At 44.8% G+C, this 53,383-nt stretch overlaps 3 protein-coding genes, 4 long non-coding RNA genes and 1 pseudogene across 13 annotated transcripts; 6 read left to right on the top strand and 2 right to left on the bottom strand.

Moving 5' to 3' along the window:
• The first annotated feature begins 3,039 nt into the window (after window positions 1-3,039).
• Window positions 3,040-4,794, top strand: LOC112268777. Its single transcript, XR_002960231.1, has 2 exons — window positions 3,040-3,602; window positions 4,552-4,794. It is a non-coding gene; the product is annotated as an uncharacterized LOC112268777 (long non-coding RNA).
• Window positions 4,795-9,951: 5,157 nt separating this feature from the next.
• On the top strand, window positions 9,952-18,125 carry LOC100821838 (putative disease resistance protein RGA4). Of its 4 annotated transcripts, none has more exons than XM_024454758.1 (3): window positions 9,952-10,091; window positions 10,714-13,891; window positions 14,320-14,769. In XM_024454758.1, exon 2 carries the CDS (start codon window positions 10,789-10,791, stop codon window positions 13,855-13,857), a length of 3,069 nt encoding a protein of 1,022 aa, XP_024310526.1. In that variant the 5' UTR covers window positions 9,952-10,091; window positions 10,714-10,788; the 3' UTR covers window positions 13,858-13,891; window positions 14,320-14,769. The 4 variants fall into 4 exon arrangements, 2 of the variants coding, with proteins under 2 accessions (XP_024310526.1, XP_024310527.1); XR_002960114.1 differs by lacking the exons at window positions 9,952-10,091; window positions 14,320-14,769 and adding exons at window positions 15,678-15,964; window positions 16,133-16,806 and having other exon boundaries at window positions 10,507-13,891; XM_024454759.1 differs by lacking the exon at window positions 9,952-10,091 and having other exon boundaries at window positions 10,507-13,891; window positions 14,478-14,769.
• LOC112268726 lies at window positions 10,323-13,377 on the bottom strand. Its single transcript, XR_002960116.1, has 2 exons — window positions 13,242-13,377; window positions 10,323-10,510 (listed from the first exon to the last, which is right to left on the bottom strand). It is a non-coding gene; the product is annotated as an uncharacterized LOC112268726 (long non-coding RNA).
• A 4,658-nt stretch (window positions 18,126-22,783) lies between the features above and the next one.
• Window positions 22,784-27,398, top strand: LOC100821529 (annotated as a pseudogene).
• Window positions 27,399-27,773: 375 nt separating this feature from the next.
• On the top strand, window positions 27,774-37,623 carry LOC100821227 (putative disease resistance protein RGA4). 4 transcript variants are annotated; one of them, XR_002966015.1, is made up of 6 exons: window positions 27,774-28,556; window positions 29,336-29,953; window positions 30,028-30,839; window positions 31,546-31,754; window positions 32,977-36,402; window positions 37,227-37,623. XR_002966015.1 is itself a non-coding variant. In XM_024462873.1 (6 exons), the coding sequence occupies exons 4-5, from the start codon at window positions 31,696-31,698 to the stop codon at window positions 36,128-36,130; spliced, it is 3,213 nt and encodes a 1,070-aa protein (XP_024318641.1). In that variant the 5' UTR covers window positions 27,774-28,556; window positions 29,336-29,953; window positions 30,028-30,839; window positions 31,546-31,695; the 3' UTR covers window positions 36,131-36,164; window positions 37,227-37,623. The 4 variants fall into 4 exon arrangements, 3 of the variants coding, with proteins under 3 accessions (XP_024318641.1, XP_024318642.1, XP_024318640.1); XM_024462873.1 differs by having other exon boundaries at window positions 32,977-36,164; XM_024462874.1 differs by lacking the exon at window positions 37,227-37,623 and having other exon boundaries at window positions 32,977-33,904; window positions 33,984-34,170.
• Window positions 37,624-39,304: 1,681 nt separating this feature from the next.
• LOC112272350 (putative disease resistance protein RGA4) lies at window positions 39,305-44,161 on the top strand. Its single transcript, XM_024462875.1, has 2 exons — window positions 39,305-42,912; window positions 43,648-44,161. Exon 1 carries the CDS (start codon window positions 39,836-39,838, stop codon window positions 42,878-42,880), a length of 3,045 nt encoding a protein of 1,014 aa, XP_024318643.1. The 5' UTR covers window positions 39,305-39,835; the 3' UTR covers window positions 42,881-42,912; window positions 43,648-44,161.
• Window positions 44,162-48,101: 3,940 nt separating this feature from the next.
• LOC112272351 lies at window positions 48,102-51,230 on the bottom strand. Its single transcript, XR_002966016.1, has 2 exons — window positions 50,512-51,230; window positions 48,102-49,641 (listed from the first exon to the last, which is right to left on the bottom strand). It is a non-coding gene; the product is annotated as an uncharacterized LOC112272351 (long non-coding RNA).
• Window positions 51,231-51,248: 18 nt separating this feature from the next.
• On the top strand, window positions 51,249-52,516 carry LOC112272352. Its single transcript, XR_002966017.1, has 3 exons — window positions 51,249-51,370; window positions 51,479-52,086; window positions 52,265-52,516. It is a non-coding gene; the product is annotated as an uncharacterized LOC112272352 (long non-coding RNA).
• Window positions 52,517-53,383: the final 867 nt, after the last annotated feature.

The following is a 53,383-nucleotide window of genomic DNA, read 5'->3' as shown; positions in this document are numbered from 1 at the left end:
TCCTTTGCTTGTATTTCCAAGGCCATCTGCCTCTGCTCCGAGTCGGTTGATCCAAACCGACTCGCTGTCCTAGTTTACCTGCAGTTGGTTGACTAAGCCGAGAAGGTGAAGGTGATTCTGCCTGACAAGAGACAATGAATCGTGAGCAATAGTATAGCATAAGGATTTCATTTATCAGCAATATGGAAGTCGGTAAGATAAAACGAAATAGATATGTTTCTTTTTCGGTCAAATTAAGCTGGTCCAGGCAAATCACTAAATAAGATCAGCAACAACACGTTGGAATTAAGTGCATGTAAGGATTTACCCCTTGCCAGACGTCCACGCTCCCCATGGCGCCCCCTACAACCAGGAAAGGAAAAGAAGAGAAGGCCCCAAAGAAGCCGGCGGCCAGCAAGATCGAGCGAGGCGAAGAAGCGGGCGATGAGGGTCACGCTCGCCTTCTTTCGGTCCGGCTATAACGGTGAGGCGATGGACAAGATCCGGCACGCCGTTGCCTCCCGATTCAACGAGTGTTTTGTTCTCTTCCCAACAAGGCATGTTTTTGTGGTATCAAGCATCCATATCTGTTACAGTCATAAAAAACATAGAAAATGTAGAAGGCGAGATGAATTGAAGGAGCCATGTATGGGATTCTAGATCCGGATCGGTTGAAATTTTGAGCATAGCGGAGCCCAAGCAAATCCAAGGAGAAGCCACCAGTGCTGACCAAAATCTGAAACTACTTGCAAACGGGGAACACCAGCAGAAGCTACTATAACGACTTCACAAGGTACTGCAGATTTTACCGCGACTGAGCGAGATAACAATGGACGTTCCGAGACCCTAATTAATTCCACACGCAAACGTATGTAAGAAGCTTGGCGGAGAGGGCTCGAGCGGGTTTCGCTTACTTGAACATGACGATGCCGCCGACGAAGTTGACCCAGAGCCCGGCGCCCCAGGCGGTGGCGAAGCAGAGGAGGTGGGCCAGCCTCGCCGCCGTGACGACGCCTGCGTTGGGGCGGCCGGAGCCGGAGCCGAGTAGCGGGTTGTCCGGGGCGAAGAGGACGCCCGCGGCGAGGAAGGAGGCCGCCGTCAGGAACCGCGCCGCCCACCCCATCGTTTCCCGAGTCTGTACCCCCTCAGACCCCGGCTTGGGCGGTGGCTACGGCGAGGGCTAGGGTTTGGGGCGCCGCCGGTGGGAGGAGAGGAGGAAGCAGAGAACTGTTTGCAGTAGCCAGTAGGAACAGAAAGAAGCAGAGCAGACAGTTGAGGCGAGTCGGTGCCGTCCACGAACTTTCTAGAAGGGAAAATTGGCCGGACCATTATTCTCCGAAATTTGCCCAAACACACTTGTGCCTTTGCTAAGTATCATTATAATTTCATGATCATTTGTCACAACACACCGATTAGTCTAAAACGAAAGTTTCACTTTTTTCACAACACCCTCAGACCTGAATTTTAAACCTACGATTTTGTGGCCTATGGTTCAACTTTAGGCTAAATGCTGAACAATTTTGAAATCAAATAATGTCCAAAGTTGACACTTACTTACTGTCTTTTGGGGCCAAAATTTCAATTAGAAAAAAAAACCGTTCAAATCGGTCATCCCCCAAGCAAAAAGCGTCATCCGGAGGAAAAAAAGGTCAAAATCTCCGTTTTGGGCTAGGTGGTGTATTGTGACAAATGGCCACAAAAGTATTGAGCAAAGACACAATCCAGGAGTGTGTTTCGGCAAAGGTAAAAAAAAACGGTGTGTCGTGACCAATTTTCCCTTCCTAGAAAGAAGCACAAACATAAATTCCACTTTTGTTTTCAATTATTAAAGAAGTATAAAAATAAACAATCAGAAAATCTGAGGAACTCAAAAAAAATTGCATAACCTTTTGAAGCAGCCACAGCATTCACCTGGCCATTACACCCTGGGTGGCTCTCTTTCGTCGCTTTGGTTGTCATTCGGTCATCCATTGTCTATAGTTGACCTAAACGCCGCGAGAATCAATTGATTTGAGCCCATGCCAAGTCGAACGGTCGCCCACCCTTCTTGATCATTGATGACGAGGTTTGGGGCTGCTGCTGGAGGTACATGCCCAACCGACTTAGATAGTCACGCCGGTCGAGTCGATGGCCTTGTCGTCTAGGCACCAAAGACAAACGCCCCTTCGACTCTGGCCCCCCCTCATGTTGATTTTCGAGGCGGCTGAACATTTTTCTCCACAAAAATGAGGGGCTTTGCTATCGAAGCCAAACTTACATGCTATCCCGGCATCCACCAATCTTGCCAACATGGCTAGCAACGCCAGGATTGCCCAAAGCGTGGGGCTAAACTAGATCAAGCATAGAAACCTAGGGCTAATCCTTTGTCAGCTAATTTTTTTTTTCCAAATCACTAATGATTTGTACATGTATTAGCTACCACACCTAGGGCTACAGCCCTAGTTGCCCTACGAGTGGTTCCTTCCCTGACCACCGCCACGTCGGTACTAGTAATGACACATGCTGCACCACTCATCCCATCAGGGCCGAGTGGGAGCCAAAGCTAGTGACCCTTTCCTAGAGCCATGAGACCACAACAAGAAGAACCACCAAGCGGGACGAATGCGCTGCAATGATGGAGAGACACCAAATGGCCTGTTGACCCTCTGTCCACGCTATCTTTTTCGACTCCGAAATTGTTGCCCCACATCAAAAGCATTAGGTCCTTGTGACCTTTCTACATTTCTCCAGCATGGATTCTCGACTTAAGTCTTACATGGTTCTTCCACAACATTAATTTATTTATCTATGTGATCATGCTTATTCCTTGTGTAGGTTGTTTAATTTGAAGCGCCTGTTGAATTCTCATTGGGTCACTGAATGTACACTACTACAAAAATATTAGGAGTGTGTGTGCGCGCGCGGGGTTGTTGAGAAGTCAGAAAAAAACAAAAATAAATGGAAAGCTAAAATAAAGGAGTGAAATGTTTTTTTTTGAAAGGAAGGGGGGAAAATTTATTGAATCATAGAATGAGGAATACAAATATGATCCGGAGGATCAGACAACCAAGTATTCCTCCCAATGTCTAGATAGGTAGCTGCTTTAGCTAGCATATCAGCCTCCCTTAGCTTCCCGACGTTCATGGCCGAAGATGGCCTCCTGCACCAGGTTCCTTTTCAAATCAATATCTCGCAACACCACACCAAAGGGTCCTTTAAAGTTCTCTCGTTCATCTCCTTTACAACCCCAAGACAATCTGTAGAGGAGCGAAATGTTTCTTGTTTGTAATCTTTCGCTACTGTCCGAAAAACCCATACGGACCTGTATACTTTCCTCCTATCAGATTCTTTCAGCCAGATTGGCCATCAGGGCCCAGGCCCAGCCCATGCGCCTAATACAAAGCCCAACAAGCTTCCTTCCCCTCCGGCCTCCGGGCTTCTCCTCCTCCGCCAAAGGCTCTCTCCGCCGACGGGCGGCGCTGCCCTGGCCGGCGCCGCATCAGCGGAGCCAAAAAATTCCTCATCTTCCGGCGGTTCTTAGTCATCCACCCTCCAAACCCTTCCGTCCGTCTCTGAGAGATGGACAAGAGGGGCAAAATAGAAGAAGATCCAGTTCAGGGTTGGGGATCGGCCATCTCTCCCTGGTAAGACTTGGCACTCCTTCTTGCTTGATCTGTACCACGGGTAGGGCTTGATTAATTAGTACTATTCCATGCACCATCTTGTGGAATCTCGAGGTAAGCACTAATACTTAAGCCCCACAACTGTGCTTAGGACAAGTGATGAAAGTGGGAGGAAGGCGATTTGCAAGTTTTAGGACGAAACTGTTCCCACCTGCCAAATCTACAGACTGCCAATGCAATTGCGTGACTTTTATAGATTATCGGCGAAGACTAAACTCGAGAACATGCACCAGCATGTGCTCATGGAATCTTGAGGAGGCAAACAGATCACACCGCCAACTAATTGATCTAAGCAATATATTAGACCAGTTTGCAGGTCCTGATGAATACTCCTAGACAGTTGACCTTTTGTGCCAATAAGCAGCCTTGCCGCTTGCTCAGATCGGGTTTAAGCAGGCTCCTTGACAGCTCGGACAAATCGTCGCTGGTTTATATTTTTAAGCTTCAAGCAGGCTCGATCTAATTCAGATTCAATTCGACAACAAGGTTAGGAGTAATTAATCTTGGTGACATACATTCGACAGCCAAGATTTAATTCAACTGTCTAGCTTGTGGATGAACGCTCCTGCTAACTTACATCATTGCCAATGGGCAGCTCGTTAACTTCTTCCACAAGCTAGCCTCAGCATCATTCCGGCAACAACACCTAGTATAATTGGCACTCATAAATCGTTGACACTAACCATCACATATAGCCATCTTTTTTTGCCTTCACTTCAAACTGGAGTATGTGTGTGAATGAATTGAGTCGCAAAGCTTTTTGCGTTTTCTCGGCGAAAAAGACATTCATTTTTTGAAAATCATCCTATCCATAAAATATATTTTTCTTTCTGCTTCACCTTGAAGTTAACATCGATTGTATCAGAGTTTTCAGGTCATCTCACCTGAATTACCTTTTTCATTTTTGCAGCATTGTTGGCAGTTTATCTGGAAATTGTCGACCACTTCAGAGGATAAGTGTGAACAGCAACAGTTGTACATTTGCTAGGAATGTTTGACACGAAAAATACTTTTAGGAATAAAAATATTTCTCTTGCGTGCCAGGGGAAATAAAAAAATGCGGGCGTGCCAGTGTACTGAGTACACAAATAAATAGTGAAGCGTGTATTTTATTAATCTCGACTCGGAGAAACAAAATTACAAGATCCCTTTACATGAGCGCTCCATGGCCTGCTAGCGTGGCCAAAATAACTTGGGCGACTGTGTGTTCTTGGTTCACGGGGCCTCGAAAGGCTCCCGATTAATTATGTCCGTGATTCGAGTCAACGGACCACCTCCGATTAAGCTGCTGCAATGATCGTCATCTTCAAGTCTTGTCTTCTTCATGCGTGGTGCATACGATGGTGGATGATGAGGAAGTGGAAGGATGGAGCGGTACACGCTTCGCCCCGGCGATGCTAAGCCATATCCCTTCAGCTTGTCGACGTCCGGTGATGAAGATGTCTGGCCTCGTCAGCTCAGACAGATGGGCGGCCTTCGCCTCGTCGGTGCCAGGCCCGATGGTGTCCGCCTTGTCGGTGTCGAACGGGATGCATTGCCTTTGCCTCGTCAGTGCCCGGCAATGTGGTGTGTTCTGCTTCATCAGAAAAAGACTTGTCGATGGAGTGGCGTCGCCTCGTCAGTGCTTGGCCGATGCCGAGGATGCGTGTGGTGGTGTAGATGTTGAGTAGACGTAAGAGGGCCATCACATGTAGACTTTGCTTGATGACGACAGCGTAGCATGCTTGTCGATGTAGACCTCGTAATGTCGGAGGCGCATGTGAGCTCGTAGGGACTCGGCCGGATCGGAGTCGTGTACTTGATCAAGTTGGAGTAGGCTGTTGGTGTAGACGAGTAGCGACATGCCGATGTAGTCGACATCATTGTTGGGTGAGGAGCCGACGAAGACTAGGCCGTATGTTGGTGAAGTCGGCATCCTCATGAAGTGAGAAGTTGATGTAGTAGCCGTTGGTGTCGTCTTGGACGGCAGCGACTCCAGGGGCGACGACACGGCCTAGTGTTGAAGTAGACGACAAGGGAGCTCCCACACCGAGCTTGATGGCACGTGTCCTTAGGCTTCGGATGTTGATGAGTGGCGGCGTAGTCTCCGTCCCCATGTGGATCTTGATGCTCGTGCCTGATGTGGTGTACTGCATGCTATACGACAAAAACAGATTAATCTTTAATTATCTTAATTATTTTGGAACGCCATCTGCTGGTAGATGTCATGCATGGCTGCTGCACTAAGCGCGTGTTCATCATATGTGTGATGATGACGGCACGTCGTCTTGTTAGCGACCATTGGCGCATCCACTTCAATTAGGTCGGTGATGTGGTGCCTCCTGCGAGCGAGACAAGAAGCATCTCGGCTTTGGCGATGTCGGCCTTGACGAGGGGCGTGCAGGATCCAGCATGGCGGCGTGTCCGGCGGTGATGTCGTCGGGCTTTGATGTAGAGGTGGCGGCTCGGCGAGCTTGACGAGGAGCGAGCTGATGGACGGCGCACGTCGAGCTCCTTGACGCCATCAATTAAGTATGTCGGGCTCTTTGGTGCTGCCGGTGGCTTCAACGGGTTGTGAGATGATGTCAAGTGACTCTGTGATAGGCAACTCCAGCACGGCGTGGGCGTGACGATGGGCTGCTCCAGTCCGTTGACGGTCGCGGTCAGTGCGATGTCCGGCCAGGCTAGGCATGTAGAGCCGCTACTGCCTCTTCCTTTGGTCGATCGGCATTTAGAAGATCACATCCTGGACCTGAAATGCAAACATATTTTATCGGAGAAGACGAACGCCATGGTCCTCTTGCTCCTGATTCATGGTTGGTGTTGTCGGTGTGGAGAGCTTCTTCTCCTATCTTGCATGCGCCGCTTGCCAGGGCTGCCTCCACCTCCGGGCTCTTGCTCGTCCCGGTTGAGGTCTTCAGCACCCGTGCGGCTGCATGATACCTCCATGAATGTGTGCGTGTGTGCTCTTCAGTTGGCTGGGGCTGCTCTGTGCGGCTGCCCTAGTCTTTCTTCTCGTCGTGCGACTTGCCGCCGCAGCCCGGGACGTGTCAGCTCGCTGCCCAGGCCAGCATGCTGGATCTTCATGTAGGGCGCCGCCGCACTCCTTTGCCTTGTGCAGGTCCTAGTTGTCTTGGGGCTTGGGCGCACCGGTCCGTCCATCTTGTGCTTGATTGAAGTGCCGAGTTCGTGGACGCGCAAGCCGCATGCGTACGTTGCCGAACCGTGACGGTGGCGGCGACTGGCATGGGCTCCTTCCGATCATAGCTCGACGAAGATGTTGGCCTGGCACGATGAGCTTGTCGGCCGTGTGTCCGGCACCATGCAAGTCGCCGCCGCCTTGAGAGTTTAATCTGCTTCGCGTCCGGCGCCATGCGGGTCACCACGCCGCCGGGGACGGAGCTGGAACATGCCTCGCCTCCTCCTGCGCAGCTTGTCGCCGCCAGGCTGGGCGCGTCCATCTTGCTGCCCTTCGTGCGGCTTCTCTCTTGATCGGTCCTAACCTGGAGACACGAGAGAGATAGACGGATGTATGCATTATGTGACCTGGCGGGAGATGTAGCAACCACGGGCGTGTTTTTTTTTCCTATGACTCCATCAAGGGCGCCGCCGTGCTCCTCTGCTTCTTTTCTTGTCCGGCTTTGCCGCCGCCGGCTTGGGCACTCTCAGCCCGCTGCCCTGCATGATGGTTCTTCCGGTCGTCTCCTTGTGCAGATGGCCTCCGAGGCTCCGGTCGTCTCCTTGTGCGTACGTCTCTTCAGGCCGGCGCGACGTCCGCTGCCTTCAGGTCCATGCGGCCAGCTAGGGCCTCAATCCTCCAGCGGGTTCCCCCCTGATCTTGAGATGGCTTGGCCTTTTATATGCAGCCCGTAAAGCGTGGAACAACGGGCGAGCTGTTTAGCCGCACCGATCTTCCCGTTGTTTGTTGAAATCAGATAAAGATGTGCTCGTTTAAACCATCGTTATCTCTTCGCGTACTAATCCAGTGCACGCGCACGTGCCCAGCGCCAGGCCTGATGGATGGTGTGCTCCATGCATCGAACATGTTGACTCCTGTACTACTAATTGGCAAACTAGTATGTGTTAGCTCATGCCTAATGTATACACGTGCATGCAGTTAGACACTGCTCTCTTTTTTTTTTCCTGTGGTGATTAATTTTGCCCCGAAATTTTGGTACAAAATCTCGTCGAACAAGGAACTAGCGACGAATTGACTTTTTTGTTTGGGGCAGTCAAAGGAAAGAGCAGGCTTTATTTGATGCGTGTGGATATTAATACATTGGGATACACTGGTCTGAACAAAACTCACATGCCCTCCCTATGGAATCTCGAGGCAAATACTAGTAGTATTCACATGATTTTGCTTTTGAATAATATATATTACAAACTCGACAACAATTCGTAGGAAAAAATACAACTAAATATATTCATTGGTAGCACCGATTACAATAGCTAGGCAACAGCTTGCTTGGACTAATCGCCGCTGGTTTATATTTTTCAAGTGTTAAGCAGGGCTTGATCTGATGAAAGTGGGAGCCTGGGGACCACATGAGCTTTGCATATTCCTCTAAGCCTAGGAGTTGTTAATATATTCACTGGATGAACGCTCCTAGGTAACTTACATCGTTGCCAATAAGGCAGCACGTTAATTTCTTCCACAAGCTAGTCTCAACACCATCAAAATCATTCCAGCAACAAAATCTGTGTATAATTGGCACTCTAACCATCATAGCCGTCTGCTTAATTTGCCTCCATATATTTCGAACCAGACTATATGTAAGTAAGATATTCATCTCTGCAAAGTCATCCTATCTGAATCAGGTTTCTTCTCTACTTTATCTTGAACTAACCATCAGTTGTATCAGAATTTTCAGTTCATTTTGGGGTACTTTACATTTCACCTGACTTGAGTTTTCTGATTTTTGCAGTTTATGTTTGGATGAGTATCAAATTGCGTGTTACTTTATGATTTCAGACGTGAATCTCAAGGTGCTGATACTGACGAATTCTCCTAAAGCAGCGTTGGTACTTGCAAATTAATGGTTTAATCAGAGCAGAGCCAACACTCCAACAGCATTATATGGGGATTTTTTTTTATTGGCGACTTTGTAGATTGTGCTATCTAGTCTACATATTTTTGCAGCCAAGTGAAAGCCTTGAGCTTGTTATGAACTGGAAGATATTTTTTGATGACCTGACAGCTCACGTATAGGCTGACCGACTGACCTGCTCGCGAGCTGAACATTATTTCCAACTCCATAATGTCATGTACACACGACCTGTCCGACTTGTTTTCTTGCAAATGACACATTTATAGACAAAATGTGATGGTGTGAATTCGAAAAGGAAAGGTGACTAAATTTGTTTCCTGTACAAATATACGGACGGGACATTATGCTAGTTGCATGAAAAGAAAATGTGAGAAAAATACCTTAAAATGATAATAATAACAGAAAAGGATTTCCATTCTGTACTCTGGTTGCTCGACTTCTTCCTCATTGTTCTCTTTGACCGACACATGCGCACAGCACCCTCTCTTTATTAATAGAACTGAAATCCCAACTCCGGTTGGTTCTTCCCCATTGGCCCCTTACAATTCCAGGCATTCTCCCCTTCTGATGGCCTGCTCGACAGGAGGCGGAAATCCAGCCCTTGAAGTCGTCTTAAATAAAAATCATCTGAACAAAACTGTTGGCAGGTTTCACATGGCCTCCTTGTGGCATCTCGAGGTGATTACCACTTGATTAGATTAAGCCCAACAACCAAGGTTAGATCTATGCAGCGTTCCCAGTTGAATTTTCTCACAAGAATCAATACCATTGCGCCGGGCATGCATTAGTAGACCGTGCTGTTTAGGTTGCCACTTCCCAGCCACTAATTCTCTGCTCTTGCTTTGCTCTGGTGTATTACTTGCTGCTGTTTGCTCTGGTAAGCTCCACGCCACACTGGCATCAGGAGATCAAGTGATTGTTGCAATTTCTTTCCTTCTATTCTCTTGAGTTGATAAACTTATGTCTGTTTTCCCTGCGCGCAGCATTGGTACATTGTGTTCATTCCAGTTGGCTGGCTGGCAGAAGTTGCCCTGCAGAGTGTTGAGGCAGGAAACAGTTGGTATTAACACACTATTGCCCTCCTTCTGCAGGGTGCCGTACTCACCGGTTGACCCGTATTCAGGTAAGTTTTTTCAATGTTCTGCATCTGTTTTCAGTGGTAATTCTTCTTTAGTTTTCCTCTGAGGTATTAATCGAACCATATTTTTTTGTTCTTCCCACCTTTCTGTAGGTGTAGGGGCCTGGGATATCTACCGTTGTTCCTTGGTGATTGCCAGAAAACTTCTGTAACCTATCGGCAGCATGTTGAGATCTTAATGTACAAATGGGTTGATCATCAGAGCAAGATGCAGCCGCAAGATGATTCTAATGGATTTTTCTTATTGGCTGTTCATTTTTTGCGGGACGAATAGCCTGTCAGGTAAGAAATGTATTTTGATATTGGATATTGCATCTTTGCTTCCACAAAGTCACTCAAATATGTCATCACAACTTGATAGATTGCATGCTACTCCCTCTGAAATTCTTGACTCAAATTTGCCCAAATATGGATGTATCTATTCTTAAAAAGCGTCTAGATACATGTAATATTTCGACAACAATTTAGGATCAGATTGAGTAGTTATTGATTCCATTGGTGACCAAGAAAAGGTACCAAACAAGGAATAGTTATGGCTACACCATTCATCAATTACTGTAACGAATAGTGATATCTGATTGAACAATACTGCAATAGAATAAATTATACCTTACTGAAAACTACTTGCTATGATATTGTAACTTTCCAGTTACATGGTAGGAGTACTAAATCTCACTTCGCAAACACATTAAATGGGCAACCTGCAAACGCAAGAGTTCATCCTTAATACCTCACCATACTACTGAATTTGTCAAACACCAGGATGGACCTACCGCCATTGCTTCAGTATCTGAACTTACTCAATATCTAAATGAGAAATAAATATATTTGTGGACGTCTTTAACCATAATATAAATTCCATTTTCCTTGTATAGTTTTTAACCATATTAACATTCATTGGCAGCCAACAAGTTTGCAGTTTTCTGGAGCAAGACCCACGCTTACTGCATCGGCGGATCTCCCTCCTCAAGTTGATCTGATGGCAGCTGTATTAGACCCTTTGGTTGGATTATGCATCACAAAGTTGCAAGAAATCATTGCAGATAAGGCAGTGCTAATTCTTGGTGTAAAAGATGAACTAAGAAAACTGCAAGGAACAATGAAACAAATACGATGCTTTCTAGATGATGCTGAGCAAAGGAGGATAAAGGAGTCAGCAGTTAACAATTGGCTTAGTGATCTAAGAGATGCTATGTATGATGCTGATGACATTGTTGACTCAGCTAGATTCGAAGGAAGCAAGTTACTGAAAGATCACCCATCATCACCAGCAAGAAACTCAACTGCATGTTGTGGCATTTCGTTTTTATCTTGCTTTCCTGTTATTCAGAAGCGTCATGAAATTGCTGTCAAGATCAGAGACCTGAACGACAGAGTTGAGAAGCTCTCAAAGCATGGAAATAGCTTTCTACATCTTGGTGCCGGACCTACTGGCCAAGGTTCAACATCGAAAGTCAGAGAAACTTCCAAGCTTGTACAACCCAACCTTGTGGGAAAGGAGATTATGCATTCTAGCAAGAAATTGGTGGATTTAATCCTTGCAGGCAAGGAACGGAAGGATTATAAGCTCGCTATTGTTGGAACTGGAGGAGTTGGTAAGACAACACTAGCTCAGAAAATATACAATGATAAAAAAATAAAACCAAACTTTCAGAAAAAAGCATGGGTTTGTGTTTCTCAAGAGTGTAATGAAGTTAATCTTCTAAAGGAGATTCTCCGCAATATTGGAGTGTATCAAGATCAAGGTGAAACCATACCTGAACTCCAGAACAGGATTGCAGAAACAATTGAAGGCAAGAGTTTCTTTCTTGTCCTAGATGATGTGTGGGAGTCTAGTGTGATTGATCTATTAGAGGCCACAATAGATTTTGCAGCTTCATCAATAATTTTGGTAACCACACGAGATGATAGAATTGCAATGGATATCCATGCAGCACATACGCATCGAGTTAACCTTATGTCAGAAGAGGTGGGGTGGGAGCTATTTTGGAAGAGCATGAGCATAAATGAAGAGAAAGAAGTGCAGCATCTGAGAAACACGGGCATTGAGATTATTAAAAAATGTGGTTACCTCCCCCTAGCAATCAAGGTCATAGCTCGTGTTTTGACAAGCAAAGATCAAACAGAGAACGAGTGGAAAAAGATTTTGAGCAAAATCAGTGCATGGTCTGAGAGCAAACTTCACGATGATATAGGAGGAGCTTTATATCTGAGCTATAATGAGTTACCACATCATCTGAAGCAATGTTTCCTTTATTGTGCATTGTATCCTGAAGATTCTACCATCGAACGTGATGATCTTGTCAGGTTATGGGTTGCTGAAGGCTTCATAGTGGAGCAACAAGGCCAGCTACTAGAAGAAACAGGAGAGGAGTACTACTATGAACTAATCCACAGGAATCTTCTCCAACCAGATGGTTCAACTTTTGACCATACTAGCTGCAAAATGCATGACCTCTTAAGGCAGCTTGCTTGCTACTTATCAAGAGATGAATGCTTTATTGGAGATCCTGAATCATTAGAGGGTCAAAGCATGACTAAACTACGGCGCATTTCAGCTGTCACCAAGAAGGATATGTTAGTGTTCCCTACCATGGAGAAGGAACATCTTAAAGTGAGGACTTTACTTAGAAAGTTCTATGGGGTCTCTCAAGGAGTTGATCATTCACTTTTCAAGAAGCTTTTGCGTCTTCGTGTTTTGGATCTGACTGGTTCGTCCATTCAAACAATTCCAGTTTGCATTGCAAATTTAATCCATCTACGGTTGCTTGACCTCGATGGTACAGAAATATCCTGTCTTCCAGAGGTCATTGGCTCTCTCATCAACCTTCAGATATTAAACTTGCAAAGGTGTGATGCTCTACACAGCCTTCCTTCAACGGTCACTCAATTGTGCAACTTAAGGCGCCTTGGACTGGGTGATACACCAATAAATCAGGTTCCGGAAGGGATAGGTAGATTGAAATTCCTGAATGATTTGGAAGGATTCCCTATTGGTGGTGGAACTGATTGTGGTAAAGCACAAGATGGATGGAAGTTGGAAGAGTTGGGACATCTGTTGCAGCTAAGGAGACTTGATATGATCAAATTGGAAAGAGCAACGACTTGTCGTACAGAACCATTGCTAACGGACAAAAAATATCTCAAACTTTTGAGGCTATACTGCACGAAGCATCGGGTTGAATCTTATTCAGAAGATGATGTTGGCAATATTGAGAAGATCTTCGAACAGCTTATCCCTCCACACAGCCTGGAAGAACTTGTTATTGCTAATTTCTTTGGTCGAAGGTTCCCCACCTGGTTTGGTACCACCCATTTGGTCTCAATCAAATACATGATCCTTGCAGACTGCAATTCCTGTGTGCATCTTCCCCCGCTCTGGCAACTAACCAACCTAAAATACCTAAAAATTCATGGAGCAGGAGCAGTTACCAAGATTGGGCCCGAATTCGTGGGCTGCAGGGAGGGAAATCCCAGATCCACGGTGGCAGTTGCTTTCCCCAAGCTTGAAATGTTGGTCATCTGGGATATGCCCAACTGGGAGGAGTGGTCCTTTGTTGAAGAAGGAGATGCAGCGGCAGCATCTATGGAAGGGGAAGAGGACGGATGTGCTGAGATTCGAAAAGGGGAAGCCCCGTCTCCAAGGTTGCAGGTGCTGCCACGCTTGAAGAGGTTGGAACTTGCAGGCTGCCCCAAGCTGAGAGCTCTCCCACGACAGCTTGGACAGGAGGCCACCTGCTTGGAAGGGCTCATACTGAGAGGAGCAAGCAGCTTGAAGGTGGTGGAGGACCTCCCGTTCCTCTCTGAGTCGCTTACAATTTGTGGATGTGATGGCCTGGAGAGAGTCTCGAACCTTCCAGTATTAAGGGAACTGTATGCGCAGGACTGCCCACACTTAAGGTGTGTTGAGGGGTTGGGAAGTTTGCAGCAGCTGTGGTTGGACGATGGTATGCAGGACATCTCTTCAAAGTGGGTGCCGGGGCTTCAAGAGCAGCACTTGAAGCTTCACGGTGATGACCTGGATATCTACACATGGCCTAGAGTTTGAGATAATAACTGCTTAGATGGCACGCTGGTACAAGGTATGGATACTGAACACTGGTTGGCATTTAGTTTTATGTTAATTATCCGCTCCAATATTCACGCTCTCAGAATAGAATGTCACTGTTGTGTGTGAATTATGCTTGTTTTCCTTACCGTTCATTTCCTTGAAGTGTCTGTTAATTCTCTCACTGAACATGGTTTATGTACTGTAACCTACTTATTATATTTGAATCTGCACCTGCACTCACTCCAGTTTCTATTCTAACTAATACTACTAATATTGTGTTGTGATGAATTTGTTAGAAATAATTTTGTTCAGTTTTCATGGCGTCCGTCTCAGACCGTAACAGAACTGCAACATTAACACTCTACTGCAGTTTTCCAAACTTCTATATGTTTGTAATTACGTTTGAGAAAACATTTGTAATCATGCTTATGCCTGTAATTGTTTAATTTGCTTGTGAAGGCACATTTTAATCAGCTGTTTGGTCACGGTGTTTACCAAACCATGGCCTGTTTGTTCAGTAGACAGAGAGCTGTACTCGTATTGTTTTTTGCGGAAGACACAGTTGGGCAATGTGCATGCCTGTGGAGCAATTTTACAGTTGCTGATATATGTGGCAGGAAGGAATTACCATATCCTGTTCCTGGGCTGTAGTCAGTCTTCTCGGTGAGTCCGAGCTGAATTCGAGGTGGAGACTGCTAGCCGGCTCAATGAGTAGATGATGCGAAGGTTTCTGAAGAGGGCGTTTGAGGACATGATGTGGTTTTATTTTAGCTGCTATATATTTCACGAGAGGGTGTCCTGTTTTCTGAGGACAGATTTGCACCTAGTCCTTGCATCTGTGATAATTGCTCTGGAAATTAAATCACCGCAGGCCAGTTGGTTTTGAGCAGAAGAATTTGGTTTTCTGAATTTCGTTGCAGAAATCTGTCGCGTGGATGCTTCTGAAGAATTTAATCATGGATGCGTACGTAGCAACTAGAGAATCAACTGAGGAATAAGAAGCCCATGCGGCCCATCCCGGCTGTGTCATACAAAGCCCAGGAAGGAAAGCCCAAACATCGTTCTAGCTTCTTCTTCCCCGTTCCCGTTGCCACTCCATCCATCCTTCTATCTCTGCGGCGCCGCCGCCAATGGAACGGAAACTTCCGTGCGTCCTCCTCCGTCCGCTCCCCGTCTCGATTCCGAGTAATCCCAAGAAGTCGAGGGTAGGGTTGCATCGAGGGGGCCGATAGGTACTACGGAGTATATATATCGGATTGATTATCTGCAGGAGGACTGACTATATCAAAGCTTAGTTGTTGTACCGAGACGGCGGAAGTACCCACTGAAGCATGTTTTAATTTGAGCATTGCCGATAAAATTATGCAGTAGCCAATCCAATCGGCCGAGCAACTCCTTCATACTGTTTCCGTAAAGATTGGATGGAACGGTAAGAATTATCTTGTGTTTAATGGTGAGCAAGCAGTGGGAGGAGCTGAATGATGAAGGGTAGAATTAGATCCCTGGCACAGCTTATGATTGCTGTTACTGCTGTCGACTAATTTCCTTGTTCTGATGTGCTTTGATTTCTTCCTTTGTTCCTTGTGCTTTTAGTCGTTACAGGGTTAGGTAAATAATTTGCATACATTCGGTAGCATGTTGCTTGCTGTCACCGACCTAGGGTTAATTTGGTGTTGACTGCTTATCAGATGCGCGAATTGCATGAACAATGCTGAATTGGAGAGGGGGTTGATGGAAGGGTCGTCTTATTTTTGCTGCATTTCTCGACATCTTTGTATGAACTGATTCCTAGTGTAAATTCTATGAATCCACTGCAGGGGATTAAATTGGTGGCTTGTTGCCATCAGGTACGGTGCGATTAAATCCACCGTGTAACAATTTGCAGCACTGAGTCCTCTCAAAACTGCAATCTGCACAAGGGACAAGGGGATGACCACATCGCCCGTTAGCAGCCAATGCATATGCGGACGAACCTCAACTGTGAACAATCAAGACTGTATCGGATTTAGTCATTATTTTATATATGCAGGGAAGCTCAAAGGCGTTGATTCACTGAACATATATTGGCTTATCAGTTATCAAGTATATATTTCCCCACATTCAGGTATATATTCTTCTCCTACTGCAGTGGCTACTTTTGGCTTTCAAAGACTTGACTAGTTATAAAATCTGCAACTCTGCACCTCGCAGTGATGTAAAGGTATCCTGTACTCCCTCCGTTCCTAAATACTTGTCGCTGTTTTAGTACAAACTTGCACTAAAACAGCGACAGGTATTTAGGAACGGAGGGAGTATTTATGTAGTTAGTATCATTATCTGGAGCCTGGTGTAGTTCCGGTCAAAAGGAAAACGGGGGCACAATTACGGAGGGAGGATGAAAGAGGCAGTCGTCGTTGGTCACATAGCCGGATGGAAACTTTATTACCCTCGGGCCTCGGCTTCTGCATCCAGGATGCTGTCGATAGAACCGAATTCATTCCATCTGAGTTGAATTTTGTAGCCGGATGAAAACTTTATTACCCTCCGGAGGTGGTCATGGCTAAGCCGTGTTCTTCAGTCCATTCAGTGTGGCTTGGATGGGCACGAGGCGGGGGCTTGTTGCGACAATTTCTAAAAGTAATTTTCATTAGTACCTTGAACAAAATTTTGGCAGGCCTGGAATTTTGAGAGAAAATAATTTTTTTGAGACCACTGTAGGATGATGCATTGATGCTTAGGCGGCCTAGTTGCAGCTAAGAGAGAACAAGGGGCCAAGACAAGAGCCGGCCTTTGCCTCCTGTCAATTTATTATTCCCTTCCCATCCATCCTCAAATCTTGCTTCTTGCTGCACCATACGCATCAATACTTTCTTGGAGGCTTCATATTTCCTTGTCTGTTTCGAGGACAGAACTATTGACTCTAATATGGAGGGGATTTAAAACTTTTCTTTTTCTTGGCCTCGTTAACTCTAATGTGCTGTATTTGTCTGCATGTAACCTCTGCTCTTCATGCTGTAATCTGCAATGAAAATTCAGGTGGGGATTCAAAAAACAAAAAAAAAACATAATTTCTTATCCCAAGTGCCGCGCCCCCACACTGGAACTTGGTATGCTGCTGTACACGCAGTGGGATAAGTCTCACAGGTTGCCTTTCATCTTATCATGTGTCCGAACTCCCAATGCAATACTTGTTAACTTTCTTTCTTGCTCGATCCGACGACCTGTCTCACAGCCTTTCACCTAATTATGTTAGTTACTCTCCGATTAATTCAGTTTGGTAGTTCTGTTCATGTAGGACTATTGACTGCAGAATCACAAGTCCTTTTTTAAAGGAATTATCTGCAGAACATCATCGGCACATATTTGCTAGGACATCTGAGGAGGTGATTGAATGGAACGTATTCCGGACCAAAATTCTGAAAGAGACATCCGATTGACGAGAATATCTTTAAATTCATTTTGCTCAGACCAGAAATAAATATGATAGGTTCCCTATCCTAAACATCTACTTGGAATGAATCATGCAATGGATCTCGACCATGTAGAAATAACTTAACACAGTTCTTCAGCCTGTTTAAGGTTCAGAGGTGCCTCAAACAAGAGCGTTTTCTTTTTCTTTTTTGAGAGGTGGGAAATCACTATGGCCGGGGAAAGACTTTCAAGACAAATGGCCCACGGAAAACTGGGCTATGCGATATGACGGGCCCTTTGTGTACAAACTGGATTATCAAACAGGGCAATGTAAAAAAGAGGTATCAAACAGGGTCTTCGGTTTTTAACTTCTATATATCTCTTTACGTACCAACGGAATATCATAATCAGATGCACAGGAGACACTACTGGACTGAATTTCCCAGGAGAGGCTGCTACGTAATGACAATATTGACTAGTTCTAAAGTGTGCAGCTTGTGTAAATTACAAGGGGCCAAGGGCCGGCCAGCAGCATTAGTTGCTTCATGCGGCACCATTTGCTTCAATACTCTCCTAGAGGCTTCATATTTTTTTGTTCTCTGTTTCAGGGAGAGAACGATGCTGGATTCTGCTAAGAATTAATACAACTTTATTCGCTTTCAAAACCTCTTTTTTTCTCCGTCTCGTTAACTCTAGTGTGCTGCTGGCAGCTTCGGAAGCACCGCGATAGGATTGTTTTTCGTGGCCTTTGGCTCCAGTCTAGGAAGAGCTATATTTGTCTGCACGTAACCTCTGCTCTTCATACTGTAGTCTGCAACGAAAATTCAGGTCGGGGGTTCAAAAACACACACACAAAAAATCTTGTCCCATGTTTGGAGAGATGTCTTTCAAGGTAGGCCCTGTTTGTCAACAGGAGTTCTGAAAGCTTTCCAGTTGTTAGGTTTAGGTGTTAATCATGAAAGTAAATCCATCGAGCATCATAACAGATTATAGTTCGTAATGCCGTTCTTAATAAAAGTTAAGTTGGCGATTCGTACCGGCAACATAAGCACTCTTTCTTGTATTGCGTCAAATGTATAACATCGTGGATCACTCAAGTGCTACAATACACTGATCATTATGTCTAACCATACTAAATATAGTCCGGTGTTCATAAGTGCATAAAGTGTGAGGAGCCTCTTACACCCAACCCTAGTGCCCCACGAGCCGCTCCTGCGACTCACGGGGCGACCCCCCGCCGCCACCCCAACCTCCCTTCTCCCCCGCGTTCTCTCCCCCTGCCGCTGCCGCCGGCGGCGGCGGCAGAGCCTTCAGCCGCCCCACCGTCTCCTCCTCTCTGCCCGTCCTCTTCCCTCGCTCTCCCTCAGGCTCGCGTGATGGCTCGATTCCGGCGGCAGGGGCACGACCCGAGGCGGCGCGATTCCGGTGACGGTGGATCGACCCGTTGCTGCGCAGGTGTGTGGTCTCGCGCGCGGCGGCGCAAGCACGCTGTGGCTCGCAGTTCCGCGGTAGCACGGTTCCGGTGACGGCGGCCTGATCCGCGGAGACGCAGGCGCGCGACGGCTCGTGTGCGGCAGCGTCGTGTGATGGGCTTGCTGCACCTGGCACTGCTCTATTGGTGGCGGTTGCTTGTGCAAGCAGCGGCAGGTCATGTTGTGGCCGGAAGGCGCGTGCTTGGGCGCTGTGACGGTTCTGGACGGCGAGCGCCTCTGCTGTTGGTGATGCACTGTTGGTTGAACAGTGTGCCCGGCGTGTGGCAGGGCGCTGCCCCGACAGGCCGGACGGCATATGCCGCTGCTGCGATGTTGCTCGTTGCCGGCAGTCCGCGCTTGCGAGGGTGTGGTTGGAGGTTGCGGGTGGTTCAGGTGGCGTGCTTGGTGTGTGTTGGCCGGCTTTGCTGGCTGCACGTGGTTGGCCAGTGCCCGAAAAGAGGCGGGCGTTGGTGTGTGGCCTGATGTGGTCGCCGGTGCCGCGTCGCAGGTTGTGCGACGTGCGCCTTTGCGCCCATCCGGCAGTACCTCGGGGCTTGCAGCGGGTGCTTCGCCGGGCTCTAGCTCGGGGTGTTGTCGTGTGCACTGCCTGCTAACTTCAGATTCGCTGCGGGTCTGGGTCAGTCTGTGCATAGGCCGTTTGGGCCATGTGCCAACGCCTTCCGGGGTTGGTATTGTGGCTGGTGCATGCGCCAAGTTGCGCGGCGTGTGGTGGCCTCTGAAGGCGGGACGGTGGGTCATCCAGTTTCTTGCACTAGTGCGGTTGTCGGCGTTGTTTAGACTTTGCCGCTGTTCCTTTGCGTTGCCTTGGTTACATCTGTTTTGCTCATGGCGCTCCGGGTGAAAACCTTGCCTGACCTTTGTCGGTGCCGACGTCGGCGACGTTCTCGGGCGTCGTTCCCTCCTTGGTGGTGTCGTCGAGGAGCCCTGGCTAACCTCCATGCCCTGTGGTCCAATCCTTAGGGTGAAAACCCAGATTTGGCTTGCCGGATCGGACGACGGCGATGTTGGTGACGTCGCTCCCTTGTTGGAGGCGTTGTTCTTGGAGGATAACCCTTGGCTGGAGTGTGTTCCGCTAGCACACGTGTTGGCTTTAGCGAGCAAGTTTTGGGCACACCGACATCGTGCAAGTGCGCCACCTTGGATGACAAGGATAGTGGTTAGCGGAGGATCCCGTGCTGCTGCATCTTGGTCGCATGGGGAAATGCACTCGACGGGTATCGACCGACGAAACTGGGCGTTTGTTGTGACCAACAGTGAAGTGGTGAGATATGGTGGTGCAATGTTCGGGACGAGCGCGGTGATCGGCGGCAGGAGGCTTTTGCAGTTGACGAGACACCTCACGGGCTTGTCTTCGAGTTCTACGAGGCTGGCGGGCCGAGGCGCCTTCTTCGCTATCATGTACTTTGTGTATTTGGCACTTAGGCCTGAGATTGTTTGGTTGCAGTGGTTGTAATGTTAGTCTAGCGGTCGTTAGTCGTGTTCTTGTTTTGAGTGCTCCGTTGTGTCGGCCTGTTCTTGGGCTTGTAAATACATTTTTTTTATCAATGCATCGAGACGCAAGCTTTGCGTTTTCTCGAAAAAAAAAGTGCATAAAGTGTATTTTGTTTTGATCAACTTAGCAATTTTACGCTAATATTGTCCTCTGTTCTCAATTTATCGTATATTCGGTGGTTTGAGAGTACATACTCGAGTAGTTTACCCCTTTTTAGTAGCTCCTGTACAAATACAGAGTCGAACATGCAGTTTTATATCTTGCCAATCCATCGGAAGAACATAATTTAACGTTGCAAACTTTGTACACCTTTCAGATCATGTTCTTGATCTTCGTTAATTGACAGGACACAAGGGAGTTGCCTAGTATTTAAAGGTACATGTGATGGCAACCATATTATTTCCTTTTATTGGGTCATGTATAAAAAAGATTCAAGAACTTGCTACCGAGGAGGCGGTACTAATACTGGGAGTCAAACAAGAGCTTACAGAACTGCAACGAAGTATGAAGCAAATACAATGTTTTGTTAGTGATGCTGAGCAGAGAAGCATACAAGAGTCTGCAGTTAGCAATTGGCTCGGTGAGCTTAGAGATGCCATGTATGATGCTGACAATATTATTGATCTGGCAAGGTTTAAAGGAAGCAAGCTACTAGTAGACAATCCTTCGTCCTCAAGAAAATCAACTCTATGCAGTGGCTTCTCACCCTTGTCTTGCTGACCTTCTAGAAGAAGCAGCGGAATCGTGCTGCGCCCGCCGGGGCATCCTCTCTGGCGGCGGAATCACGTCCTCGTGCTGGTGCGGGGCGGAGTTAGCGCAGGCCTCCGAGGGGAGAGCGTGCGCGACCACCAGAGGCGACGCAGAAGCTCCGACTTGAAGATGCTCGTCCGTGTCACACAACACGCCAGTGTGCTTATTAGATCGGGGACGCCGAGGCTGACGGAGGAGGGTGTAGCGAGGGGGGAGGTGGAGGAGGCGGCGCAGTTGAAGGGCCGGCGGCTCTGCCGGAGATCGGGAGCCCGGTCGAGATCGAGAGCCCGGTAGGTTGAGGCCTGGAGGCCCACGTTGATTAAGAAAGATATCAGCGGATTTAGTATTCTAGCACATCAATGGCCAGATGTTTTACTTTTTTTTTCCAATGAAAACCTAGGCGCCACGCACTGCCGTAGCCGCCGTCCAGGAGATTTTCGGTTCCCCTCGCCTCCGGCCGCCGTCTTGGCGCTGTGAGGTGGGGGAACCTTCTAAGATTATCCAGAAGTTTTTACTTATATCGATTGTTTGGTTCTTATTGGCAACGACATGGTGGAAGGTGCGATGCCCTCACAAATAAAAGTACTCTGGTTCTTCCTCTGTTGTGGTGGTGCCTCAACGAGCGTTGCCGTGGAGTTAGAGATTTTTAATCCCTGTGGATTTTGTGTACCCGATCTTGTGGATCTTGGGTTTGTGTACTCGCAGATCCGTTTACACGTATCTGTTGAGTTTTTGTTAGTGTGTCATGGTGCTTTTGTTGGTTTTATGTTTTGTAATTTCGGAATATTTCTCTGGCGTTTTGATGAAGATCTTGCGGTTCGACGACCTACACGTTTAGGGGATCATCTCCGGCCCAAGTACGTTCAACGCTCATGGCTTCTCATCTTTTTGGATGAGCGACTCAAGGTGCATTTCCAAACCTTTGAACGTAGTCAAGTTCGTGCAGGGATACCAGCAATGATGTTGCTGCTACAGTCTGATTGCAGTCTCTATGTTGAAGTCTTAGCAGAATTTCATGTTGCAAAGTATGAAATCACGGAGAAGATGTCTTTAAGAAATTTCATTGTAATTTTTAATTATAGGAGTTGCATTAGAGTTTCTAGAGTGTATGATCCAAAGCATTGTACCTGTAATGGTTCTCTTGTCTGAATAAAGTTACAGGTTATTCTAAAAAAAAAGATGTTTTACTTTTTTATGAGATTATCTAGCCTCTATATCTTTTTTGTGGTTGCTCCGACATGTACTTTTAGTATATAATAGATAGATGCGGGTTTGAGCTTCATGACACTTGATGTTTCCCTGACGAGTCTGAACTGAGTTCAAGTTGGGTGTGCAAATTAAACAAGTGTATAGCATGTTTGACAAATTTTTAGCTGCGTCTTAGCCGGTCTGTATATCAGTGTTATTTGTGATGGGGCGCGTGCTATTTCGTGAAGGGTTCCATTTTGTGAAGATAGATCTTGCATCCATAGTATGCCATGTTCTGGAGGTACAGAGACTTTTAGTTATCCCTTCTTCCAGGTTCGCTTTTCATCACGTTGTCCGGACCCCAATTTGCCCAGCATCTCATCTTGAGTAACAGAGGAAAATCCCAACACTTGCTCCCTACATCTCCAGTCTTCTCTGCACCGCGCCGCATCAAAATCTTCCCACATCAATGATGACTGATAGCAGCAGCTACTTGATGCATTCATCCATTCATTTCTGAAAGGGGAGACCAGTAATCCAATAACACAGTTCTTCGGTCTGTTCATGGTTCAGGGTTGGAGCAAAAGCCTGAAACCATCGCCAAAGAAAAAAAAAACGAAGTTCAGATTCGGAGAGGCGGGAACAATATTCCAACGGCCTATGGGCCTTGCGATGGGCCCAGCCCCTTGATACTCGGGACCACCTGTGCGAGCGGCCCAGAGTGAGAAACTCGAGTTGGCCGCCGTCGAAGCCAAGCCCCAGGACAGCCGGCGGCGGCCGGGCGATGTCGTCGACGGTTCAGCGTCGGGGTGCCCCGCCGGAAGATCTCGCCGGGGGAGGCGGAAGGAAATCTCCGCTGGGGATGCCGCAAGATGGTCTGGCTCCACTCTAGCCTCAGACGCGAGAAACCCTGATCCTGCGCCTGCTCCTGCTGGGTGTAGGTTCGTCGTTTGCTTCCTGGGGTTAGCTAAACAAATTCGATAGGTTTGGTAACATGTATTCCTGGAACAAGGGTTAATTTGGCCGTGGCTGCTTATCAAATGAGCAGGTTGCATGAACAATGCTGCACGGCGGACGGAGGGGTTGATGGAACGATTAGCATAAGATCAATAAATTGGACGAGCAATGGCCGGCCTCACAAGTTGCATAAGATCTGTGATGTGTGCAGACCACAATATTTCTCTAGCAATTGGTGCTCAAAGCAAAAGGAATATACCGCAGCAGGTATGCCCTCAAGGTGTTTGTGAATATGTAGGGCTGGGAAGAAGAACATGTGTTCGGTACAGCAGAGACCACAAGAGTTGTGTTTACTTCTGCTGCATTTCTCAACATCATTTTACAACCTGATGTGAGTACTGTTAATCTAAGACTACTCCGCTGCAGTGGGCTGGTGGCTTTGTGGCCATCATGCCGGTGAGTCGCCGTTGACCTGACTTCCTCTTGCACCAAGTTCTTCCGTTCTGTGGTGCCGCTGGCCATGGCTAAGCCCTGTTCTTCAGCCCATTGAGAGTTGATACTTACAAGAGTTGAGGAAAGGCCTCTCTGGCCCAATGGTCTTCACGAGGCTGGGAGGGGTCCTGGAGTCGCCAACAGCTGAGGGTAAAGAGCTGCAAGCTATCCTCCAGGCTTTCCATGTTCACTTGAGGCAACTTGAATCGGTATCTGAATTCTAACAGCTCGGGCTTTCTGAATGTCTGAATCTTCAGTATTTGTTTTGACAAAAGCAAAACTAAAGTAATTAAGCAGAGGAAAAAGAAGCTTCTTTGCTTCTCGCTGCAGCAACATGTGCATCCCCTTTTCCTTCATTTGGTAAAGATGGGTCCGATTCTTTCCTGTCCATTTGGTTTTGGGGAGAGGCGCAGATTATTATTAGAGTTGGCCAGTCACCAGACTGATTCTTGGACTCGACGTGCTGCTGTAGTCGATTAGCATATGCGTTTCCTGATGCAGCAGTAACGCAACAACGCCTCTCTTTTCACAGAGCTAACCATGTAAACAATCAGTCATGGAGGATAATCGGCGATAGAATACTGCACCCATCCGTTAATTGCATTCTGAGAAGAGGTACGTCTCGTTTGTTGCCTCCAATTTAGGTTATTTCTGTTTATATAGTGTGTATGTAGAATCACATTTTGTCGCCTGCATTGCACTGGGTTGCAGCCTTGTGTTGAGGAATTCGATACGCGAGGGCTACGGTGCGTTCGTTCGGATATACTTCATCTCCTGCTTCAAGTGAATCTCTGCCACTTCTCTATTCAGATATATCTGGGTAAGCATCTTGCCTACACTGTTGTTGACTTTTTCTTGTCTTTGAATGAAACCATCCTCCTGATTTTGCTCCTTTTTTCCCCTTGCACCTAGCAGACTGGCTATGGTCCCAGCTTAATCATCACCTGATCAGTTCATTGCATAGAAAGTGATTAATCTTTATATCAATTGGTGTCCTTCTGATTTTATTCATCACTGATCAACATAGGCTGAATGCTGGGATCGTGCGATGTCCTAGCTAGAACACATGTCTTTCAAGGTAAGAGTAGTGGTGCTGCGCCATCTGGAATCCAGAAACGTTTTCAATTATCATGTTTTACTACTGTACATGGAACAAAATCTACCTACCAGTGTTCAATATACGTTTCACTTTTCCTGACCCTTGTACCTTTTTGCAGGTGTAGCAGCGAGGTCTGTTACTTCTCATCTCGCTTACGCTCAGTCTGTTTAGATCTTAAAGTAGTGATGTGTTGATCATTCAAGCAAACTACTTATGCAAGATGATTACTGTTGATTATTGTTATCGACTGCTTATTTCTTGCTGGGAGATTGATTTGTAAGGTAAGAGTTGTGCTATACTTCATATCTTTCATCCTTGTTTTATAGTACTATAGTTCTGTTTAGGAACTGTATGATTACTGGAAGAAGACTTATATCTAAAATATTTATCTTCATTGTAACTAATGGAATATTACCTGAAGTTCTGTATGGGGATGAGAAGTAAATTCCCCATTAATGACCCTCCAACTGAGAAGTATACAAAAAATGCTCAATCAATTTATAGAAGTAATTGGCTGGTCCTAATGTTCTAGAGTAAAGCCATTAATGGAGTTCCATAGCTCCAGTATGCTAATTTCTATATAAAAAATGGGTACTGATGTCTCTAAATTTATGTTGCTAGTATATAACATTAGTGGCCCTTTCTAATATCTGGATCATAACACATGTTTTTTATTTGTTGTCAGCCTGCTGATTTGCCACTTTCCCATCGCTCGGTATTTTGGCCGATCTCCCCCATCAAGTTTGTTTGATGGCAACCATATTAGATTCTCTTGTGGGATCATGTTCCAAAAAGTTGCAGGATATCATCATTGAAGAGGCAGTTCTGATTTTAGGGGTAAAAGAAGATCTGAAAGAACTACAACGGACAATGAACCAAATACAATGTTTTCTTAATGATGCTGAGCAAAGAAGGACAGAAGAGTCAGCAGTTAACAATTGGCTTGGTGAGCTGAAGGATGCTATGTATTATGCTGATGACATTATTGATCTGGCAAGATCTGAAGGGGGCAAGCTACTGTCCAAACATCATTCATCATCAAGAAAGTCAGCTGCATGTAGTGGCATTTCATTGTTCTCTTGCATCCCTTGTATTCAAAAGCGTCACAAGATTGGTATTCAAATTAGAGATTTCAATGCTGAACTTGAGAAGATTTCAAAGCTAGGCAAAAGATTTTTAAGGCTTCAGAACATGCCGCCTAAAGCAGAAGTTCCGACACTGAAGCAGATGAGAACCAGCCACCTCGTGGAGCCTAATCTTGTGGGAAAGGAAACATTACATGCTTGCAGAAGATTGGTTGAACTGGTGCTTGCACACAAGGAAAAAAAGGCCTACATGCTTGGTATTGTTGGAACAGGAGGGGTCGGAAAGACAACACTAGCTCAGAAAATATATAATGACCAAAAGATAAAAGGAAATTTCAGCAACCAAGCATGGATCTGTGTTTCTCAGGATTACTCTGACACTGCTCTTTTGAAGGAAATTCTTCAAAATTTTGGGGTACACCATGAGCAAAATGAAACTGTGCGAGAGCTCATCAGCAAGCTCGCAACGGCCATTGCAGATAAAAGTTTCTTCATTGTGTTGGATGATGTTTGGGTGCCTGAGGTTTGGACCAATTTACTGAGAATTCCGTTACATGCTGCTGCAGCTGGATTAATTCTTGTAACAACTCGACATGATACCGTGGCACATTCAATTGGAGTGGAAGATATGCAACGAGTTGATTTGATGCCAGAAGATGTAGGATGGGAGTTGCTTTGGAAGAGTATGAACATTAAGGAAGAAAAAGATGTAGAAAACCTTCAGAATATATGGATGGATATTGTTCGTAAATGTGGTGGACTCCCTCTCGCAATCAAGGTTACTGCTAGTGTTCTAGCAACTAAAGAGAAAACTGAGAATGAGTGGAGAAAGGTTCTAGACAGAGGTGCTTGGTCTATGGGCAACCTTCCTGCTGAGCTCAGAGGTTCTTTGTATTTAAGTTATGATGATCTACCTCGGCATCTGAAGCAATGTTTCCTTTATTTAGCCTTGTATCCAGAAGATTGGTACATGGATCGTGATCCTCTTATCAGGTTTTGGGTTGTTGAAGGTTTTGTGGAGGAACATGACAACCAACTTCCTGAAGATACAGCAGAAGATTATTACTATGAGTTGATATATAGGAATCTCCTGCAACCAGATCCTCAGAGATTTGACCATGATAGGTGCAAAATGCATGATCTTTTAAGGCAACTTGCTCGTCATTTGTCAAGAGAAATACTTTCTATGGTGATCCACAGTCAATGCAGGCTATTAGTTTGTCCAAACTACGGCCTGTTTCCACTGCCACTGACAAGGATTCAAAATTGCTCCCCGTTATGGACAAAGAGAAGATTAAAGCAAGGACACTGCTAATTTGTTTTGCTAAAAACCCCTGTGTTCAAAACACAATTTTCAAGATACTTCCATGCATCCGAGTTTTAGATCTAAGTGACTCGTCTATACAAAATATTCCAGATTTGCATTGGAAGTTTGATCCATCTACGACTTCTTGATTTTGACTGTACGGATATATCTTGTCTGCCAGAGTCAATCGGCTCTCTCATGAACCTTCTGGTACTGAACCTGCAAGGATGTCAAGCTTTGCACAGCCTTCCTTTGGCAATCACTAACTATGCAATTTAAGGCGCCTTGGTCTGCGTGGTACACCAATTAATCAGGTACCCAAAGGTATAGGCAGATTGGAATGCCTCAATGATTTAGAAGGATTTCCTGTCGGTGGTGGAAGTGATAATGCTAAAACACAAGATGGATGGAAGTTGGAAGAGTTTGGGCATCTGTTGCAGCTAAGGAAGCTTGATATGATCAGATTGGAAAGAGCATCACCATCTACTACAGATTCATTGCTAGCAGACAAAAAGTATCTGAAACTTTTGGGGCTATGCTGCACGAAGCATCCGGTTGAACCTTATTCAAAAGATGTTGGCAGTATTGAGACGATCTTTGAGCAGCTTATCCCTCCACACAACCTGGAAGATTTATCTATTATTGATTTCTTTGGATGAAGGTTCCCCACCTGGCTTGGTACCACCCATTTGGTCTCCGTCAAAGCCTTGATCCTCGTAGACTGCAATTCATGTGTGGATCTTCCCCCACTCGGCCAACTACCAAACCTAAAATATCTAAGAATTGGTGGAGCAGCAGCAGTTACCAAGATTGGGCCCGAATTCATGGCCTGCAGGGGGGATAACCATAGATCCACGGTGGCAATTGCTTTCCCCAAGCTTGAATCGTTGGTCATCAGGGATATGCCCAACTGGGAGGAGTGGTCCTTTGTTGAAGAAGGAGATGCAGCGGCAGCAACTATGGAAGGGGAAGAGGACGGATCTGCTGAGATTCGGAAAGGGGAATCCCTCTCTCCATGGTTGCAGGTGCTGCCACGCTTGAAGACGTTGGAACTTTTGGACTGCCCCAAGCGGAGAGCTCTCCCACGGCAGCTTTGACAGGAGGCCACCGGCTTGGAAGTTCTCGAATTAACGAGGACAGGCAGCTTGAAGGCGGTGGAGGACCTCCCATTCCTCTCTGAGAAGCTTGGGATCCTGGGTTGTGAGTGTCTGGAGAGGGTCTCAAACCTCAATCAAGTGAAAGAGCTGCGCCTGAGTGGTTGCCCAGGCTTGATGTGCGTTGAGGGGCTTGGAGGCTTGCAGCAGCTGTGGTTGGGCGAGGATATGGAGACTCCGATATGGATGCCAGAGCTTCAACAACAGAGCCATCAGCTTGATTGTGAAGATCTGGACGTCTACACATGGGTTTATTATGTGCCTAATTACGTGGCATCTAAACATACAAGGTATGCCCATTTACTGGATATTTTTATTCAATCTTATGTGCTCTGTTTTATCTTAACGTATGTGTCTCGTGTACTAGTACATGTCTTGTCCCGGTACTTACTACATTTCTGTGTCCACGAGCAAATTCAGTATTTCAGTGCTTCGTCTTAATTACATGATCTTAATTTTCACCTGTGTTGGATCGTGCTTTTCATACTCTGTTCTGCCATCTGCATCCATGCTTTTATTTAAGTTTGTCCAAGTGCATACTGATTATATTACCAGCATGATCCTCTTAGGTACATCTCATAGGAAGTTATATACTTTGCATTTTCTGCACTTCCATTTAGTGTGCTGCTGATCAGTTTCAAGGCAGAGAGCATTTCTAAACTTGTATCTTATATGTTCTCTGTTCTAAACTTGTATATTTCTCAAAAGGGGTCTTTTTACATAAAAGGCATACAATTTGCCTGACTTTTATGCAAGATTATATAGCCCCATAGATGGCAACAGAGAATTTGGAATAGCGTGTTCTGTTCTGTAATTTAGTTGCAAAGACTGTCTACTAGACTGAACAGCAACATCTGTCTATGCATTCTTCGTAGCGACATGGTGTTTGACAAATGCGCACGCCCTAGTTCAGTCACTTTTGTTGAGCATACAATTTTTGTCTAGCATATGTATCGAATAGATAACTAGCTTTTGTCATTTTGTATGGTCTTGAAACCGGTTCTTCTATTTCCATATGACCTATGATCTGATCATACCTTTTAATTTTATTTGCTGGTTTATTTTGTAGCTTGTTAACTGCAAGGGGCTCGTGGAATTGCAATTTGGTGATGGGCCCATGGGCGAAGCAACACTAGCATATGTAGCTTTCTGTGTGGAAAATTGGAAAAGAAAAAACCCAAGAAATAACTGAAAAATAAAATCACAAAAAAAAGGAAAATCCAAAAAAATGAGGAAAATGAAAATCACCCAAAAAAGAAAATTAAAATGTAGAGTGTGATTTTTTGTTTGTTTGTAATGTTGGTTAGTTGTGTGAAAACATGTACGGGTGTTTTATAGAGTAGGTAACTCTGCCTATGTCACAACAAGTGTAATACTCGAGTTACATAGCCGGTTCCAAGCCCGGAGAAAGGAGGGAGTAGTACCACCAATTCTGTGACTTCTGTCACAATGCCATGCAAGAGTATCTTCAATTTGTTCAAGTTTCAGATGCTGCTGCAAGCCTGAAACAGAGAATATTTCTTGTTTGCGACGACGCTTCAAGAGGTTTCTACAAGCATAAGTTTTCTCCTTTGTTGAGTGGTCATGCTTAAGCCCTGTCACTCATGGTTGGTCTCTGACTTAATTTGTGATTACACTAATCGATTTGTGAGGTGCCTTTGCCTCCGAATCTCCTCAGTTGTGCGTGGTAAGACTTACTATCTTTATTTCTTACCTTTGTTAGTCCTTGCTCAATTTAATTTACTCATGGCACTCTTGTAGGGTCTGAGCTGCATGACACTTGCTGTTTTTTGAGGACGTCTGATCAGAATTCAAGTTGGTGACTGCTTGTGATGATACATGACAAAAATTTTAGCCTGTCTGTAAAACTATTAGTGTTGAATGTGATGGGTGTGATTTAAAAAAAGTGCGTAGCGTGTCAAATTTTTAGCTGCAACCGCTGCTGTTTTGTCAAGGGTTCATCTTCTGAAGATGAACTTGCCTGTAATTATTCTTGCGTCGATCTATAGTATGTTTTCACATTCTGGAGGTGCAGAGATTTGTGCTACTATTTTCTATTGCAAGATGTATTTTTTCTCGATGTAAAAATATGCTCTCTTATTTGTTTGTTTGTTTGAGGGGTCTTAAAACTATGCTCTTTCTTTGGTAGCTTCAAAAGTTTCAGAGGAGGAGAGGCAAATTGTGAAACTAGATGGAAAATGCAAAATCGTTCTTTGGGAGGAGGGAAACCATACTGCCCAAGGCCCATGGGCTTAGGAGATACGACAGGCCTTGTGATCAGTACGAGGCCCAAACAAGCTTCTTCTCCGTTGCTCCACTTCCACTCCATGTCCGTCCTTACTCCCTCTGGCCGCTGCAACCCTTGGCCGGCATCAATGGAGCCAAACGCCCTCGGCGACCTCTGCTGGTCTCGACCCCCTTTCGATTCGAAACACCCCCATCCATTCACAGGATCCAGTGAGGGGAGCCACGCCCACACCACGATGGGGAATTCCAATCCCCAATCTAGTCCAGTCCAGGGTTGGTCCGAGGTCAGGATTAATTCGCGGGCGATTAAGCTCTTCGTGTTCGTGGTAAGACCCCTCTTGTACCTAATTTTGTTTTTGCTTCCTACTTGATCTGATCTGTAAAATAGATGCTTTGGGTGTATGGCCGGCCGTAGTGTGCAAATAGATAGCAAGCCAGCATTGGAAACGCAGTCATCAGATGCACAAGTAGACACCACCAACTAAGTACAATTCTACTCGACTGATTTTCAGAGGCGACGCTAGACTTGAACGTAGTAGGACAACAGGTCAGGCACAAAGTTTGACTAGTTCTGAAAGTTGTAACTTGCATAAACAAGGGCCGGCGGCATTATCTGCGTAATTCCCGATGCGAAGAAGAGGTCACACCGCCAAATAATCTGGCGTCTATATGCTACTTAGCAGTCTCGCAGTTCGGTATGTTGGTGTACCACTGTTGATGCCAGGAGCGGTGCTAGGATTTCATTAAGCCTAGGGCCATTGCTTAAAAACGTCAAATCACCCAAATTACCATTACAAAAGAATTTTCTTTCTACGTCCCGGGCCGCGGCCCGGGCTGCCCAGAGCCTGTCTCCGTCGCTGGTTTATGCCATGCATGCATGAAGAGGATCCTTGGGTGGGAATTTTCTTCCAGAATTGTTGACCTCAATTGTGCCCCATTAATCAACAATGAGTTCGTCGCAAAAATATATATTGAACAATGAGTTAAGTTTCTTATACAGGCATGTAATTCACCTTTTGTCCCCTCTTGCAGGTGTAGCGGTGTGGATCTGAGGTTTTTCTCGTAATTGATGACTTATCGGACGATCCATGCATCTGCTGTTATCTGTAATATACAGTGTGCTCAATCGGTTATTTGTATTCAGCATGTCCAGATCTTAAAGTGCTCTAATGTCCAGATCTTATGTTGACTTTTACTGTCGATCGTTTCTTTGTTGCTGAGCTGGAAGATCATTCTGCTAGGTAAGCATTGCAATCATACATCAGACCGTTCATTATTGTTTCCGCAATATTACTACTCCCTCCTTCCCAATTTAAGTGTCGTTTTAGATTTTAATTTTTTTCTCAAATTAACTGTCTTATTAGCATACCCACATTAACTACTCGATCATGCGTTGGAAAACTGCATGCGAAGAAATTTAGCACTCGGTTTGGCTAGGAGACTGCATGTGCGCGTGATTACTGCTAGCGAAAATTAAGTACAGCCGCGGAGCGTGCGTTGAAAAGTTGATGGGAAGAGTGCATGCGCCGGTAATTGGTGGTGGAGAAAATAACTACGGCTGCATGCAGCTCATTAGGAGACGTTATTAACTGCAGTCTTGGTATTTGAGATTTGCCTAAAACGACACTTAAATTGGGAAGGAGGGAGTACAATTAAACATGTATCAATGACTCCTAAACTTGCTTGCGAGAAATGAACTATGGTTACTGATCCAGAAGATGGATAAGCCACAGAGAGAGGGAGGGAGGGAGGGAGGGACTTTCATACCTCACCCTGCCTTTTTTTTAACACGTAGGTTAAAACCTCCTGGCCTCTTCATCCTCAGATGCATAGAACCAAATTTTATTAATAAAAATGCCAGAAAACATGGCCAAAGCATCAACTTACAATCTAAATACATGGAGTGGCCATTAATGGCAAATAACACCTACGACCAAGTCGCCACACCCTGTATCTACCATTCTTTCAGGGGATATTTACGAATAACCTGGTATAAATACTGATGCGGACAGTGCTGAATAAGAATGCAAATTTAATATCTATCTAGCGCGAATTAATCTGATTCCAATATTCTCAGACAAGTTCCTTTATTCTGACTATCTGTTTCTAGAACCTAGAGAACTCCAGATTGACTAGAAAGACATATAACACATACACTCTCAAGTATGGACTGGCATTAGCACGGTTTAATGAATTTGATAGCTGTTCACTCTCAAGTATGAATGGAAAATAATGGGATGGTCCCAAAATATTCCTGACGACTACCAACATACATGTTGTGCAAAACATATAGGATGCAGTAAAGCAACCACTGGAGTTCCACTGCTCCAGTATGTTAGTTTATTCAATAGAATTACAGCAAATATGTAGCAGTATCTCCAATTTTATGTTACAGCAATATAGATTTATTGAACCTTGTCTAATTTTCTAACATCTTAATAAATGTTGTGCGTGCATTGCCAGCCTGCTAATTGCCACTCTGCCAGATAAACCTCTTCGTATTTTTGGTGGATCTTGCTCATCAAGTTGCCTGATGGCAATCATACTAGATTCTCTTGTCCGATCATGTGTTAAGAAGTTGCAAGACATCATTACAGAGGAGGCAATTCTGATTCTAGGGGTAGAAAAAGACCTCAGGGAGCTACAACAAACAATGAACCAAATACAACTTTTTCTTAATGACGCCGAGCAAAGAAGGACAGAAGAGTCAGCAGTTAAAAGTTGGCTTGGTAAGCTGAAAGATGCTATGTATGATGCTGATAATATTATCGACTTGGCAAGATTTGAAGGAGGCAAGCTTCTAGCAGAAAGTCCTTCATCCTCAAAAATGTCAACAACATGTAACGGCATTTCATTTTTCAGTTGCATTCCTAATATTCAGAGGCGTCACAAGATTGCTGTTAAAATCAGAAGTTTCAATGTGGAACTTGAGAAGGTTTCAAAGTTGGGTGAAAGATTTTTAAAGCTTCAGATTATGCAACCTAAACAGGAAGTTCGAGCAACCAAGCAGATGAAAACATGTTCTCTTGTGGAGCCCAATCTTGTGGGAAAGGAAACTTTACATGCTTGCTCAAGGTTGGTTGAACTGGTGCTTGCCCACAAGAATAGTAAGGCCTATAAGCTTGGTGTTGTTGGGACAGGAGGGGTTGGAAAGACAACTCTAGCCCAAAAAATATATAATGACCGTAAGATAAAAGGAGCTTTTAGTAACCAAGCATGGATTTGTGTTTCCCAGGAGTACTCTGAAGTTGCTCTTTTGAAAGAAGTTCTTCGGAATTTGGGGGTAAATCAAGAGCAAGGCGAAACTGTGGGAGAACTCAGCAGCAAGCTTGCAGCAGCCACTCAAGGGAAAAGTTTCTTCCTTGTGTTGGACGATGTTTGGCATCCTGAGGTATGGACCAATCTACTAAGAACTCCATTACATGCTGCTGCTGCCGGAGTAATTCTAGTAACAACTCGACATGATACAGTTGCACAATCAATTGGAGCAGAAGATATGCACCGAGTTAAGTTGATGCCAGCAGATGTGGGATGGGAGCTACTTTTGAAGAGTATGAACATTAATGAAGAAAAAGATGTACAAAACTTAAAGGGTATTGGGATGAACATTATTCATAAATGTGGTGGACTTCCTCTTGCAATTAAGCTTATTGGCAGTGTTCTAGCAACTAAAGAGAAAACTGAGAATGAGTGGAGGAGGCTTTTAAATAGAAGTGCTTGGTCTAAGAGGAATCTTCCTACCGAACTCAGAGGTGCTTTTTATTTAAGTTATGACGATCTACAGCAACATTTGAAGCAATGCTTCCTCTATTGCGCTTTATATCCAGAAGATTGGAACATGTTTCGTGATGACCTTATCAGGCGCTGGATTGCCGAAGGCTTTGTAGAAAAGCAAGAAGAAGAACTTTTAGAAGATACTGCTAAAGACTACTACTATGAGTTACTATATAGGAATCTCCTTCAACCAGACCCTTTACCTTTTGACCGTAGTAAGTGCAAAATGCACGACCTTTTAAGGCAGCTTGCTCAACATTTATCTGGAGAAGAAAGTTTTTGTGGAGACCCACATTCATTGGGGCCTAAAACTTTGTGTAAACTTCGACACATTTCAGTTATTACTGACAAGGCTCTAATCCTCCCTACTGTTAGAAATGAACATATTAAAGCAAGGACAGTAAGTATTCATTGTAAGTCGCTGAGGGTTGAAAATACAATTTTCAGGAGACTTCCATGCATTCGAGTTTTGGATCTGAGCTGCTCATCTATACAAACCATTCCAAAGTGCATTGGAAGCTTGATCCATCTAAGGTTACTTGATCTTGATGATTCAGATGTATCTTGTCTTCCAGAGTCCATTGGCTCTCTCATGAACCTCCAGACACTGAACTTGCAAAGGTGCAAATCTCTACACAGTCTTCCTTTGGCTATCACGCTGTTATGCAATTTAAGGCGTCTTGGTCTGGCTGGTACACCAATAAATCAGGTTCCAAAAGGGATAGGCAGATTGGAATTGCTCAATGACTTGGAAGGATTTCTGGTTGGTGGTGGAAGTGAGAATGGTAATATACAAGATGGATGGAAGTTTGAAGAGTTGGGGCATCTCTCACAACTAAGACGGCTTGATATGATTAAACTGGAAAGAGCATCTCCTTGGAGCACAGATTCACTGCTAGTAGATAAAAGGCATCTCAAACTTTTGTATCTATCATGCACTCTACAAAGAGATGAACCATATTCGGAAGAAGACGTTGGCAATGTTGAGAAGATCTTTGAGCAGATAATCCCGCCATGCAACCTGGAAGATCTAGTTATTAGGGCATTCTTTGGTCAGAGGAATCCCACGTGGCTAAGTATTTCTCAGTTGCCCTCACTAAAGCACTTGAACCTTGAAAATTTTGTATCATGTGTGCATCTTCCAGCAATTGGACAGCTGCCCAACTTGAAATTCTTGAAAATTAAGGGAGCAAATGCAGTTACAAAGATTGGACCCGAATTTATTGGCCACAGTAAACACACAGGTGCAGTTGCTTTCCCAAAGCTTGAAATGTTGTTCTTCGAGGATATGCCAAACTGGGAGGAGTGGTCCTTTTTTGAAGAAGAAAATGAACACATGACTCGCAGTTTGTGCATCTGGGACGAGTGGTCCTTACCTGAAGTTACAGAAGGGAAAGAGGATGGAGAAGTTGTGATGCAAAAAGGGAAATCCATCCAGTCTCCAGTTTCACATCTGCTGCCACGTCTGAATAAGTTGGTACTCGTAAACTGCTCCAAGCTGAAAGCTCTCCCACAACAGCTTGGACAAGAGGCCAGATGCTTAAAAGTGCTCCAGTTAAGAGGTGCAAGCTGCTTGAAGGTAGTTGAAGACCTCGCTTTCCTCTCCGAGTTGCTTCTAATCCAGAGATGCCAAGTCCTGGAGAGAGTCTCAAATCTTCCACACGTGAGAAAGTTGCACTTGGAGGATTGTCCCAATTTGTGGTGTCTTGGAGAGGTGCGCAGTTTGGAGGAGATTAAGTTATACAAAGGTATGCAAGATGTCTTTGAGATTTGGATGCCAGGGCTTATGCTGCACCGCCAAGTACTTCATGGCGATCAATTGGATATCTACGCATGTGTCTAAGAGAGTTGCATTCGCAATTATATGGCATCTTAAGGTACGTGACATTAACTAGGCATCTGGATTTTACATACGGTTGATCTGCTTGGATTCCCATTAACCATGCTCTATTTTAACATAATGTTTGGGGCGCAAGTACCACTACTCGCCGGAATCTATGAATTTGTGGAGAACTGATTACGAAGGAACTGCACTAGAAGCACCACACTTGTATAACACATATGTGCTGTACACACTGTTTATCTGGAAACTGTCGACCACTTCAGAGGATAAGTGTGAGTAGCAATTAATGATTGTACATCTGCTAGGACTTAGTGACTAAATGACCTTTTAGTTTAGGGTTCTCAAAAGAAAGTGCAGTACCTCGAGTTTCCAGTGTGAATCATGAGACCCCAAGCTGTTGCTATGACCAGGATTGGTCTGCATTAGGATTAGAGTAATATGCAAGAGCAAGCTCATGTGGTCCACGATCTCCCACTTTCCACTACTTTACCTTGAACTATGGAATATTTTGCCTATTGGAATTGGTGCTACCCATGAATAGATTTAGTACTGGTATTTTTCCTAAGCATTGTTGTCGGGTTGTAATATATATGTTATTCAAAAGCAAAAGCATGTGAGTACTAGTAGTATATGCCTCGAGATTCCACAGGGAGGGCATGTGAGTTTTTTCAGACCAGTGTAATGCATTGATATCCACAGTCCACTTAGATAACTATATTCGGCAGCCAAGCTTAGTAGTTGCTAATCTATTCACTGGATGAACGCTCCTAGGTAACTTACATCGTTGCCAATAAGGCAGCCAATGGGCAGCACGTTAATTTCTGCCACAAGCTAGTCTCAACACCATCAAAATCATTCCAGCAACAAAATCTGTGTAATTGGCACTCTAACCATCATAGCCGTCTGCTTAATTTGCCTCCATATGTTTCGAACCAGACTATATGTAAGTAAGATATTCATCTCTGCAAAGTCATCCTATCTGAATCAGGTTTCTTCTCTACTTTACCTTGAACTAACCATCAGTTGTATCAGGATTTTCAGTTCATTTTGCGGTACTTTTACATTTTACCTGACTTGAGTTTTCTGATTTTTGCAGTTTATGTTTGGACGAGTATCAAATTGCGTGTTACTTTATGGTTTCACACATGAATCTCAAGGTGCTGATACTGACGAATTCTCCTAAAGCAGCGTTGGTACTTGCAAATTAATGGTTTCATCAGAGCAGAGCCAACACTCCAACAGCATCATATGAGGATTTTTTTTATTGGCGACTTTGTAGATTGTGCTATCTAGTTTACATATTTTTGCAGCCAAGTGAAAGCCTTGAGCTTGTTATGAACTGGAAGTTACTTTTTGATGACCCGACAGCTCACGTATAGGCTGACCGACTGACCTGCTCACGAGCTGAACATTGTTTCCAACTCCATAATGTCATGTACACACGACCTGTCCTACTTGATTATGAACTATCACCAAACTTGTTTTTCGTTTAACCTGGTTTTCTTGCAAATGACACAATTATAGACAAAATGTGATGGTGTGAATTCAAAAAGGAAAGATGACTAAATTTGTTTCCTGTGCAAATATATGGACGGGACATTATGCTAGTTGCATGAAAAGAAAATGTGAGAAAAATACCTTAAAATGATAATAACAGAAAAAGAAAAATTTCCATTATGTACTCTGGTTGCTCGACTTCTTCCTCATTCTTTGACCGACACATGTGCACAGCACCCTCTCTTTATTAATAGAACTGAAACCCAACTCTGGTTGGTTCTTCCCCATTGGCCCCTTCCAATTCCAGGCATCTTAAGTCTCCCCTTCAAGTCATGGTCCGAAGTCCTAAATAGAACTCATCTGAACAAAACTGTTGGCAGGTTTCACATGGCTTCCTTGTGGGATCTCGAGGTGATTACTACTTGATTAGGTTAATCGCAACAACCAAGCTTAGATCTATGCAGCGTTCCTAGTTAAATTTTCTCACAAGAATCAATACCATTGCGCCGGGCATGCATTACTAGACCGTGCTGTTTAGGTTCCCACTTCCCAGCCACTAATTCTATGCTCTTGCTTTGCTCTGGTGTATTGCTGCTGTTTGCTCTGGTAAGCTCCACGCCACACTGGCATCAGGAGATCAAGTGATTGTTGCAATTTCTTTCCTTCTATTCTCTTGAGTTGATAAACTTATATGTCTGTTTTCCCTGCAGCATTGGTACATTGTGTTCACTCCAGTTGGCTGGCTGGCAGAAGTTGTCCTGCAGAGTGTTGAGGCAGGAAACAGTTGGTATTAACACACTATTGCCCTCCTGCTGCAGGCTGCCGTACTCACCAGTTGACCCGTATTCAGGTATGTTTTCACAATGCTCTGTGTCTCTAATTCAGCCTGCAGTAACCGTAGGATTTGTCTAGGTGTGTGAAACTCGCCTAGATGATTAGCATAGACAAATCTCAAGCATTTACATGACCAGGTTTCACATTTTCTGATGGAAACTTGCGGAGGTAAACAGATCAGGCCTGCCAGTCCCATTGATCATCATTCATCGGCGCAGACCCAAGCTCAAGTCTCATGATCGGCGCACTTGCTTGTATTGTTTGTTGGACTTCTTATCAAAGAGATCTTGTCAGGAGATAACAATTAATATGAACACATCCCACCCTTCTTCAGCAGCCTAATCAAGTATCCAGGTATCTTCTCTATCTCTGATTCTTGTATTCTCTAGTTCTGATAGCTCTGTTCAGTGATGGTAATTCTTGTTTTCACTGAACGAGCTTTGTTTGAAGGGAATCATGTACTTCACGTCTTCACCTTCTCCTTTTTTGACCTTTTTAATGTGCAGCAGTGAGGCTTTCTTTTGGAGACTGGCTGATAATCTTCCAAAATCTCTTCTATACATCGGTCTATTCAACCAGTCACTTCTCATTTCCTTTGAGCAAGATGGGTTGATCATTGGAGAAAAATGATTACTATTGGTTCTTGTATCACCCCTTTATATCTTTCAGAAATATTGATTTGAAAGGTAAGGTTCGTACTGTATTCCAGATCGGGCATCTTTGTTAGTGAAAAGTCAATAACAGTTACTGATATAGACGTTTCATCATTAGTGTAACTGAATATTACTTGAGGTTTTGTATGTAATGTTGTCCTAAGCAACTTTCCAATTGATGACTCTCTAGTTTTAGAAATAAAAAAACGTATGAAACTAAAAGTATACTTCAAAATCATGCTTTAGTACTGAAGTTTTAGACAAACGCCTGAAGAGGCAAGGGCCGAGTTATTTTACTAAAGCCAACGTAGCAAAACACATATTTTTCCTCAATCAGTTTCAATGCAGTTGATTGACTTGATTTATGGTACCTAGTGTATTCTCAACATCCCCATGGGCAGTATGCATGAGCTACTGAAGCAAAATGAAAGCAGTTGGCTGGTCCCAATATTCTGAACTTCTACCAACATACACGTTGTGCAAAATGCCAAAACCAATGAAGTGCACTATAGCCATTATTGAGTACTGTAGCTCCAGTCGACTTATTATTTTCAAAATTTAAAGGCCAATAGGTGACGTTATCTCTGTATTTCTGTTTCAAGTATATGAATTTAGTCAATACGTTCTACTTTTTGAACCATTTGTTCCTTGACTTCCAGCCTGCAAGTTTGCCGCACTTGTAGAGAAATTGCTTTGTGGGGGATCAATCTCGTCAAGTCTGATGGCAGCCATACTAGATTCTCTTGTTGGATCATGTGCCAAAAAATTGCAAGAAATCATTACAGAAGAGGCAGTTCTGATTTTAGGAGTAAAAGAAGACCTCAGAGAACTGCAGCGGACAATGACCCAAATTCAATACTTCCTTATTGATGCTGAGCAAAGGAGGACAGAAGAGTCCGCAGTTAACAATTGGCTTGGTGAGCTGAGAGATGCTATGTATTATGCTGATGATATTATCGACTTGGCAAGGTCTGAAGGATGCAAGCTACTAGCTAAAAGTCCTTCATCATCAAGAAAGTCAACTTCATGTATTGGCAGGACATTCTTTACTTGCATTCCTGATGTTCAGAAGCGTCACAAGATTGCTGTTCAAATCAGAGACTTCAATGCTAAGCTTCAGAAGATTTCAGAGCTGGGCGAAAGATTTTTAAAGCTTCAGAATATGCAGCCTAAAGCAGAAGTTAAGCGAGTGAAGCAGATGAGAACTAGCTACCTCCTGGAGCCTAATCTTGTGGGAAAGGAAACATTACATGCTTGCAAAAGATTGGTTGAATTAGTGATTGCACACAAGGAAAAGAAGGCCTACAAGGTTGGTATTGTCGGAACAGGAGGGGTCGGAAAGACAACGCTAGCTCAGCAAATATATAATGACCAAAAGATAAAAGGAAATTTCAGCAACCAAGCATGGATCTGTGTTTCTCAGGATTACTCTGACACGGCTCTTTTGAAGGAAATTCTTCGAAATTTTGGTGTACACCATGAGAACAATGAAACTGTGGGTGAGCTCAGCAGCAAGCTCGCAACGGCCATTTCAGATAGAAGTTTCTTCATTGTGTTGGATGATGTTTGGGTGCCTGAGGTTTGGACCAATTTACTAAGAATTCCATTACATGATGCTGCAGCTGGAGTAATTCTTGTAACAACTCGACATGATACGGTGGCACATTCAATTGGAGTGGAAGATATGCAACGAGTTGATTTGATGCCAGAAGATGTTGGATTGGAGTTGCTTTGGAAGAGTATGAACATTAAGGAAGAAAAAGATGTCGAAAACCTTCGAAATATAGGGATGGATATTGTTCGTAAATGTGGTGGACTCCCTCTCGCAATCAAGGTTACTGCTAGTGTTCTAGCAACTAAAGAGAAAACTGAGAATGAGTGGAGAAAGATTCTAGACAGAGGTGCTTGGTCTATGGGCAATCTTCCTGCTGAGCTCAGAGGTGCTTTGTATTTGAGTTATGATGATCTACCTCGGCATCTGAAGCAATGTTTCCTTTATTTGGCCTTGTATCCTGAAGATTGGTACATGTCTCGTGATGATCTTATCAGGCTTTGGGTTGCTGAAGGTTTCGTGGAGGAATGTGAAAACCAACGTCTTGAAGATACAGCGGAAGATTATTACTATGAGTTGATATATAGGAATCTCCTGCAACCAGACCCTCAGAGATTTGACCATCATAGGTGCAAAATGCATGATCTATTAAGGCAACTTGCTCATCATTTTTCGAAAGAAGATACTTTCTGTGGTGATCCACAGTCAATGGAGGCTAATAGTTTGTCCAAACTACGGCGTGTTTCCATTGCCACTGAGAAGGATTCTATATTGCTCCCCTTTATGGACAAAGAGAAGATTAAAGCAAGGACACTCCTAATTCGTTCTGCTAAAACCCTGTGTGTTCAAAACACAATTTTCAAGATACTTCCATGCATCCGAGTTTTAGATCTAAGTGACTCGTCTATACAAAATATTCCAGATTGCATTGGAAGTTTGATCCATCTACGACTTCTTGATTTTGACCGTACAGATATATCTTGTCTTCCAAAGTCAATCGGCTCTCTCATGAACCTTTTGGTACTGAACCTGCAAGGATGTGAAGCTTTGCACAGCCTTCCTTTGGCAATCACTCAGCTATGCAATTTAAGGCGCCTTGGTCTGCGTGGTACACCAATTAATCAGGTACCAAAAGGGATAGGCAGATTGGAATGCCTCAATGATTTAGAAGGATTTCCTGTTGGTGGTGGAAATGATAATGCTAAGACACAAGATGGATGGAAGTCGGAAGAATTGGGGCATCTGTTGCAGCTAAGGAGGCTTGATATGATCAAATTGGAAAGAGCATCACCATCTACTACAGATTCATTGTTAGTAGACAAAAAGTATCTGAAACTTTTGTGGCTACGCTGCACTAAACATCCAGTTGAACCTTATTCAGAAGAAGATGTTGGCAATATTGAGAAGATCTTTGAGCAGCTTATCCCTCCAGGCAACCTGGAAGATCTATGTATTGTTGATTTCTTTGGTCGAAGGTTCCCCACCTGGCTTGGTACCACCCATTTGGTCTCAGTCAAATACTTGCAGCTCATAGACTGCAATTCCTGTGTGCATCTTCCCCCGCTCTGGCAACTACCAAACCTAAAATACCTGAGAATTCAAGGAGCAGCAGCGGTTACCAAGATTGGTCCCGAATTCGTGGGCTGCAGGGAGGGAAATCCCAGATCCACGGTGGCAGTTGCTTTCCCCAAACTTGAATCGTTGGTCATATGGAATATGCCCAACTGGGTGGAGTGGTCCTTTGTTGAAGAAGGAGATGCAGCGGCAGCATCTATGGAAGGGGAAGAGGACGGATCTGCTGAGATTCGAAAAGGGGAAGCCCCGTCTCCAAGGTTGCAGGTGCTGCCACGCTTGAAGAAGTTGGAACTTGTAGGCTGCCCCAAGCTGAGAGCTCTCCCACGACAGCTTGGACAGGAGGCCACCTGCTTGGAACAGCTCCGATTGAGAGGAGCAAGCAGCTTGAAGGTGGTGGAGGACCTCCCGTTCCTCTCTGAGGGGCTTGCAATTTGTGGATGTGATGGCCTGGAGAGAGTCTCGAACCTTCCTCAACTGAGGGAATTTTATGTGCAGGACTGCTCACACTTAAGGTGTGTTGACGAATTGGGTAATTTGCAGCAGTTGTGGCTGGATGATGATATGCAAGGGGTGTCTGAACTCTGGGTGCCGGGGCTTCTGCAACTTCGTGGTGAAGACCTAGATGTCTACAAGTGGTAGAGTATACCCAATTAGATGCCAACAGACACAAGGTACGATCACTGGTTGGAGTTTTCATTCCTTAATCATCTGCTATTAAAATTTTCACTCTGTCTTGTTCCATTGCGTGTGTAATGCTCTGTTCTGCTATGTCCCCTAATTTCTTTCTCGAGCACATATATTTAGATTGAATATCCACTTGCGCCCTTTCCATTAGAAGCTTAGAGCAGTTTTGAAGTTGCATACGTTGTAATTTTATATTCACATGAAATGTTTGAACCTACTGTGCTTGAACATGTCTAAGAAGACCGGCCTTGTGTAGATGCCACATTTAGAATGCAGCTCTGCTGTTTATGGCTCTGGACGGTTTCTCAACTTGTTGCTATCCAAACCACACTCATTCTCAACTCAACATACAAAATGTGCGTGTTGTTAGATGAGACCATGAATTCCATTGCACAAAATGCTTTGAAGGTACTGTAGAAATTAAAGGAGTTAGCAACCTGTTAGGCTGTTTACTCTATCCTTCACCGGTGTATGTGGTGATTTTAGTGCTCTGCAGATGCAAGTGTTCAAATATGTCGAACATACGAATAATTCACATATATAAGTACCTTTCTCTGAAAAAGATATACTCCGTAAGTATATTTCATCTGCTGTATCCATCAGGTTTGTTCTTTTATTTCCATACGGTCTGCTTATAACTTTATACGGAGTATATAATTTTTAGATAATACTGCTAGTATCTTTTAGACGTTTTCTTACCTATGTGCTTGTTTGCTTTGTAGGTTGCTAATTCCAAAGGCTTGTGCAAGTGTAACTTGGCCAATGACCCATCCGTGCATTACAACGTGATATTCTTCTGGGTGGAAACAAAAAAAAATCAGAAAAAAAAATTCCAAAAAAATAGAGAAAACAAAATTAAAAAAAAATAAAAACGAAATTCAGGCCTCAAAAAAAAGATTGAAGATTTCTTTTGGTTTCTTGTAATTTTTGGTTATGCTTGCGAAAACAGTTTGGATTTGTATTTGTATTTTTTTTATAGAGTAGGTAACTCCGCCTATGTGACATCAAATGTAATACTCATGTCGCATAGCCGGTCCCAAGCCCGGAGAAAGGAGGAGGGACCAAATGTACGTGTCACAAATGTCCGACACAAACGGTGAAGCCACTCAACATCTTAAAGATGTTCATTTTATCATCGCCTTGTTACCGATTGGATTATATTAGGCTTTGTGTTATTATTTGCTTGTCAGGATGCATTCTTATCCGGTACTTTGTTCAAAATAGCTGTGAATATCATCGTCTCTGTTTGTCCAAGATGCACGGAGGGCTCTTTTTGTTTATTTGGTGTATGTTCCATTTCTTCCGGATTGTTCTGCAGTCTGAGGAGGCAGACCTGCACGTCGAATGATCATCGATAGCAACATCTGCTTGATGCATTCGCCCATCCATTTCTGAAAGCATACCAGAGATTCTTACGATAGCACCCTGTCCTACAAAAATATGTAAATCCTGTATACATACAAAAGACACAGTTCTTCGGTCCATTCAAGGTTCAGGTTTCTTGTGAAGATTGGATGGCACGGTAAGAGTTATTTTCTGAAGATGTTATGACAAGCAGTGGATGAGCTGAAGAATGAATGAGCATCAGAAATCCAGCATGGCAGAGCGAGAAATTCTCTTTCAGATCTTGGTCCATCTGGTCTGGACTCACCGTTGGATCACAGGCGAGCTGCCCTGATTGAGCATAAAAGGAGGGGGGAGTTTGAGACAAGCTGCTGCTGCTGCTGTCCGCTGTCGAAGCCAGAATAGCCCAAGGACGACGACGGCCGGACGGTTTCTTCGCCGGAAGACGCCAGACCTCGCCGGTGTGCCCCGCCGCTAGGGATTTTCGGATGCTGCAAGATGGTCTGCTCCCGCCCTATCCTGGATGCTCCCGCTCCCGCTCCCGCTCTACCTGGGGTCTTTCGGGATGCTCCGTCCCGGAAAAAAGGAAGGAAGGAAACTAATTTCTGCTGGGGCTCTCCGCATGCCGCAAGATCAATCAGTATAGCCTGGATCTGCATCTGGATGCAGCGAGAGAACCTGCTCCTGCTCGAGATCGGTGTAAGTTCGTCGTTGCTTCCCTGCTCTCACTACAGTCTCAAGTTAGCTACTAATTAAGTTTGTCGTCGCTTCCTGCTGTTAATTTGGCCGTGGCTGCTTACCAATTGCGCAAGTTCCATAAGATCAATTTGGACCCGTCATGTGTGATTGTTTCCCTAGCAACGAACGCTGAAAGCACGAGAAATGCAGCAGCTTATGCCCTTAAGGTGTTTGTGAATATGTCAGGCTGGGAAGAACATGGTTTCTGTAGACTGAGCAGAGTCGTGTTTATTTTGTTGCATTTCTAGACATTTTTTATAAGGCATGGTGTCAAGACTCACTTCATATACCGGTGTTATTGATTGCACTGAGAGGAGCCTTTACAATGAAATAGTTTTTATTCATGAATCATTGGCTTTACCACTCCATCGCTCCATCGTCTGGTTCATATGGGAACTTCTTGTTCATTTCCTCGTGTTACCCACTCGACATGTGGTCATCATTATTTTGAGACCATGCCTACTCAGTCTTTCGATTAGGTCTACAACAGCTAACCAAGGCATTTAATAAAACCAATTCACCTTATTTTTCTCATGCCAACATTGCTAGTTTATCGCATTTATTTAAGACACTGCAGGAGGGAGTTGCTGGCTTATTGTCCTCATTTACATATTTAATTTACATCAATTAGTTTAATTCCAGGAATTTTTAAATTGTGCAACTTGCCTAGATGATTAGGGGAGACAGCTCTCGAGCAGATAAACATATGAAACTGCTAACTTGTCTTGCCTGCATGCAGGTTCTGGTGATTATCATTCATTGCTGACAATATTGTATACCCATTCAGTTTCTAACATTTTGCATCCATTCCATTCTCGTTGGGTATCTGGTAAACTCTTGAGCAGATAAACCGATGAGTTTGTTGTTAAGACAACAGATGATTAGGAGAGACTGCCATCGCCGCCGCAGTCGGTACAGGAGACTGTCGATCGGTTCTCGAATCTCGAACAGCGGCCGGTACGCCATGCTCTAGCCTGGATGCAACAAACCCTCCCTCTGATCTTGAGAGGCATGGATGACAGTTTTGTTTATTTTGCTGCATTTCTAGACATTTTTTATAAGGCATGGTGTCAACACTCACTTCATATACAGGTCTTATTGATTGCACTGAGAGGAGCCTTTACAATGAAATACTCCCCCTAATCCTAAATTCTTGACTCAAATTTGTCTAAATATGGACATATGTATCTATTCTTAAAAAACATCTAGATGCACGTAATATTTCGACAACAATTTAGGAGTATTTTTTATTCATGAACCATTGGCTTACCACTCCATCGCCTCATCGTCTGGTTCATATGGGAACTTCTTGTTCATTTCCTCGTGCCACCTACTCGACGTGTGGTCATCAATATTTTGAGAGTAAATTTCAAGGAACCACAATTCTTGAGGCAGTCTTATTAACGGACCACACATTTTGCTAATTTGTCGAGAAAACCACACTTCTTCGGGCTAATTGTCTCACGTTGCCCAAATTTGAGGATTAAACCGTTTTAACAGATTTCCTTACATGCGGGGCCCACTGTCAGTTGCCACGTTGGACACAAACCCAACGGGGGGAGCAAAGGGCACTTGCGGGGCGCTCGCAAAGCGAGATTGGTGTTGAGCGTGCGTGACTTGGAGAACGCCTTGCGGCGGAAGCCCTCAATAAGGATGATACCAAGGAGCTTCATGGGCGATCGCGGCGAGCGCCAGCGGAGGCAATACCATTAAATCTTTAATTGCGGCGAGGGTTCCCCACGGTCGGCGTCACTGTTGTTGTTCTCGACAACAATTAGAGTAAGGAGTGCCAATGCTCGATGGCACAAGTGCGGGTATAAAAGTAGGATGTGTACAACGGCTTTATAGCGAAGGTCGCCGTACACTTGGACAAATTGACACGTCGATATTTTTTGAATAGGTTCGGTCGACCCTGCGGGTACGACTTCATCCTATGTTAGGAAAGGCTTCGAGGGGGTTGTTAGCCAGGTGCTTGGGCCGAGCGGATCTTCCCAAGTCACCTTTAGCGAGAGATTCGTCGGGGCCGCCTCGTACTTGGACCGAACGCGTCTTTCCAAGTATCAAGGTTAGGATATCGTCGGAACTCTAACCCAACCCCTTCTCCTTCGAGCCCGTGCTAACCAAGGTTAGCTCGGAGCCTTGAAACTAGAGTCCCCTAGAAGACTTCCTCAAGGCCGGTCGACTTTCAGTCCAGAGCGGCGCTCGAGAGCAAACCTTAGAGGGAGCACTATACCCCTCTCCCCTTGAGTTTATTCAAGTCCATTGCTTTTGTGTGCACCATGTGGGGGAAAGTGAAGGTTAGTCCATGGTCCACCATGGACCAAAAGCCTCATCCCCACACCTTTCTTGCCCCCGACTCTAGTTCATTTCACCCTTTGACCATTGCTTGAGAGGCTTGACTTGTTGACTTGTCTTCCTTTACCACGTAGAACTGACTGTGCCACACGGACATCTTGACTCACGCTTGGGAAATGTTGACTTAGTCGTGGCCACGTAGGATTTACGGCCCGGCCCATATAAGGGATTTATTTTACTACAACAAAAGATAAGGAGCAAACTGAAGTCTTACTTAAATCTTTCACAACTCATTTTTAGCTTTCAAATAATTTTTGCAAGACTAGACTCAACAACGTCCAAAGCAAGGTTTCCTAAAGTCAGTCCTGCTCTAATACCAACGCCGTCGGACCCGGAATTTGACACATACAAAGATTAAGAAGTGATTGATGACAAGCCAGGACTTCAACCCAAAGCGATCACAGTGCGGAAACTGTGCGGGGTGATATGGTTCTGAAGAGCTTGGAGCGTCAACCCAAAGCGATCACAGTTGTAAACTGTGCGGAGTGATATAGCTCCCTCTTCCACAAGTCAAGCAAAGCATCAACTCAAAGCGATCACAGTCGAAGGACGACCGTGCGGAGTGATATAGCTCCCAACCCCTTGACAGGTGGACTCGATTACACATCATCATGTCACAACTTAACTAAGCATTAACCAGACTCCGAACCCTACATACACCGCACGTGTTATAATCATACACGCAGCACGCACAACGTATGTCGCAAACAACAGGTATCACAACAGTAACTCCACGACAGAAACTGTAATATACCAAACAACTCTTAATCGAGCAAAGTTAACAACTTATTACATCGAGGATCTTACGACCAAGTTGCAACTCACACAACGGAAACAAATAGGTACCTTTGACAGGTACAAACTTAACAAAGGCCTTAAGAAGGCTTGAGGTTAAGCAGATGGCAACCACACCCTTCCCAGACCACTGTTGGGACTTCCAAGCTATATTCGTCGTTGATCTCCAGGAGGAAACATCCAAAGGATGCTCTTCGCTGAACCCAAATCATTATAATAAAGCAAGATGAGTACAAAAGTACTCCGCAAGACTTACGTCAACATAGTAATAGATGAAGGAGGTATCGACAAGGGCTTTATGTGGACTATTTGATGCACAAAGCTAGTTTTGACCCTTTTCAATAGACTACTAAGTTGAAAGCGACTACTGGGCAGTTTTGAAAGAGGATGAGAGAGCGAACTTTGAGTACTCTCTATCTTAACTGACACCACCCAAACAGTGCCACGAACACCCCCTCGTTCCAACCCCGAGGAAGCCATTCGTAGCGACACCCTGTTGTTATCCAGTTTTAGACTTTATTCAAGTTATCTAATTCAAGTACAGATCTCCAAGTCGTCCATAACCGAGGACGCGGCTATTCGAATAGATTGAACCCTGCAGGGGTGTATAACTTTACCCACACACGCCAACCGTCTGCCAATGCCGGTACTTGCAACACACTCAAAGTGTGTGTCAGAAGGAGGTTGTCCACGACTATTGCAATGCTTCGACCTAATCCATCAGCCACCTAATGGTCCGTTCTATAATCACGAGTCTGACAGTCCCTCGGACATGGTCCCAAAAGTTGTGTGCGGGGCAAGAAACCATTCTCCCGGAGAAGCCTTGCATAGCCACCCTTACTCACTCCCTTTCTCTTTTACTCTCATCAAGAAAGCTCGAACTAAATGTAGCTCATGGACCAAAAGTCTAGTCATGCTAGGTCGATGCGGGCCCCATAACCCAATGTGTGGTTCTTGGATCAGTGTAACCAGAAACCGGTCCTTAAACAACAAAGATGAGACAACCCACCACGCTCTCCAACATGGCCTCTCACCTAAGCTTTTAACTGTTCAGATTTACATGCCTCTGCCTTCTGACTGCCCTGTTACCCATCCTAGTCAAGTTTATCCACCACATAACTAGATTCATCAATCCAATTGATGTATCAACTCAATAAGTCTAAGCATGGCTAAGCATATAGCACATAAAATAAAGGCTTGCTAAACTACAACAAGCAATTCTAGCTAGTCATGCTGGGATGTGGAAGGTAACATGGCATTAAGGTTTCAGATAACAAGCTTATGCAAAGGATAGGCCTAACTCTCAATCTGACGGAAAATAACAATTGAATCGAATGCATCTATAACAATTGAAAGCAAATGTAATTTGAAAGTAACGGGATTCAACATGGTCAAAGGAGGGGGCTGCTTGCCTGATGTCCAGTGCTTTGGCACGGCCTCAGCACTGTTCAGCTCTTGCTTGGTACTCACATCATCTCCGGATCCTATCGCGAAGAAGCGAAAACACCGGAAAAGAAGCAGACATACAATTACTACTACTGCAGAAACACCAGCATGTTCATGACATGAAATGCATGACATGGCATTGTACATTCAAAAGAAAGACTAATGCACTTGGTTCCAAGTTAATCCGAGTACGAATGCCCAATATAGAGCATTTATAATAAACTCTGTTTGAATTTATAACGCAATTCTACTTGTTATTCAAACCTATAGCTTAACTATTCCTTTAACATGAATGCAACAGCTACCAACAGATAGATTGTCTTCTTGTGAGCATTTCTATAGGCAGCCCATATTTTTCTGAGTTCGGATGAATTTCCAATGAATTTTCTAAGCTAAAGTGCCATTAACTCTTTTCTGAAATTCCAGGTTATTTATTTCTTTTTAAACCCAACTTTTGTCATACACTAGGTAACTAGACCCAGTCCATGACAGGTGGGGTCAAGTTCGGGTTGACCAAGTCCACTGACAGTGGGACCCACTACAGGTTATTCATTTAACTTAATTCTCTTTAACTTAAGTGGGTCCCGCATGTCAGGGTTTTATTATTTTTCCAGAGAAACACAAGGTGGGGCTGACAGATGGGGTCAGGATTGCGGGTGGGGTCCACTGGACCGAGCACTGCTCTGGTGGGCTTCTTCCCACTGCCTCGCCGGAGCTTCGCTAGAGGGGCGCTGCGGTGCGGCTGGGGCTAGGTAGAGGCGAGCGGGGTGCTGCTGCTACCAAAGGGAGCAGCGCGGGCTGCTGCACGTCGCCGGAGGCGCGCCGGCTGCGGGCACAGGCGGTGCACGGGCAGGGAGCTACGGGGCACGAGAAGGGCTGGGACTAGGGGCAAACAAAGAGGAGCTCACCACGAAGCTTCTGCAGGGCTCGGACGGACTGGAGGAGCACCGCACGGTCGAGCTCGTCGGCGGCGGGCGGCGGCCGATGCAGAGGGACGGCGCGGGGACGGCTCGGGGCGACCGGGGCTCGATGAAGAGAACCAACAGGTTCTACACGTCTGCGCGGATCTAGGGAGGGTCTCGGTGAAGTCCGGGGATCACCGGCGGAGGAGATCGACACGGCGGCGGCGGGAGGCCGGAGTTGGAGAAGATGAGCTTGATGGCGGCGATTACCGGAGTTTGGGGACGATTCCTTCAGAACGGAGGATCACCGCGACGAGGCGGAGCTTTAGGGCAAGGTTACGCGGCCTGGGGAGGGCTACGACCACGGTGGCGCGAGGTGGCGGCGCGCGGACGTGCTCTGGACGCAGCGGCATGCTGCTCGCGTTCCGGCCTGCAGGAAGCACTCCAGGAGCTACGGCTTGCGACGCTAGGTGCGGCGCGGCTAGGAGGTCTCGTTGCATAGGTCTCGAGTTCGACGACGAGTTTCACGGCGTCGCCAAGGACGAGAGAAGAAGCAGCCAGGAAGAAGCTCGAGGACGATTTCGCCGCCCTCGGCGCGTCGAAGAGAGCACGGGTGAAGGGATAAGCTCAGGGACACTTAGGCGGTCGCTCTGGTGAAAGATCTGGCTTCGAGAGGCGTACGGCGGCGGCTTGGCGAGGACGTGGCTGGTCGGCCTGTGGCAACGCCACGCAGCTGTCTGCCTGGAGAGGAAAGCACTGACATGTGTGGTACGCATGTCAGTGAGAGGAGGAAAAGACAAGGGAGAGCTGGGCTGATGCTGTGCTGGCCGAACTGGGCCGGTTGGGCTGGGTTGGCCCAACTGAGGTAAGGGCTCTTTCCTTTTATATTTTCTTTGATGTTTCCTTTTGAATTCAAACAATTCAAAATTGTTTGAACGCTCAATCTTGCTTCAAAAATTCTGAAACTTTGCAGAGAGCTTTGTAACGGGAAAACAAAGCTTCCATAAAAATTCAGAGTCTTTGAAGGACACTCATCTTGAGTTGCAAGTGTGGAGTTGATTTCAAGCGTTTTAAACCGAGGTTTTAAATTCCCCTCATTTTCAGGTTTCAGCATAATGCGATGCGATGCTCATGATGCACATTACAACTCCTATTAACTAGTAGCTAAACTGGGGATGTTACAGCTGTGTACATCTTACTCCCTCTTTTTCACAAAGAATGGCGTTCACGTTTTTCTAGATCAAACTTTGACCAACGATTAAACAAAAGTACGTAGATTATATGTTACAAATTTTATATCGTTGGAAAGGTTTTTGAAATACGAATCCAATGATATAATTTTTATAGCAAATAACCCTCAAATAATTAGTTTAATTGTCGGTCAAAATAAAATCTTGAAATGCGTGCGTGCCATTTTTTGTGAAATGGAGGGAGTATTATGTAGAGGCTGTGGTTTATTCTTGTGATGTATCATCTTGATATGACAGCAAGTTTAATAAAGCTCCATTTTCAGAAGAAAAAAAAGAGTCATGGGAGTACTCTAAAATTGCAACTTGCACAAGTGACAAGGGAAAACCACATGTGAGTACTTCGGTGATGCCCATTGGCAGCCAAATGTACCTCAACTGTAAACAATCAAGAGAGTTGTAATTTTGTATGCAGGGAAGCTCAATGACGTCAAGTTCTTATTTTTTGCTGCATTTCTCGAATGAAAAATCCTGTAACTGATTAGTGGTGTTAATCTATGACAACACTGCAGGGGAATAATTGATGGTTTGTGCGCATCTTCAGCGACCAATGGACAAGGAGGTGGTGTTCCCTGGCAGGTGGACCAGGTGGCCACGGATGTGTTTACCCTTCATGGATGGCGGCATAGTCTCAGAATTGGCGCTTGACTACTTTGAGAGTTTTGGTGTTACACCTTCCTTTTAATCTTATGTTTGCTACAGTTTGGTTGGGCTGCGTGCATATTGTTCTGTAGTGGCTTGGGTTTATTCTTGTGATGTATGAGCTTGATACGACAACAAGTTTAATAAAGCTGGAGTTTCAGAAGAAAAAAAGAAGTGATGTGAGTACTCTAAAATTGCAACTTGCACAAGTGACCAAGGCAAAAACAAGCTTCACCCTATACTCCCAGATTAACTATGTATGCACGGAAGCTCGATGCCGTCGGATCACCCGACATATATTGATATGTGGCTCATCAAATTATCTACCTTCATGTATTCAGGTATATATTTTCTCGATGTTCAGCTTCTCTATTGCACTGGTAATTCCTGGCTTTGAAAGACTTGACTAGCTATAAAATCTGCAAATTATTTCTCAAAAGAAAAAAAACTGCAAATTCTGCACCTCACTGTAATGTAAGGATCTCCAGTATGTATGCAATTACTTCGCCCTCTACTCCCAGATTAACTATGGGTCATGCAGTGTTTTCTTTGACCAATAAAATGTTTAGGCTGGTTAAGGACCAGAGTAGTTCCGTCAAAAACAAAAAACTGCAACTTGCATTAAATAAAACGAGTGCTCAATTATGGAGGATGGAAGAGTCAGTCGTCATAGGAAATGGTTCTTCACTCATCAATCATTGACCAACCCATGTCTCTCTCTTCTGTACATGTACAAATCATATGGCAGAGCTTTTTTCTTTTCTTTCAAACTATTGCTAGTCTACAGCATTTGTTCAACACGCCATCGTCCATAGATGGGAGCGGTTGAACGGATCACACCGCCAAAGTGATCTTAGAAATATATTACATCTGTATGCTGATAGTGTGTACCCTGATAGCAGCATAGTACCGAGGCTCTGCAGCTTGTAAATCAATTGTTACATCAGATGAGAGCCAACACCAACCTCGTGATACATATTTTCAGTTAC

This window comes from Brachypodium distachyon, chromosome 4 (genome assembly GCF_000005505.3).
Source record: "Brachypodium distachyon strain Bd21 chromosome 4, Brachypodium_distachyon_v3.0, whole genome shotgun sequence".
NCBI classification, from domain to species: domain Eukaryota; kingdom Viridiplantae; phylum Streptophyta; class Magnoliopsida; order Poales; family Poaceae; genus Brachypodium; species Brachypodium distachyon.
This window is presented reverse-complemented; position numbering and strand designations above follow the sequence as displayed.

Bases quoted from the DNA above. Each gene is read 5' to 3' on its own strand.
- LOC100821227 (XM_024462873.1), top strand. From the start codon at position 31,696: ATGTTGACTTTTACTGTCGATCGTTTCTTTGTTGCTGAGCTGGAAGAT. The intron at 31,755-32,976 runs GTAAGCATTGCA...GTGCATTGCCAG, and splicing joins CTGGAAGATCATTCTGCTAG to CCTGCTAATTGCCACTCTGC.
- LOC112272350 (XM_024462875.1), top strand. From the start codon at position 39,836: ATGGCAGCCATACTAGATTCTCTTGTTGGATCATGTGCCAAAAAATTG.
- LOC100821838 (XM_024454758.1), top strand. From the start codon at position 10,789: ATGGCAGCTGTATTAGACCCTTTGGTTGGATTATGCATCACAAAGTTG.